The 72,089-nt window shown below is 38.4% G+C and overlaps 3 protein-coding genes and 1 pseudogene across 3 annotated transcripts; 2 read left to right on the forward strand and 2 right to left on the reverse strand.

Annotated features, from left to right (window-relative positions):
- Nucleotides 1-11,843: 11,843 nt before the first annotated feature.
- Nucleotides 11,844-12,767, forward strand: LOC112865230 (olfactory receptor 2D3-like). The gene has a single exon (XM_025928269.2). The coding sequence runs from the start codon at nt 11,844-11,846 to the stop codon at nt 12,765-12,767; it is 924 nt and encodes a 307-aa protein (XP_025784054.1).
- Nucleotides 12,768-19,526: 6,759 nt separating this feature from the next.
- Nucleotides 19,527-20,547, reverse strand: LOC112865318 (olfactory receptor 2AG2-like). Its single transcript, XM_025928370.2, has one exon. It carries the CDS (start codon nt 20,457-20,459, stop codon nt 19,527-19,529), a length of 933 nt encoding a protein of 310 aa, XP_025784155.2. The 5' UTR covers nt 20,460-20,547.
- A 9,499-nt stretch (nt 20,548-30,046) lies between these two features.
- On the reverse strand, nt 30,047-31,376 carry LOC112865225 (olfactory receptor 2D3-like). Its single transcript, XM_025928263.2, has one exon. It carries the CDS (start codon nt 31,080-31,082, stop codon nt 30,159-30,161), a length of 924 nt encoding a protein of 307 aa, XP_025784048.1. The 5' UTR covers nt 31,083-31,376; the 3' UTR covers nt 30,047-30,158.
- Nucleotides 31,377-54,861: 23,485 nt separating this feature from the next.
- LOC112861237 (proline-rich protein 3 pseudogene) lies at nt 54,862-55,603 on the forward strand (annotated as a pseudogene).
- The last annotated feature ends 16,486 nt before the right edge of the window (nt 55,604-72,089 follow it).

Below are 72,089 nucleotides of genomic sequence, written 5' to 3' on the forward strand. Positions count from 1 at the left end.
CTCTTTATAGCAGAAGCACCACTGGTGATACTTGTAGTCACTCACTGATGTTCAGCATGCACACTGCCCCTCCTTTGGAAGAACATCTACCCTCAGCTGAAGGTTTAACTTCAGGTATGAAGTGGAATTGACCCAACACGCCATTGGCGTGTAGAAACACTACCAATTCTCATCCCTGATTGCAGGGCCTGTGAGTCATGACAACATAGCTGGAGACTACATTCTGCCTGTTCATAGTTCTGCCTATTTCTCCTCCATGATTGTCTATTTCTCCAGGCAGAAGTCCCATGACACAAACATATTCCATTACTTTGTACTTCATTTGCCAGACTTACAGATATCCCCTGACTTGTCCCACCTTATCCTCCATGCAGCTGTTTCTAGGGATTCTTGTCATACAGAGAAGAGTGCAGCCCACCATAGACAAATCCTCCTTTCACACAGTGGGAAGAATATGGGAAATTTTATCTTTTACCAGGAGAAATTTCAACTTGGAGTTCTGCTCTCACTTCATGACTATGAACAAAGCAATTATGAGTGAAGTGTGGCATGAGCCAGAGAAAATAAGTCCCTAATGAAAATCAAGCTTGCCACATTGAGGTCTGGCTGCTCCAGCTTCAATGTCCATGGCCTATCCTGAGAATCCAATGCTATTCATTCTGTGCCATGATGTCCTTGCTGAATTGAATGACCTGTGTGCAGAATGATTCTGCATGGGAGAACAGATATGTGCAATAATAGATTCACTATGCATGTGTGAGGTACATTTTCGAATTATGTATAACTAGCATGATCTTATTCAAGGAAACCAAAACTGGTCTTGCACTATAGACTCTTAGAGAAGCTATGTTATAAATGATAGCATTTTCCTTTTTTAAAATTAAAATATAGATAACATACAATATTATATTAATTTCAGGTGCACAGCATAGTGATTTAATATTTATATATATTACATAATGCTCACCACAGTAAATGGAGATATCATCTGTCACCTGACAAAGTTATTACAATATTGTTGACTATATTCCCTATGCTGTACTTTACATCTCATGATTTATTTATTTTATAATCGAATGTATCTCTTAATCCCTTTGATATATTTCACCCATCCCCTTGCCTCCCTCCCATCTGGCAATCACCAGTTTTTTCTCTGTATTTATGAGTCTGTTTATGTCTTATTTTGTTTACTTGTTTTGTTTCTTTTTTGTTTGTTTCTTAAATTCCACATATAGGTGAAATCATATGGTATTTGTCTGTCTCTAACTTATTTTACTTAGCATAATATCCTCTAACTCCATGATACACATATCACCTCTTCTTTATCCATTTATCTATTGATGGACACTTAGGTTGCTTCCATACCTTGGATACTGTAAATAATACTGCAATGATCATAGGGGTGCATGTATCTTTTCAAATTAATGTTTTCATTTTCTTCAGTTAACTATGGGACCCAAGGAATTTAACAAAAATCCCCTACCCCTGGACAAACAGAGCAAGACTAACTCCATTTTATGCTACACCCACCATCTCATGTATAACCTCCACATGACCTACTTATTGCTTAAGACATTCCCCCACCCTAGTCAAGCCGCTGAGCACACCCTTACTGGAAACCAGCTCATGTAGGTATGCGGAACCCCTAACCGCCAGAGAATGTAAACCCCGCCTCTTGCCCGCCAAACTTGCACGCCAATTCTTAAATCCTGCCTTTTGCCCGCCAAACTTGCGCGCCAATTCTGACCAGAGTGATAGGCTAGTTCAAACAGTTACTATAGGGTAAATTGTAATTCAATTGGCCACCTGCGTGTGGACTGACATGACTATGCAACTTTCTGTGTGTGTTACAATCTCATTAGCCACTGGCCCCTATAAAACTGCTATGCCTCTTAACCTAGGGGTCCAAGTCCCTGCTCCGCTGTGTCGGGTATACTTGGGCCCAAGCTCGAGCTTGCAATTAAACCCTCGTGCGTTTGCATCGGTATCGGCTCCTTGGTGGTCTCTTGGATTCAAAATCGGGGGCATTACATTAACTGCCCAGAACTGAAATTGAATAGCATCCACTTCTACATATAATGCTGCCTCATGGCTATTCAGAAGCTCACTTCACCACTTCCTCTTTACCGGCCATTAAGTTAAAAAGAAGTTATATCACAGAATTAGAATGATCATTGAAAAAGTGCCCATGGATCACTGAGTTACATAAAAACTATACATCTGACCTCATTAGGGAACTGGTGGAGGCAAGAAGGTAAGAAAACACAGATACTGATATATATTTTAAAATGAAAACATCAGCCTCTAACTGAATAGCAGACTACCAATGACTATGCAGGGGCAGCTAGGCAGCTAATAACATGTGAGAAACTAAAACACCATATACATATATATATACATACATACTGAAGTCACCATATTCTGGGTACTACCTTCGTCTTCTAGAGCAAATAGTTTTTCAGTTTTTAAAAGAAATTAAATTTCCTTCATTTATGTCACAGGTTTATGACTGTTCCTTTTGTATTAAATCAACCCAATGAGCATTGATTTCAATAGCACAGTTTGAGTTCATTTATTCAATGAACATCTAATCATTTATTGAGTTAATATTTATTGAGAACTCTTCTATGTGCTGAACATACAGGAATAAATGAAGTTCAAAATTCCTATACTCATAGAACTTACATTTTAGCAGAAGATGATAAAATAAACACGTCAAACACATACGTCTGATGGTAATAAGTTATTATGAGGAAATAAAAGCAAGGAAGGGTTGGTTGCAATTTTGAGCAGGTGCTCAGGAAAGATCTTTCTGGGAAGATGACATTTCAGTTAAAGTACACCTTACATATTAGAGAAATTAACATTTGTGCTGTGACCAGGATGTTCAGAAGAAAGAACCAAGACATTATTTGGGGGAAGAGGGTCCAGGCAGAGAGAACAGAGTGTGAACAGTTTGGATGCGAATAAGTTTTTTTTTGAGATCAGAGGAGAGGAAAGTCAGAGAGAGTGATTGGAGGCTGATAAGTGCCAGGGAGAGTGGCAAGGAATGAGTTCACAGAAACAGGCAAGGACCAGATTGGTAGGGCTGTTTCATTAGTTTCCCAGGGCTGCCAAAACAAATTATCACAATGTTAGTAGTTTAAAACAACAGAAATTCATAGTTCTTGAGGCCAGACGTCTGAAATCAAGGTATCTGTAGACTCTGCTCCCTCAGAAGCCTCTGTTTTTGGTGCTGAGGTGTCCCTTAGTTTGTGGCAGCATAACTCCAATCTCTGCCTCTGTCCTCATAGGGCCTTCTTTCCTCTGTCTCTGTGTCTACCCCTTTTCTTAAAAGGATATCTGTCACTGGGCTTAGGGTTTACCCCAATCCAGGAGGATTTCGTCTTGAAATTTCCCTTAATTACATTGGCAAAGATCTTTATTCCAAAGGTCACTTTATGAGGTTCCAAGTGGGGAGATATATATGGATATATATATATATATATATATATATATATATATATATATATCTCCTATATAACACCCATTTAGCCCATCCCTCCACCCACCTCCCCTCCAGCAACTTTCAGTTTGTTCTCTGTATTTTGAGAGTCTCTTATGGTTTGCCTCCCTCTCTGTTTGTATCTTATTTTTCTTTCCCTCCCCCTATGTTCATGTTACACTATTAAAAGGTCACTCTGAGTGTTGTATGGAGCGTGGATTGTAAGTGGACAAGCATGGAAACAAGAAAAGCAGTCAGTAAGAGTGAGTTCTATTCCAGTAGCCCATGGTAGAGATGCTGGTCTTAACTAGGGTTGTAGCAATGGAGAGCCAGAGGAGATAAGAAATGTGGTCAGATTAGATGTACAAGATGAAAAAAAGAGTAATGAAATATGCCTAAGTCTTTGACCTGAGCAATGTTGTGGACGATGAGGAAGACTCCAGAAGGAGGAGTTCGGTGAGGAAATCAAGAATTGTCTTTTGGACTTGTTTATATGGCCCTTTGTTATATGCTGACTTTGTTCTCACACCACTCTTCTGTATTTGAATAGTTACAATAAAGCCTTCATTTAAACAGTCACACATCCTAAATTGCATCCAAAGCTGTTTAGGGTTGTGTTCCCCCCCCCCACCCCATTAGCATAAGACTTCAAGCATTTGGGGTACAATGGCAGCCAGGAGTTCTGAAAACCCCTGGCAGTAGTTAGTTTAGTGGGTATCATCCAGATCATGCAGAATACACTTCTGTAAGCTGTCTTTTATGTTAGCATCATTATTGAAACCTCTCTTTTTGAAATGCTGACAAAATTCAGAGACACCAGTTGTCCTTAGATTGGTTTGAGAAACACTACAGTAGTATATGATTATCAGATAAGGTTCAAGTATTTCAGTTTGTGATTACAATGAAAAATGCCCAAGGGGAATCTCTTATTGTAGAAAGGTTTTAAAAAGTTAATAGCACGAATTGCTCAAGGGAATGCCCTGTTTACAATAGCTCTTAGGACCTCAGACTTAAAGACTTCCTGCCATGAAAATCCTCCAGTCTGGTTCTTTGGTGAATTTGGGGAATTTTATAAAATGGTGCTTCTTGGCTTGGGGTAGAATAGGACTCATAGCCCAGATGATGTCCTAACCTTCAGAATATTCGGTAAATGGCAGTGGAAATTGCCTGTTAGGATATGGATTAGCAGACTGCCAAAACCATATCTCCCTTCATTCATTAACTTGTTTCTTCATCACTGACCCCAGTGTCCTGTTTGGCTCATGCCAGTCCTCCATGGGAGAGTGGGTAAGGTGATTAGGGAGATTTAATCCTTTTAAAGAGTCTGACATCTTGATTCTGTTCATCAGGGTGGGCTCTGCCTTTCACTCCCCTCTCTTTTTCATCTGGCTTCTACAGAAAATACGTACTCTTCTTTTTTTACTGATTCTGAGTGATAGCCTCCCAAATCCTGTTCTGCAACTCCTCTGGAGAGGACTAAGCTACTGACCAGGGATATTAGAGTGACTGCAGGGGCTGTGAACACCCATTGCCTCTTATTTGGCACCAAAAGCTAATCTGCCAGATTCTCCCCCGCCCCTTGCTGTCTCAATGTTCCCTTCTCAGGGCTTCCCTCCTTGTTCTGTTTCGCCACTGGGTTTGGACAGTGAGAGTAGGCAGGGCCAGGACAGAACCTGAACCACCTGTCCTAGGGGACACAGGCAGCATCTTCTTGTCGTCAGACATCCCCGGATGGCCACATAAGACTGTGTGAGTATGCTAATTTGTATGTGCAGATATACACAAATCCTATGTGACAGTCTTGTCCCCTGTCACACTGAACTCACCCTTCTTCGTTTGGATGTGGGTGACAGCCAGTTTATTCATTCTCTTTAACCTAGTGATCAATCCTGGGATCTTCTAAACCAAGATCTTCCCAATCCCAGGTCAGAGTTCAACATTTCAACAGTCAACATAAGACCACTCTTCTCATTTACATTTCTCTTGAGAGAGTGAATGTGTTGGTGTGCTAATGTGTTGGTGTGGAGTGTCAGCATGAGTCTATTTGTCCATTCATTTTAAACCCCTATCATGTCTCAGGTGATACTGATATTCAGATAATAAAGATTAAGTGACATCAGTTTTACTATCTTGAAGAAAAACTCAGTCCAGGGAGACAAATATTTAATCACATACTTAAAAGACAATGTAACAGCTTCATGAAAGAAAGTACATACAAATATTTTTCTGGACATTGTGAATATAATGGTCAAGTCTACAATGTACACTGGGTAAAGAACTGTAAGAAAGTCATTACGCTAAAGCTTACTTCAGACAATTAATGTGTAGTTAAAATCAGAGGGATCGGAATGGTCCTGTGAAGGAATCTTCAGTTTAGGGGAACTATAGATTATTTCATTTTCTTTTGTATTCTGTTCTTTTCCTTCTTTCTTTTTTTCTTTTTTTCTTTTTTTTTTTTTTTTTTTGCTGAAGCCTAGGATAAAAGGTTAGGGAAAAGGTGTCTGATAGCAGAAGACAGACTACTCAGAATTTGAAAAGAATTAGAAGAATGGTATGAAGTTGAGATGAGGATTCACAATTTTAATAGTAGTATCATTTGCAGTGTGTGTGTGTATGTGTGTGTGCGTGTGTGTGTGTGTGTGTGCGTGTGTGTGTGATTTGTTCTCCCACATGGGATGTAGACAACCAGAAGAAGAAATCAGAAGTTAACAACTTGAGAATGGGGTTTAGAGTACATGATTAAGATATAGTAGAAACAAGAAGAAAAGCAGTGAGATAGTCTTACATAAAAGAAAGGAGAGGTTTTAAGAAATATTTATAGTTAAATTATGCAAAATGCCATAATTGACAAGGATATGCGTTGGGAGAAAAGGTCATTGCATGGATAAAAGAGTGTCCTTGGTTTCATTGCAGTCATGGCAATAAAAATGATACTGAAAAGATTTGAAGAGTCAATGGTGATAAAAAGTAGAAATAGTAGTGTTTAACATGTATTTGATAATTCAGTAACAAAAATATAAGCAAAAGTTAGATAATAAGGAATACAAGGCATAGTATGATCAAGGGAGATTGTGCTGCTTTTCTCTTTTTTTTTCCCAAGGAAAAATCACTTTTTGAAATTGTGCTAAAAAAAATAACCACTCAGCCACTTTTGTTATAACCATTCAGCCACTGAATTTACCACTCAGCCACTTTTATGTATAGTTCAGCATATATGCATTAACTATATTTACCTTGTTGTTAACATCATTAAATTAAACCAATGTTTATCTTTGCCTTTCATTCCATATACTTTAGAAGGCTCTCCTATCACATTTGGCCTCAACATTGAAACTTGGAGCAACACAGTTCCAGTCCCAAAGGATGAACAAAGAGCAAAAGAATGCAAAGGTATTTTCATGCTAATAAAATATATTAATATTAATATATAATAATATATACTATTTTATATATAATAGTAATATATTAATATTCCAGTTAGCTGGAACTTTGTTGTTTCAACCTCCATCCTGTCACGGCAGATGTAATCTGTTGTCCTCTTCATTTTTATTTGTTTGTTTGATCTGTCACCATATTTGTTACATTATTATTATTAACTTGTATATATCATAGTAATAGCCACAGAAAATAAATGGAAACAAGGGGACCACTGTGTTTATGTGACCACAGTGAGAGTTACAAGGAAAACAAAAACTGCCTGAGAAGATTATTGTAAATATTTCTTTATTCAGAGGTTTTCCTATAAAAAAATTCTCAATATATTTAGATGTACCTAATTTGTCTTCCTGTTTCTTTTTTTTTTTTTTTTAATGACCCATGGCTGTCTACCATAGGCCCTCCAAAGCCCAAAGTAGAACTTGTTTGGAAGTTTTCCAAAATGTGCAAATTTATATAAATATATAAAACTACCTGGTCACAACTAAGGGAAAAAAAAAAAAAAAAAGAATCCAAAGGGTGAAAACAGTGAGAATAAGCATCCTCCTCAAACACTGCAGCCATGTGTTCCTATGCTTTCTCCTTAACAGCTGTTTTCCTAACATGCAGGGATCTAGGGATCTAGGCCATGATCCCTTTAGTACAATGGGATATTACATAATATTATGAGCTAGCCTTGTTTACTGTCCGAAATTCTTTAAATGGCTATATTTTATTTACTCCTTACATAAAAACTATATGTTTTATTTGTATCACCAGCTCACAGATGAGAAAAACTAGACACAGAAAAGCTAAGTAATTCTCTATTGGTCACCCATCAACCACAAAAGCTGAATTCAAACCCTCCAGTTTAGTGGTAGAACCTGCATTCCCAATCAGTGAACTGTGCTGTTTCCTTACAACTGACAAGTCCCGAGCAATGGACTCTCACAGCAGGAGAAATGCCCATGGAAATAAATACATACTGCAAATACACATGTACATACAAATATACATACACCTTCACACTCCGTTTAAAAGATTAAAATGATACATCACAGGGGTGGCTGGGTGGCTCAGTTGGTTAAGCATCTGACTTCGGCTCAGGTCATAATTCTGCAGTTTGTGAGCCCGAGCCCCGCATTGGGCTCTGTGCTGACAGCTTAGAACCTGGAGCCTGCTTCTGATTCTGTGTCTCCCTCTCTCTCTGCCCCTCCCCTGTTCATGCTCTGTCTCTCAATAATAAATAAACGTGTAAAAAAATGATACATCACATATAAAGTCAAATAGCTTTCCTTACATTTAATAACTTATCATAATCATCTTGTTATATCACTAAACTTGTATGTTATACCTTCTTAAATTTTATCTCTAAGCAAAATACGGTATCTTGTCTTGTTTTAATGTGCATGTTTTTGTTTCGTGTTTATTGTTCACTTTTACTTACTTCTGTGAATGGGATATTTAAAACCTTCATCCATTTTTCTAATGGGTTATATATCTTTTATTATTGATTTTAAGAAGTCTTTCTATATTAGGAATAATAGAAAAATTTTAAGTTTTTGAAAATACTTAGATTTATTTATTTTATTTTGTTTATAGTGGTCTACTAAATAGAAATCTGATATTTTTAAATCATCAGATTTTATTTTAAAATATATTTATTTAGTTTAGTTTTAAAGTTATTTTTATGCTTATTTATTTTTGAGAGAGAGAGAGAGAAAGAGAGACAGTGCGAGCAGGGGCGGTGGGGGGGGTGGGTAAGAGAGAGGGAGACACATAACCTGAAGCAGGCTCCAGGCTCTGAGATGTCATCACAGGGCCTTATGAGGGGCTTGGACTCACAGTGAGATCATGACCTGAGCTGAAGTCGGACACTTAACTGACTGAGCCACCCAGTCACCCCTAAAATTTTTTATTTAAGTTCTAGTTAGTTAACAGACAGTGCAATATTGGCTTCAGGAGCAGAATTCAGTGATTCATCACTTACATACAACACGCAGTGCTTATCACAAATGCCCTCCTTAGTACCTGTCATCCATTTAACCGATCCCCCCCCCCCCCCCCCCCACCTAACTCCATCAACCCTCAGTTTGTTCTCTAGCGTTAAGAGTCTCTTACGGTTTAAATTGTCAGTGTTGTTAGTATTTTCCTTTACTATTTCTTTTTTTTCTTTCTTTCTCTCTCATTCTCTCTCTCTCTTTTGGTGCATGTTTAGGAAAGCCTTTATGACCCAAAGATTAGATGGATGGATAAACACATGATAGATAGGAAGATGACAGACTACCAATTTTCATTAAAAAAAAAAAAACTTCGGGGCGCCTGGGTGGCGCAGTCGGTTAAGCGTCCAACTTCAGCCAGGTCACGATCTCGCGGTCCGGGAGTTCGAGCCCCGCGTCAGGCTCTGGGCTGATGGCTCAGAGCCTGGAGCCTGTTTCCGATTCTGTGTCTCCCTCTCTCTCTGCCCCTCCCCCGTTCATGCTCTGTCTCTCTCTGTCCCAAAAATAAATAAAAACGTTGAAAAAAAAAATAAAAAAAAAAAAACTTAGATGTTTTTAAAAATTAGATCATTAACATTCGGAATTAATTATTGCTTATACTTACATTATATGTATATATAAACATGTATCCATGATGTTCTAAAAAGCATAAGTAATTGTCCCATGGCCTTTGTTAAGTAAATACACTTATTTAAGATGCCACCTTTACCATATATTAAATTTTCATACATATTAGGATATTTATTTATTAATAAATATTTATTTATTTCAGTTTTATATTTATTAGTTAAGTGTTTTATGCTTGCTCAGTATACACTATATTAATAAGGGAGATAAAATTTACTATATATTTTATATCTGGTAGAATGTGTTCCCTATATCCCCTAATTTTTCTTTTCCACACTTCATTTTCTATCATAGAATTAGTCATCTATTTAAAATGCAGAATAAGATTATTAAATTCCCTTACAAAAAGTCTTCTGTGAACTTGGTTGGAATTTCAGTGCATTTATGAATTAATTTGGGCAAAATGAACACCTTGATAAGACTATGCTGTTTTGTTTACAAAATTAGATATCGTGTTTCATGATTTTCTTCAAATAGATCATGAATACTTCTTAGGTGTACACTTTGCTAAGTTTAAGCCACTGTGGAGGAATTTTTTTTTGCTAAGATTTCTACTTGTTTATTTTGGTATATAACACAAGACTGTTCAGTTGTACAAGACTGACCTTGTACAAGATCACATTTCTTACTGGTTATCATAAACTCAAATTGCATCTTTTAATTTTAATTTTTTTTTTATTTTAGAGGTTATTTGTTTATTTTGAGAGAGAGAAAGAGAGAGAGGGTGGCAAAAGCAGAGGAGGGGCAGAGAGAGAGGGAAAGAGAGAATCCCAAGTAGGCTCCATGCTGTCAGGGCAGAGCCCATCGGAGGGTTGCATCACACAAACCATGAGATCATGACCTGAGTTGAAATCAAGAGCCAGACACTTAACCGACTGGGCCACCCAGGCGCTCCTCCCTTTGATTTTTTAAAGGTATACAATCAAGTAATTTACAAATAACTTGTATCACTTTTCTGAAGACTTGTTCCTTTAATTCTTTCCATTTTCCTTTGGGCAAGATCCCCCAAAATTATTTTAAAATATCTGTTCATATATGCCTGACTGTTATTTTTGTGCCTACAGATAGCTCTGCCATAGTGGATTAGCTCTTAAACTCATAAAACGAAGGTCTATGGATCTGTCTTTTAGGAGTGGATGTGGGAAATAGGCAGAAACAATTGGGTGAAAGTTTAACCTTCTTTACAATGAGTTTTTGAGTAAGAAAGAAAAAGAATTGCAGATTACAGAAAGAGTGAGAAAGCGTAAAATTTTTTCTGAGTCTTTGTTTCATCATCTATATACTGGGGATGATAACCTCCTTAGATGAACAGAAGATTTAAAATAAGTGTAAAGAAACAATGATGGCATCAGGACAGGGCCCAACACATTATAATTAGTATTGTTATTGCCCAAGGACCTTATGTAAAGAGAGATTATGTGTGGAGAACAGATTAAGACATATTTAAAGGACGCTACTAAGTGCAACAACCACTGAGGCAGTGATTTCTACCGATGTTCCTGGGTACCCTCTTCACGCTGAAAACAAATGAGGGAAGATTTATTTAAGGGCCAGGATCACAGACTACTACATCTTCCTTTAACTTCCCATTCATTGCTCAGAGTGCTTCTTTAGGATTATTTTGCAAAAATAATGAAAAAAAATCAGCCTTCACAAATGTTATCACACAGTTTTCAGCATAACAATCGAACTGGTTTAAAGCAGCATCAATTTGTTTGCTCCCAAACCTACATCAAAGGAAGGATGCACTGTGAGCGGCACTATAGTCTTGTCAGGACCATAAGTAGTCCTGCTAAGGTTTGGTCATGTAGCATATTCAGGATGATTTCTGAACCTCTGGTTCAACTCTGGTGCAACTAAAAGACTCAAGGGGATAGAAAATCAGAAATGACTTTCATCTGTCAAAACTACTGAACAGGGGTGCCTGGGTGGCGCAGTCGGTTAAGCGTCACGATCTCGCGGTCCCTGAGTTCGAGCCCCGCGTCGGGCTCTGGGCTGATGGCTCAGAGCCTGGAGCCTGTTTCCGATTCTGTGTCTCCCTCTCTCTCTGCCCCTCCCCTGTTCATGCTCTGTCTCTCTCTGTCCCAAAAATAAATGTTGAAAAAAAATTAAAAAAAAAAAAAAAAAAAAAAAAAACTACTGAGCAAAAAGAGAGCTCGGTCTTCTGACATATGGAATCTGCCAAGAAATAGAAATTAATAGCTCAGTTCTAATGCTGATTAATAAAATACCTAAGTTACCCAGATACATTTTTTTTAATAACTGATCAATATGTGTTTCTTTTCTTGGTGCTGACCTATAAACAGTAATAAATTTTCATGGGAGAAGAAAACCAAACCTATGTGACTGAATTTGTCTTCCTGGGCCTTTCACAGGATCCACACACACAACTCCTGCTCTTCTTCCTTTTTCTGATCATCTACCTGCTGACTGTACTGGGAAATCTGCTTATCATTGTGCTCATCCACACAGACTCCAGACTCCACACACCCATGTACTTTTTCCTTAGAAACTTGTCCTTTGCTGATCTCTGTTTCTCTACCACCACAGTGCCCCAGGTGCTAGTCCACTTCCTGGCAAAGAGGAAAACCATTTCCTTTGCTGGATGCTCAACTCAAATATTTGTTTTACTTCTGGTTGGGTGTACAGAGTGCGCACTGCTGGCGGTGATGTCCTATGACCGGTATGTGGCTGTCTGTAAGCCCTTGCACTACTCTTCCATCATGACACATTGGTTATGTGTCCAGCTGGCCTTAGGGTCCTGGGTCAGTGGAGCGTTAGTATCTCTAGTGGATACCACATTCACACTGTGTCTGCCCTATCAAGGGAACAATATCATTAACCACTTTTTTTGTGAACCTCCTGCCCTCCTGAAGCTGGCTTCCACAAATACCTATAGCACAGAAATGGCCATCTTTGCAATGGGCGTGGTCATCCTCCTAGCTCCTGTCTGCCTGATCCTTGTCTCCTACTGGAATATTATCTCCGCTGTGATCCAAATGCAGTCTGGGGAGGGGAGATTCAAGGCTTTCTCTACCTGTGGCTCCCATCTCATTGTTGTTGTCCTCTTCTATGGCTCAGCAATATTTGCCTATATGAGGCCAAACTCCAAGATAATGAATGAAAGGGATAAAATGATCTCTGTGTTCTACTCAGCAGTGACACCCATGCTGAACCCGATCATTTATAGTCTGAGAAACAAGGATGTCAAAGGGGCTCTCAGGAGAGTGACTGCAAAATAGTCTCTTTTAAGGTGAGGATCTTTAATCATGATGAGAATTTTAAAGATGTAGAGAGAAGTGATTTTCTTATAAACTTTTCCCATTTTCATCCCATTCCTCCACTTCTTTTCCTTCTCCTATTTTCCTATATCTATTCTAAGAAAATTTAGTTAATTGCCTATTCAAAGCAAGGCATATTGATAGACAAAGGAAAGAAATATAGAAGGGGGTTTGGGTGGGAGGATGGGTTAAATAGTGATGGGGATTAAGGAGTGCACTTGTAATGAGCCCTAGGTGTTATAAGTTTTGAATCACCAAATTGTACACTTGAAATTAATATTACCACTATATGTTAACTAACTGGAATTTAAGTAAAATCTTTTTTATAATGTTTGTTTGTTTATTTTTGAGAGACAGAGAGAGAGAGAGAGAGAGAGCGAGCATGTGCACGGAGTGGGGGAGGGGCAGAGAGAGAGAGACACAGAATCCAAAGCAGGCTCCAGGCTCTGAGCTGTCAGCACAGAGCCTGATGCATGGCTTGAACTCATGAACCACGAGATCATGACCTGGGCCAAAGTCAGATGCTCAACCGACTGAGCCACCTAGGCGCCCCTGGAATTTAAGTAAAATTTTTTAGAAAGAAATAAAAGGCATCCAAATCAGCAAGGAAGAAGTCAAACTTTCACTATTTACAGATGACATGATACTTTGTACAGAAAAACCCAAAGACTCTACCAAAAAATTGTTAGAACAGATATATGATTCAGTAAGTTGCAGAATACAAAATCAATGTACAGAAATCTGTTGCATTTCTATACACCAATAATGAAGAGGCAAAAAGAGAAATCAAGGAATCAATCCCATTTACAAATGTACCAAAACCCATAACATACCTAGGAATAAACCTAACCAAACAGGTAAAAGATCTGTACTCTGAAAACAATAGGACAGTCATGAAAGAAATTGCAGATGACACAAAGAAATGGGAAAACATTTCATGCTTGTGGATTGGAAGAACAAATATTGTTAAAATGCCTATACCACCCGAAGCAATCTACACATTTAATGACATCCCTATCAAAATACCAACAGCATTTTTCACAGAGTTAGAACAAACAATCCTAAAATTGGTATGGAACCACAAAAGACCTGGCAGAGCCAAGCAACCTTGAAAAAGAAAAGGAAGGCTGGAGGCATCACAATTCTGGACTTCAAGTTATACTATAAAGGTGTAGTGATCAGGGCACCAGTGTGGCTCAGTTGGTTGAGTATATGATTTTTGCTCAGGTCATGATCTCATCATGGAGCCTGCTTCACATGTTAGGTTTCCCTTTCTGTCCCTTGTGCCTGCCCCCCCCCACCAAATAAATAAATAAACATTAAAAGAAAAACAACAAAACAAATACCCCAAAGGTATAGTGATCAAGACAGTGTGGAACTGGCACAAAACAGATATGTAGATCAATAGAACAGAATAGAAAACCCAGAAATTAACTCACAACTATATGGTCAATTAATCTTTGACAAAGAAGGAAAGAATATCCAATAGAAAAAAAAAGGTTCTTCAACAAATGATGCTGGGAAAACTGGACAGAAACATGCAAAAGAATGAAACTGGACCACTGTCCTACACCATACACAAAAAGAAATCAAAATGAATTAAAGACCTAAATGTGAGACAGGGAACCATCAAAATCCTAGAACAGAAAACAGGCAGCAACCTCTTTGACATCGCTGTAGCAACTTCTTACTGGAAATGTCTCCTGAGGATGGGAAACAAAAGCAAAAATAAACTATTGGGACTTCATCAAAATAAAAAGCTTTTGTACAGCGAAGGAAGCAATCCACAATACTAAAAGACAACCTACTAAATGGGAGAAGATATTTGCAAAGAACATATCTGACAAAGGGCTAGTATCCCAAATCTATAAAGAACTTCTCAGAGTCAACACCCAAAAAGCAAATAAGTCCGTGAAGAAATAGGCAGAAGACATGAATAGACATTTTTCCAAAGAAGACATACAAGGGTTTTTTTTCTTTAAAGTTTATTTATTTTGAGAAAGACAGAGACAGTGTAAGTGGGGGAAGGGAAGAGAGAGAGGGAGAGAGAGAGAGAGAGAGAGAATCCCAAGCAGGATCTACACTGCCAGCACAGCGCCTGATGTGGGGTTTGAACCCACAAAGCCATGAGATCATGACCTAAGATGAAACCAAGAGTGAGACACTTAACTGACTGAGCCAGCCAGGTGCCCCCGAAGAAGACATACAGATGGCTAACAGGCACATGAAAAGATGCTCAACATCACTCATCATCAGGAAAATACAAATCAAAGCCCCAATGAGATACCACCTCCCGCTTGTCAGAATTGCCAAAATTAACATCTCAGGAAACAAGAGATGTTGGCAAGGATGCAGAGAATGGGGAACCCACTTACACCATTAGTGGGAATGCAAACTGGTTCAGCCACTCTGGAAAACAGTATGAGGTTCCTCAAAAAATTAAAAATAGAACTACCCTACAACCCAGTAATTTCACTACTAGGTACTTATCCAAAGGATAAAAAAATGCTCATTCAAATGAGCACATGCACCCCAGTGTTTATAGCAGCACTATCGACAATAGCCAAATTATGGAAAAAGCCCCAATGTCCATCCACATATGAATGTATAAGAAAGATGTGGTAAATATACATATATATACACAATGGAATATTACTTGGAGATCAGAAGGGGTTCTTTATGATGGGATAATCAGAGCATACTTGTATCCCTGTGATTATGATCCAGAAGAGAAGAAGAAAATGGTTTAAGATTAAAGAGACTCTGCAGGAACAAAATCTTTGGTAGGTGAAATACTAGTGAAGGGGTCAGCCTTTAATAGATAGTTGTAAAGGGGGAAACCAAACATGAACATACAGGTACATACACGTGGGTGGGAGGTTTGAAGAGAAAAAGATAAGGGGCTGGCCTTTCTTATTTCTCTTCTCTTTCTTACCCCACACTCCACATTCTATTCCAAGTTAAGTACATATGGGGTAAGATAATCAGCTGAGACTGAGGTGTGAAAGAGTCATTTTCAGAAAGGAAAGAAGATTGAGTTCAGAAGGTGGAGTAGTATATACTATGTTCTGGAAGGCACAGCTGAGTACTGCAAAAAATCCTAAATTACAAGTTACTTTACCAGTTGAATATATTCATGATCAAATTACCAATGGGTTTTTGAGGTGTAGATGACAGAATCAAATATCCTTAGAAAGAGTAAGGAGAGAAAGAAGCTAGAACTGAACAGATAGCCAAGAAATGTACCTTAATACTATGTTTATGAGACATAATACATGATTTAAAAAATAAATTCATGGAAAAGAATTATTGTAAAGAAAAGGGCAACTTTGGGGGCACCTGGGTGGCTCAGTTTGTTGAGCGTCTGACTTCAGCTCAGGTCATGATCTCAGGGCTTGTGAGTTCGAGCCCTGAGTCAGGCTCTGTGCTGACAGCACAGAGCCTGCAGCCTGCTTTGGATTCTGTGTCTCCCTCTCTCTCTGCCCCTCCCCCCAACCCTCTCTCTCTCTGTCTCTCTCTGGTTCTCTCAAAAATAAATAAACATTAAAAAAAACGAAAATGACAACTTTGAAAAAAGTTAAAACCTCACCATATCAAGATAAATTAGAAACTTATTCTAAAAGTTAAATACAAATTATAAAATTATGAAGAAAAAATAAAATATATAAATTGTTACCTAAAGAGAGAGTAGAAAATTACATCCTAGCAGTAAAATTACTTAAAGAAAACAGAAAAGAAAAAGATGGATAGATTTCACTACACAAATATTTTCAGTACTTCTGTGTCTACAAATCCTTACCATGCAGATATTTGAAAAATAACACACTGATAAAAAGTTATTACCACAAACATAACAAATTATCAGTGTCCCTAATCTGTAAAGAACTCCAAAAACTCAAAAAGAAAAATATAAATTCATCTATTATGCAAATTAAAGTAACATATTTAAATTTATACCTAATAAATTAATAAAAACTGTTCAACTCAATATGAAAATGGGTTAAGTACACTTATATGTTGCTGGTAAAAATGCAGAATATTTAATATGTAAAAAATTAATTCATCTTTCTATGTCAAGAATATTAAATAGATTTTCACTTTGGTTTTAGTAATTCCACTCACAAGAATTTATTCTGATGGAAAAAATCAATCACATACTCAGAGGTCAACATTGCTATTTTTACACACACACACTAGATGTATATCAATGATGAAATAGCCAATTCTATTACAAAGCATCCATATGATGTAATGTTATGTCATTACATAAAAATATTTTCAAAGCTACTTATTCACATAAGAGTTAAGATTTATTAAATACTCATTGTATGCCAGGTGTTATTCTAAATGTCCTACATTTATGTTTACTAACTTCTTTAATCCTCACAATGACTATGAAGTAGGTCTTACTATTACTGCCAATATACAGCTTAGAGATTTGCAGATAGGTACAGAGAGGTTAAGAAAATGTTATGTTAGTGGGGGCATACTGAATTCGAACCGCAGTACTCTACAACTGACCCCAGCCTCTTTGTCACTGCTCTTTACAGCTGCCAAATAATGTAGGGGAAAAATTCACTATGTATTAATAAATGAAAAAAATCTGTACTTTATGTGCACATATAAACTCAGTGAAATGCATGCCTGCCTTCAAAATGAAAGAAAATGTATCTAAAAGTGTGGAGGTTATCTCTGGGTAAGATTTTAGTTGGTTTTTGCCTGTTTTTACTATCACTAATTTTATTAATTTTTTAAAAAGTCCTTAGTTTAACAGATGAAAGTGCTGTTTTATTAATTTTTAATAATTTTTTATTTATTATTTTTTAAAGAGAAAGCATTAGCAAATTTCCAAAAAGAGCAATATTCCCCAAAATAGTGCCACTTGGATGAACCATGTTATTTTGAAGCTTCAAAACAACCTGCAGATTTTGTTTAAGTATTTCCAGGCTTACAAACAAATGGCAGTAGTACAGCATATTTAAGCCACTAGAATATTAATTGATATGTTGTCCTCTCCTTTTCAGCACAAATACACATCCACAGACTCACACATCCACACATATTAAGCATATGAACCCTCTGCAATTTAGCTCCATTTCAAGACTGTAACCAGTTGTTTGTTTGTCTGTTCTGTTTACTGCCAAGGAGTAAGCATTGTTTCCAATGGACCTTGCTAATGAGATGTCCTTTCTATTTTGTTCCTTTCAGCAATATTTGGATTTTAGGCAGTATAAAAAATTTCCACATCAAAAACAAAGTCAAACAAAAACACCTGTTGGAGGGTCCAGGTGGGTCAGTTTCTGTAATGACTGTTTGGAGAAAGGAAGTTAGAACATGATACAAATCCATACAAACTACTACCAGTTTGGGCATTAATTACGTTGCCTACATGATCTTTTAACAAGGTCAGGTGTCTAAAATTTGTGCAGATCTCAAGGTCTGCTCCCTTGATATGGGCCTTGCTTAGGCTTTCCCACTTGAAACTTTCTTTTCTTTGGTTCATACGTTGGTCCAATATGGACTTTCAAGTCAGAGGTCATGTCCAAAATTGGTAAAAGTCCCTTGTCTCATTCAACTTGGTAGCTACATGGGGAAGTAGGCAAATTTTAAATAGAATACAGATCATTTCTTATAAATTGCTTGATGGAAAAAAGACTTAAAAGAGCATTTGATGATGAGATATCACCTTGAATCCATCAGAATGCTAGAATAAAAAAGACAAAAAGTAAGTATTGGCAAGGACGTGAGGAAAAGAAACTTTGTGCAATGCTGATGGGAATATAAATTGGTGCAGCCACTGTAGAAACGGTATGGAGATTCCTCAAAAAATCAAAATAGAAATATCATATGATCCAGTAGTTCTACTACTGGCTACTTATCCAAGGAAAATGAAAACACTAATTCATAAAGATATAAACATCCCTGTTTTTATTGTAGCATTATTTACAATAGCTGAGATATGAAAGCAACCCACATGCCTGTTGATAGATGAATGGATAAAGAAGATGTTACACACACACACACACACAAACACACATGCACATACAGTGGAATATTAATCAGCCATAAAAAAAGAATGAAATCTTGCCATTTGTGATAACATGGATGAACCTTGAGGGTATTATGCTAAGTAAAGTAAGTCAGGCAGAAAAAACAAATCCCATATGATTTCACTTATACATGGAATGAAAACAAAACAAAAGAACACACAAAGAAACAACAGAAATAGACCATGGATACAGAGAATAAACTGGTGGTTGCCAGAACAGATGGAAGGATGGTGAAAATGGGTCAAGAGGAGTGGGAGATACAAGCTTCCAGTTGGGAATGAATACATCACCAGGATAAAAGGTACAGTGGGGATGAAAGGGAATACAGTCCATGATATTGTAATGGTGCTGTATGGTAACAGATGGTAGCTACATTTGTGGTGAACACAGCATAGTGTATAGACTTGTCAGGTCCCTATGTTGCACACCTAACATTCTATGTAACATTCTATGTCAACTGTAGTTGAAAAAATAAAATAAAGTAAAATGGTAAAAATACAAACACACAAAATCATTTCAGAAGTCAGGTCACACTTCTTCATTTTTCTATTAAAAGATACACTCTGAGTTATAGTGTTTTCACCATGAGTATTAGCAGATTTCTTCTGACTTCAAAGAGGAATAAATTTTGAGGGCTAGCCATAAGCTCTCCCTAGAGGGTAGAATGTGTCTACAGCATGTATTTTCCCAGCACTCTCTTCAAAGCCCCCATGACTTCCTTATTCCTCAAGCTGTAGATAAGGGGGTTCAGGGCTGGAGTGACAACCGTGTAGAAAACAGAGGTGATGTTGTCTTGCTTGGGGCTGTGGAGGGAACTGGGCAGGACATACATGAATGTGGCAGCTCCATAGAACATCCCAACCACAGTCAGATGGGAAGAGCAGGTGACTAGGGCTTTCTGCCTCCCCTCATTTGAGGGCATGTGAAGCACGGTAAACAGGATTAGTGCATAGGAAGCAACAATGGCAGAAAGAGGGAGCAAAAGGAAAATCACCCCTGTCACATACACCAAGAGTTCATATCTGGAGGTATCTGCACAGGCCAACTTCAGCAAAGGTGGAATCTCACAGAGCAGGTGCCTGATCTTTTGGGCTTTGCAGAAGGGATACTGCATGGTATAGAAGGTATGTCCTAGAGCATTCAGGTATGCCAGTATCCATGCTGTGGCCACCATGAGCCAGCAGACCCTTGGCCTCATGAAGACCATGTAGTTCAGAGGATGACAAATGGCCACATATCTATCATAGGCCATGAAGGCCAGTAGCAGGTCCTCTGCACTACCCAGCATCAATGCCAGAAACATCTGAAGGGCACAGCCCACAAAGGAGATGGTGTTTTCACTGCGCAGAAAATCCATGAGCGCCTTGGGAGTGACAACAGATGTGAAGAGGAGGTCCATGAGTGAGAGCTGCCCGAGCAGGAGGTACATGGGCACATGGAGCCGGGAATCCACTGTGATGACCAAGAGCAGCAGGCCATTGCTGGTCAGGGCCAACATGTACAGGACTGTGATTATGACACAGAGCAGTTCAGGAGACCCACTGTCTTTCAGAATCCCCATCAATATAAAGCCACTGCCCAGGGTGGAGTTCCAGTACTCCATTCTGTATTGTTTCTTTAGTTGCCTAGAACCAAACACATTCTCGGTGAATTTTTGCAAACGTGGTCCCTAGTTTGTAACATCACAGGACTCTAATTGAATCCAACTCCCATTTGGAAAAGCCACATTTGGAGCGTTGTACCCAAGCCCAGAAAAGTCAGAAGAGACAGGGACATGGAATTGTGAGGTATCATGAATACAATGAGGTGTTGCCTTTCCTATTGGACTCTGACGTTAACTCTTGATCTCTCCGTTTCTGACACTTTTAATTGCATATTGATGAAAGAACCATCTAAATGGAGAGCAGGCATCATAGTAATAACTAAACATTGAGAGGTCAATATATGAAAGTATTATTCAGGACACCAAACCTGGAGAAGTATCTTTCCAGAATGATTAAATTATCCCTCTCTTAAAGGTAGCTTATGTACCAGAAAGTAATATTCTAATACATAAGCCCTTGATTATTTTTGTACCTAGGTTTAAGTATAATGTTTGATGACTGATTTACATGCCCAGTTAGTATTCTAACAGACCTATTCTGAATATAAAACTCTAAAGCAGGTACAGAAATGTGATTTCAATAAAACACTTCCACTTCATTTTCCATAACTTATGACTGCATATGTTTGCAGAATTAAAGGTTGTAGATGGAAGCATCATGAAAGAGTTAAGTACGTCCACCTTAGTCACCTCTCTGGGCCAGCTCCACACTCTCCATGTGCCTGAGAGAGAAGGAATTCTAGACTGTCTCAGACTAAGGGGTGATGTGTTTGACATGGTGTTGGTTTTAGGAGCTCAACCTTTTGGATGAAAGGACATAGGTGTTTCTTTACAGGCTATGACAACATGTGAGCCTGGGAAAACTCAAAAATCTGATAACGGATGAGGCTCTGCCCAGGAATATCAGAGTGTTTGTGTTCGGGGGAAACGGTGAAAGGTGCCGGCAACAAAAGAGCATGTGCTGTATGCTGTAATCAGACTCATTAATCCTATCTTCCCTCTTGTGCACCCGACCCAGATCCCCACTCTCCTTCTTGCAGGACCAGAGTATCTCCACTGGATTGAAGGGTCGTGGGGATAGGGAGGATGAACTCCTGTTCTGGAAAGCCACGTTTGGAATGTGGTATCCCACCCCAGAAAAGTCAGAAGAGACAGGGACTTGGGATTGACAGGTATCGATGCCATGCATCATGGGAACTAGGCAGATAAATCCAATTCTGAACACGTGTTAAAGAATCTGTAAGAGAAGCATGTTTCTCTAAATCTTTCCCCTATACTGTGGCTTCTATATTTGGACATTTCACTGGTTCCCCTACGGGTCTCTTCTGGGTCCACAGGATTTTAATGGCACAAAAGGTATTATTAGAGCATATGACGGGCATATCATTTGCTCTTAGATGGCCCTTTGGAGACATTTTTTACCAGATAGGGGCAAAAATCTCTGAGCAGAGGGCAGAAAGCCCAGGAATGCTAAAGATAGGTACTGGTATTTCCACCAGGAAGCAGACACCCTGGCCTGGGATGTGGCACAGACTCCTTCACCATTTTCACTGATTTTTCTTCATGTTTAGAAAACCAAGAATAGAGGGCATTAGGATCAAGTATAGGCCCCAAAGCACTAGAGAATCTGGAAGACAGAGTAGCTTAAGTTCTTAGGGTCTGTTTGGGGCTCTGTTTCTCAACTCAGCATTCCTAGAGGCTGCACACTTCCCTGACAGAGAGACAAAGCCCTTACCTCAGGTAGTGAGAAGCCCAGATGGCCAAACGTGCAAACTGCCCTGTGGGTTGTTTGAAGGTGAAGGATTTTCCTGTAGAAATGGGGAAAGGGTGGGGCGCCTGGGTGGCGCAGTCGGTTAAGCGTCCGACTTCAGCCAGGTCACGATCTCGCGGTCCGTGAGTTCGAGCCCCGCGTCAGGCTCTGGGCTGATGGCTCAGAGCCTGGAGCCTGTTTCCCATTCTGTGTCTCCCTCTCTCTCTGCCCCTCCCCCGTTCATGCTCTGTCTCTCTCTATCCCAAAAATAAATAAACGTTGAAAAAAAAATTTTTTAAAAAAATAAAAAAAAAAAAAGAAATGGGGAAAGGGTGAGGCTTTTCCAGCAGTGTCCAACTGGTTGAAGTTTTGCTAATCTGGGTTAAGAGTCTGAGGAGTCTGACCAATACAGCTGTCAGGGCCCCTTCTGGTCCTTCTATTCTTCTAAAGGTCTTCTCTGGAGATGCAGTGGAGACAGAGGGCTAGTTCAGTCCTTGGGTAGTTTCTGTGGCGCTCTTACTTCAGTGATGGATTTCCTGCTCTCACACCCATAGAGAATTAGAAGAAACTGTTTCTGTCACTCAGTTCCCTAGGTCAAGAACCCATCCAGCTCTGGAGAAGTTGTCAGGCTGAGTTCTTGGGTCCAGATGCTCAGACTGCCATTTACTTGCTCCTCTGGGAGCAAGGATGAGAGCAGCAGGAATCTGGAAGAAGTAGATATTGCAAGAGCTCCCCAAGGGAGACCCTGCTGTGCTTGGCCTCACTGTCTCTGGAGAGGCTGTTCTGGCTCCTTTCCCATGACCCCTCCCCCCTCTGCTTTATTCCATTCCTACATTCACAGGGACTTATCTTCTCAGCTGAAATGGCCTCCCCTGGAAATGCTGGTCTAGGAAACAAGATGTTAATGAGTCCTCTTGGGCATGTTTCCTGGCCTGGTATCCTTGCTCTTTTCTCTCACTAAATGAGCTCAGATGCCCCAGGTTTCCATCTTCCCCTAAGGTGGCACTGATGGCCCATTTCTGAATTTCTGACTGGATACACCAAGAAGAAGGGTCCTTTTCCTGGTCAGTGTTCTGCCCCAGATCTTAAAGTAGGTTTTGTGTCAGCTCTAGGACACTCCCACAATATCTTCTGTAATTGTTACCTTGATTCTGAATTCTCATGTTCATTGCCTGTCTCGTGTGCTCCATTGTATACATGTTCTTCTTGTTTTATAAGCTCTTCCTGCTACCTCATCAGCTTCCAGATATGATCAAGATCTCCCTGTTCAGTCAAACAACAATTTGGATTTTCTTTCCTTTGGACTATCTCTCTAAATGCCTCCCATTTTTTGCCATATATTTTTTCAAAAAGCATTTATAATAATTGGGTCTACTGCTACTTTAATTGCTCGTTCATTATACACGAAGAGAACATTTGCCCAGAAAACCCAGAAAGAACAGTAGCATAACCCAATAAAATTGTATTTCTCACACAGGTAACAGTTCAATGCATATTTCTTATTTAGGGAGCTGTCCTTAATTGCTCTCTTCTGTGGGGTTGGGTGGGGATCCAGGCTTTTCATTTGGTGGAGCCTACAACATCTTCAGTAGGTGATTCCCAGGTTGACAATAATACTCTCCATTCTGGGTAGTCTGAAAGGAAAGAGATCCTATGGCATCAAGTGTAAGTGTTTTTATGGCTCAGACTTCACTTCATGGCACACCTTGTGGCACACTTCACCTCTGCATTGTATTCCTCGGCCCATTTGTATCACCTCCTGCCAAGTGCCCCACATGACTGAACTGACCTACTTTGTCTCAAGATCACCAAAATCTTCTTTGCCAAATCCTGTAATACATACTATTTTGTGTTACTGGATTTGTTTTAAACTCACCAAATTCCCACATTCCTTTTCTTTTGGTGAAAAAGGCTAAATATTTTTTCGTTCCATACTAGCAGGAATATTTTTTTTCTTCTGATCTCTGTGTTAATCTGGTAGCACACCACACTAGCATGATCCAGAAGGGCAGGAACTAGTCTGTTTTGTTCCCAGTCACATTTCTAGCTCATAGCATGGTAACTGCATAAATGTACTCAATAAATGTTTGCTAAATTAATAAAGGAGTGAATAAATGAGTGTTTCTCCCACAGCTGCTGTCAAATTCCAACTAAAATATCCATGGGGAAAAAATGTCTATTCAGGTCTTCTGCTAATTTTTTAATCAGATTGTCTTTTTTTTTCTTTTTTTTTTTTTTTGGTATTGAGTTGTGTAAGCTATTTATATATTTTTTTATATTAACCCCTTATTGAATACATCATTCGCAAGTATCTTCTCAGATTCACTAGGTTGCATTTTTGTTTTGTTGATGGTTTCTGTCACTGTGCAGAAGCTTTTTATTTTGGCGTAGTCCCAATAGTTTATTTTTGCTTTTGCTTTCCTTGTCTGAGGAGTCATATCAGTGTAGCTTATATTGCTAAGGCTGATGTCCAAGAGATTACTGCCTATGTTTCTTTTACTTTTATGGTCAGATCTCATATTTAGGTTTCTAATCCATTTTGAGTGTATTTCTGTGCTGGTAAAAGAATGTAGTCCACTCTCATTCTTTTGCATGTAGCTATCCAGTTTTCCCAGCACCATTAATGAAAAGGCTGTCTTTTCTCAATTATATATTCTTGCCGCATTTGTCATAGATGAATAATATGAGTTTGTTTCTGGCTCTCTATTCTTTTCTATTGATCTATGTGTCTATTTTTGTGCCAGAACCATACTGTTTTGGTTACTATGACTTTGTAGTATATCTTGAAATCTAGGATTGTGATACCTCCAGCTTTGTCTGGGGTTTTTCTAAAGAACACACACAGGTACCCAACAGACACATGAAAAGATGCCGAATGTCCCTAATTATCAGAGAAATGCAAATCAAAACCACAATAAGATATCACCTCACATGAGTCAGAATGGCTAGTATCAAAATGACAAGCAGTATCAAGTGTTGGTGAGGATGTGGAGAAAAGGGAACCCTCATACACTATTGGTGGGAGTGTAAATGGATGCAACCACTGTGGAGAACAGTATAGAGGTTTCTCAAAAAAATTAGAGATAGAAATAGCATATTATCTGGTAATTCCAGTAGGGATATTTATCCAAATAAATGAAAACACTAACTCAAAAAGATATACAAATAATGCCCAGATGATGGAAGCAACCCAAGTGTCCATCCACAGATAAATGGATACAAAAAATATGTGATATACATTTATATAGTGATAGATTATTCTGCCATAAAAAATGGTATCTTGCCATTTGCAACATGGGTGGACCTAGAGGGTATTGTGCTAAGTGAAATACATCAGACAGAGAAACAAATACCAGCAACAAATACCAGAAAACAAATATGATTTCACCTGTATATGGAATCTAAGAAGCAAAACAAATGAACAAACAAACAAAACCCAGACTCATGGGGCACCTGAGTGGTTCAGTCGGTTAAGCATCCAACTCTCGGTGTTAGCTCAGGTCATGGTCTCATGGGTCATGAGATAGAAACCACATCAGGCTCTGTGCTGACAGTGTGGAGTCTGCTTAGGATCATGTTTCTCCCTCTCTCTGCCCTTCCCCTCCTTTCTCAAAAATAAATAAACTTAAAAAAAAAAACCAGACACATAAATATAGAGAACAAACTGACAGTTGCCAGAGAAGAGGGGAGTCGAGGGATGGGCAAAATAGGTGAAGAGAATTAAGAGGTACAAATTTTCAGTTGTAAAATAAGTAAGTCAAGGAGATGGAAAGTACAGCATAAGGAATATAGTCAATAATATTTTAGTAACATTGTACGGTAACAGATGGTGACTATATTTTTGTGGTGAGCACTGAGTAATGTATTGCTGGATGTGGTATTGTGTGTATTGTGGTGAGAATTGCTGGATCACTATGTTGTACACCTGAAACTAATATAACATTGTATGTCAGCTATATACCTCAATAATAGATATTTAATTTTTTTTTAAATAACACTATATAGTAACAATTATCTCTAATCCAATTTGGCAATCTCTATATAGTACCTTTACTCTATAATTGTTGTTAAATTCAATATTTGGTCTGGTAACAAGAAAGTAAATAAATAAATAAACAAACAAATAAAATATTCATGAAGATATAAGTGTATCTTAAAGCTGACTTCAGGTCAGTAAACTAGAGATAAGAAAAGTTATAGGACAAGATTTAGAAGAAATGTTCACCAACTCTATATTTTAACAAAGAATATATTAAAAAACAAGTTTTGGGGCATCTGGGTGGTTCAATCGGTTGAGTGTCTGACTTCAGCTCTGGTCATGATTTCATGGTCCATGAGTTTGAGCCCCGCATCGGGCTCTATGCTGACAGCTCAGAGCATGGAGCCTGCTTCAGATTCTGTGTCTCTCTGTCTCTCTGCCCCTCCCCTGCTCGTGCTCTGTCTGTCTGTCTGTCTCTCTCTCTCTCTCTCTCTCAAAAAAATAAATAAACATTTTTAAAAATTAAAAAAATAAATAACAAGTTTTGCTTCAAACTTGGGAATTTAAAACTTGATATACCCAAATAATTTAGGCTAAGTTTTATTTATGTTTAATTCCAAAATAAAGAGGTTTCCCAGACCAGAAAATGGAAAAATATCATCTAATGGTACAGAAGCTAGTCCAAGTCAGAGTTTTCCCCCATATTTTCCCTCTTTCTTTACCTCCTGAATTCAGACACCCAGAGGATACAGTTTTTAATTAACATCAAAGGACTGAGCAGATAGCATGCAGCTGAAACAATTTGTAGCAGGGGAAACATAATTTATAAACAATGAGTGTGTCTGGGTCCCTCAGAAGTTGACCATGAGCAAGGATTTGAATGAAAAAAGTTCATTTAGGGAGTGATTATAGTTTAAAACTACTAGGATGGGAAGTGGGACAGAAAAGCAAAAGAACAAATAAAGGCTGTGACATCAAGCAAGTTACTGTGGGCAACTGGATCTTAATCCTCCTGGAGAACTCTGAGAAAGAAGAGTAGAACATGTACCTCAGACGTATATCGCACCTAAGGTGTGAGGGATCTGGGGTATTCAGACACCAACTGTCACCAATCATCCAAGTCCTGGTTGCTGCAGGGGACATTAATTCCCTGGGCCACAAGCCTTCTGGGCATGTGAGCAGAACTGGCATATCGGCCAAAGAAAGTCTGGATGCAAAAGATGCTTATAGTCGCTAGTGGAAGTCAAACTGCCCTGAAACGATAAGGGTCACAAGCATATGTGGACAGCATTGACCTAACTGCTATATTGTAAGACAATAATATTTAAGATAAATGACATTGCTCAAAGGTATAGTCTTAAACTTACTAGAATGTACAAAATGAAGAGATTTAAAAAATGGTTGAATAATGAGTGTCATGGAGAGTAAATAAATGTAACACGGTACATTATTTTTAAATGGTACTACTTGACTGACTGAATTTCCTAGAATTTCAGCTAGATTATTGCATGTATACTAATTTAATAGAACAGAAATATTATCTAAAATCCATGGAGGCATTTTTCATGTACCTCCAAATTCCAAACATTAGGGAAAACTTATATGGAAGTGATGAATAGATGATTTATAGGCAATAAACCTTAAACCCTACTATGATATGAAAATAGAGATAGTTGGAAGCTGGTGAAGAGGAATACTTTGAAGATATTTTTACTCTTCCTTCCATGAGAAAATAAGGTGCTTCCCCTCACCTCAAGTGACAAGAGCTTCAAAAGTACTTTTGTGTCTAATCTGGAATTTGATTAATGTTAGAACAAGTACCTTCTTCACAAATAAAAAATCTAAAGGTCAATTATAGACTGGTATAGTCTCCCTGGTTGAAGAGAAGAGACAGCATTCCACACTCCCAGAATTTAACGAAATAGGAACAAGCATGACTCCAGTTGGCCATATGTGAATCCTATGGAAGAGAATTAGCCAAGTCTCTGTAAAAGGGACTCAGGCCAATAGAACCACTTGGTAGGCTTAAAAGCGACCTCCCAACAAAGGAAAAACTATTAAGGGGGAGTCATATGTGACCAGCTAATGAAGATAGGGCCTTTAAAGATGTGATTAGGTTAAACTTTGTCATTATGGTGGGCCCTCATCTAATTTGAGGGGCGTCCTTATAAGAAAAGGAAATTTGCACACCCAAAGAGATATGTGGGGTACAAGTACACAGAGGAAAGGCCCCGTGAGGACACAGAGAAAAGCTTGCCATATGCAAACTAAGTAGAGAGGACTCAGGAGAAACCAAACCTACTGACACCTAGATCTTGGACTTATGTCTTTTACTTTGTCTTTTCTCTCTTTTCTTTCCTTCTACCCAGCCCCAATTTGCCAATCTCACCTTAATTCAGTGATTAATTTTTCCTGTCCAAAATATTTCTGGTGGTTGTTCACACCAGCCACTTTCAGTACCAAATCTTGTAATGACATTTTGGAGCTCCTGCCCCTATTATCAAACCCCAAACTTTCTATAATTGGTTTAAATATTATGCTATTGTCCTCCAACCTTCTGGGCTAACAGTCTTCTACACATTCATATCCATTAGGAAGAAGGTTGGCAGGATCTTTATTCAGATTCTTTTCACTGGGGGTTAGTGAAATGTATCAGGAAAAAGAAACCCCATTCAAAGCAATGAGACTTATTCAAGTTCTTCACGTACATGAAGCAATTTTAATTTTTATTACCTCGCCAACACTGCATGCGTTCTTGAGAAAGAGATACAGAGAGAGAGAGAGAGAAAGAGAGAATTCTGAAAGGATAAAATTGACATGTTGACAGGACTTATTCCTTGAGGGGGAATTATGTGTGATTTTGTTTTTTAATACTCTTACATTATTCCTTTCATAATCAAAAAAGGAAACATTTACTTTTATTTTCTGAGGTTGAATTCACCTGTACTCTCTACTCCCTCCAGAACAAAGTGATAAATTTGAAATCACTCTCAAACTTATTCTGCTACTCATTGTAGCAGACAGCTACAAAACTGAGGAGGGCATGGAAAATAATTAGGGGACAAGTGAGACTGGCCTAAGATAATATAGTACTTAGTAAAGGGGGAGAAGAAATCCGATTCAATTATATTGGTAGAGAATTCTACGTAGTCAAGCTTACATGTCACAGACAACAGACACACATACACATGCAGACAACTGTACATACTTGCACACTGTTTCATACCTGTACACACTATGCACAAAATCATCCACAAAAAAATGGAGGAAGGAGAAAAGAGAAAGAAGAAAGGAATGCTTTAGAAAGGGTCATCATGCAGTACAGTTAAATTCATTGCCAAGGAGGGCCTGAAAGTTACAGAAACACTATAGGATTCAATCACTTTTAACTGGAAAAAAGGCAGTTTGAGGTAATGCATCTATGGGTATATCTCATAAGACATCCTTACGTCTGAAAAGAATGCTGACTTTTTAACCAGTCACTGTTGATTTAGTCAGAAACGTGGAAACAGAACCTCAGCAAGCCCACAGGTGACTGTATGACAACTTGGGTTTCCCAGCTCATTAATAGGTGAAGGATGCTAGATATGTTCAGGGAGATTAATCCATTTTTTCCCTTGGTCCAACATTTCAACGGTGAGTTTACTTTGCTAGGAAAATATTTCCCTCAGGAAAGAACTATAAAAAGAGACCATAAGAAAACAAAAGAGTACAAGACAGAACATGACTCTGTTGTCCCAGAGGTAAGGAAATCTTTTAAGGAAGACACGAAGTTTTACATATTGTGAGGTTCTAGACACAATGCTTGCACGGAATAGGCAATAATGAATATGTGTGGAGAAGAAAAGTCAACTGGAGCATATAAAGCGAGGGAAAGAAAGGACAAGGATAGTAGTAGAGCTATTGTTGTCAGTCATAATCTTCCAAGTGCTTAAGAAAAATGTCAGAAATCACTGCCTCTGAAGGCAGACTATCTTCCAACCAGCCTCCTGAGAGCACCCTTCACGTCCTTGTTCCTCAGGCTATAAATTATGGGGTTCAACATGGAAGTCATAACTGAATAGAACACAGAGATGACCTGATCCTTTTCATTCATTGTCTTGGAATTGGGTCTCATGTAGGCAAATATTCCAGAGCCATAGTAGAGAACCACAACAGTGAGATGAGAGCCACAGGTAGAAAAGACCTTGAGCCTCCCCTCCTCTGACTGCATCTGAATCACTGTTGAGATAATATGCCAGTAGGAGACAAGGATGAGGGAGAGAGGTGCTAAGAGGATAATCACACCCATTGAAAAGAGAGCCATCTCAGCATTGTAGGTGTCTGCTGAAGCCAGCTTCAGGAGTGCAGGAGGTTCACAAAAATAATGATTAATTATATTCTGTCCCTGGTAGGGGAGACACAGTGTAAATGCACTGTCCACTGAACATACAAATGCCCCACTGATCCAAGACACTATGGCCAACTGGACACAAACCCTCTGCGTCATGACAGTGGAATAATGCAGGGGCTTGCAGACAGCCACATAGCGGTCATAGGACATCACTGCCAGAAGTGCACACTCTGTACACCCTGCTAAAAGGAAGACAATTATCTGCAGTGAGCATCCAGCAAAGGAAATGGTTTTCCTTTTTACGAGGAAGTGGACCAACATCTGAGGAACAATGCTTGTAGAGAAACAGAGGTCAGCAAAGGACAAGTTTTTGAGGAAAAAGTACATGGGAGTGTGAAGTCGAGAGTCACTTTGAATGAGGATTATTATAAGCAGGTTTCCAAACATAGAGAGAAGGTAAATGGTAAGGAAAACACAGAACAGCAGGATCTGGACCTTTGGATCCCGTGAAAGTCCCAGCAAGATAAATTCAGCCACAGAAGTTTGGTTTCCTTCTCCCATTAATGTTTATTCCTGTTTACCTGTCATCAGAAAGAAAACACATGCATTCTGAATGTTCAGTTTTCACAATCTTTATAAACAAGCACAATGATAACAAGTGCACCTTGTTGGACTATTTGTTTTCAGATGCTTCCTGGTAGGTGCAAGTTGGCATTAGGATGCATATTGCTGTTACATAGTTTTTAAGCACATCTTTCTTTGCTTGATCCATTTGGTAGGCTGACTATCCTACTTGACATGGCTTCTCAACTAATCCTGATATCAACATACTTACATATTGCTAAATTACCGTGAAGTTTTATCGGGGAATTGTCTTTGGATCAATTTAATTTTTTTCTTCTTAATAAATATTTTGTATTTACCTGGATTAGCCGTCTGAGAATGAGGTGAATTTGTTTAGTGAATAAAACCACTTTTGCTTTTATAATTCAAAATCAAAACACAGAGGTCAATAATAAATTTGTTCATAATAGAGTAGGAGTTTCAAATATGGTTTCAAAGCCAACAGATAAACTGCAGCTATTAGTTCTGGCTTTTTTTCCATAGCATCTTTATTTTTTATTTTTTTAATGTTTATTTATTTTGAGACAGAGAGAGAATGTGTGAGCAGTGGGGATGGTGGGTGGAGCAGAGAGAGAGGAAAGAGAAGAATCCCCAGCAGACTCTGGCTGTCAGCATACAGGCTGATGTGGGGCTCAATCTCACCAACTGTGAGATCATGACTTGAGCCAAAGTCAAGAGTCAGATGCTTAACCACCTGAGCCACCCAGGCACCCCTTCCATAGCATTTTTAAAAGAGGCTTCTAAAGTAGCAATCCAAACAAGGTAAAGGAAGAAAAGAAAAATATACACCCATGGATCATAATCCTGGCCCTTGTATCAATATTTCACATGATTAAAAGGAAAAGTATCATGAAAAAATGTGACATTCAGAAATGTAACATAATAAGACTTCAGTGGCCAAGGTCCTATTCAAGAAAAAAAAAAAAAGCCAGTAATAAGCAGGAGCTTAAACTTCTGAACTAGATATTAGTGAATTTTACTACTCCATAATGCCCAGTTTCAGCTCACCTCTGACCTTAGCGTCAGCTGTAGCGGACAATTCTGACTTGCTTGGCACTGCTGACATTCTACATCAAGAGCTCCCTACCTTGTCTTTTAGCATTCTGCCCAAGATGTTGAAGTATGGGCAAGTTAATGCCCCAAAGGCAATCTTTAACCAGAGCGCAAAGGAAAATTGATGAATAAAGACACCAGGTATTTCTGGGAAGCACTCTGTATGATTCTTACAGGTTGAGCTCTATGGAGTTAAGTCCCCATTGTCTGTGCCATGTTTATTATTATTACTATTACTATTATTATTATTATAGTCCCTAAAGGACTTTTTCAGAATTTGGTTTAGATGAATTCAGAATGAAATTTGAATAGCACAGATATACTGTACATCTATTTATATACTGCAGCCCTCTAGAGGACCACAAACCATTGCGATATCTAACATTTCTCTCTTCTTCTAAGAACTTTGGGATTTATATTGCTCCCATACAGAATGCATGGTCTAGAGTATCAACTTCAATAATCCAAACTTCATTGGTGTTTAGTTGTTTCCTGTCTCACTCTTACTGTTTCCTTATACCACTTCCTGGAATCACTTTTCCAATAAGCTATCTGCACCAAAGTCTTTTCTTAGCCTCTTCTTTCAGGAACCTAAACTAAGAGAAATATAGGACCTGAGATGGAGACCTGATGAACACAATATTATTACAAGTCTGCCTCCTTCAACCAAGGAGTTCTAGCTGTGTCTGATGATAATGACTAACACTTACTGAATGCTTACTATGAGTCTGGCATAGTTCTACGTACTTTATATGTGTTAGTTTATTTAATCTTCACGATAATCCTATGAGGAAGTATATTTTCAATCTCTATTTTACAGATAAGTAAATTGAAGTGTAGAAATGCAAAGTACCTTACTAGTCCACAGATATCATTTACCAGAATTGGAATCCAAAGCCCTAGAGTCTTGTTCTAGCATCTGAGATTTTAAATCTTCAGTCTTATTTCAGTCACAATTCCAACTGCAGCAGCTAGTACTAAAAAATCCAATCATGTAGATGGACTCCCCACAGAGAAATCCAAGCAATATTCAAGAGACAAAGGAAATTATCCTCAATCCCAAACATGTTCATAAATGGCTTGGCTCCTAAAGTTGGCTGAGGTTAAGATTTTCACATGTTGTCAATTAGAAAGTAAATTAGAAAGAACTAAGGTTCGTAGTAAGGTTCCAGCCAACTTTCTTTAAGTTTAGGAAGGAGATATGTAATAAAAGAGAGGATTCAAATTCCAAGTAGAACAACCAATCAGATTTAAGGGGCAAATGGCATCTCTGTTAGCAGGGTGAACATGGTGCTAAGGTCAATTTCATTCTGATGCTACTGCTGACTATACGGCTGTCATAAATTTATCATAGGATCTTGTACACTTGGTAGCAGAGCTTACTACTCCTCCTCCTCTAATCATAATAGTAACAACACAGACTAAAAACTTACATTTCATGGCACTTAATATGTTCCAGGCACCCTTATAAGCATTTAATATTTATTAATTTATTTAATTTTCAGAAGAGTTTCAAAGAAGTAGACTCCTAATATACTCATTTTATAAATAAATACAGGTTCTGAGGGTCAGTGAATATATTTTAAAAAAAACTTTCAGGGCTACAGAGATAGTAAATTTTTGAATCAGGATTCAGTCCCAGGTAATCTGATTCTAGAGCCCAGCCCTGATATTGTTCTACTGAATAGGAGTGTGGATTCTATTTTTAGAAATATACTCTGGAACCATGCTCTGTCTGAGTCCACAGAAAAAGCCATAAATGGAACACACCACAGAATTAGGATCTGGGAAAATGTAAGGCAGAGGCTGATGGTATACACAGAAAATAAACAAATACGCTATCTTTCTGTAGTGTGGAATCACGTGGACAGGAAACTAAGCAGTGTCAGTGCAAATATCCGCAATTTTTTTTTAATGTTTTTATTTATTTTTGAGACAGAGAGAGATAGAGCATGAGCAGGGGAGGGGCAGAGAGAGAGGGAGACACAGAATCTGAAGCAGGCTTCAGGCTCTGAGCTGTCAGCACAGAGCCTGATGCGGGGCTCGAACTCACAGACTGTGAGTTCATGACCTGAGCTGAAGTCAGATGCCCAACTGACTGAGCCACCCAGGTGCCCCAACTTCTTGTTTTTTTAATGTTTATTTTATTTCTGAGACAGAGAGAGACAGAACATGAGTGGGGGAGGGGCAGAGAGAGAGGGAGACACAGAATCAGAAGCAGGCTCCAGGCTCTGAGCTGTCAGCACTGAGCCCCACGCGGGGCTCAAACTCAGAAACCCTGAGATCATGACCTGAGCCGAAATCGGTAGCTCAACCGACTGAGCCACCCAGGCGCTCCTATCAGCAACTTCTTAATATTCCTCAAAGTTAGTTTCCTGCTCTTCCTTCTTTATTTACATATTGTTCTTTATGGATCTCATTTACGTCCGTTGGCTCAATTAACACCTATATCTAGACTGCCTCAAAAGTCATCTGACAACTGACCACTATTCTTTTTTTTTTTTTTAATTTTTTTTTTTTTCCAACGTTTATTTATTTTTAGGAGAGAGAGAGACAGAGCATGAACGGGGGAGGGGCAGAGAGAGAGGGAGACACAGAATCAGAAACAGGCTCCATGCTCTGAGCCATCAGCCCAGGGCCTGACGCGGGGCTCGAACTCCCGGACCGCGAGATCGTGACCTGGCTGAAGTCAGACGCTTAACCGACTGCGCCACCCAGGCGCCCCAACTGACCACTATTCTTAGCTTGAATCCTACATTTTCAATTTTTTTCCTGGATTTTTTTTTCAAGTTTTTATTTAAATTCTAGCTAGTTAATATACATAGTAAAATTGGTTTCAGGTATAGAATTTAGGAAATCATTACTTACATACAACACCCAGGGCTCATCACAACAAGTACCCTCCTTAATACCCATCTCCCATTTAGCCCATTCCCCACCCACCTCCCTCTACCAACTTTGTTTGTTCTCTATAGTTAAGAGTCTCACGGTTTGCTTCCCCTTCTTTCTTTTTTTCCCTTCCTCTATATTCATCTGTTTTGTTTCTTAAATTACACATGAGTGAAAACATAAGGTATTTGTCTTTCTCTGACAGACTTATTTCATTTAGCATAATACACTCTAGCTCTGTCCACATTGTTGCAATATTTACAGTAAAATATTTTGCCTCTGCCTCAAAATCAACATATTTGGAATTTAAATTTTACTCCATAAATCATTTTTAACTTTAGGGACTCCATTCTTGGAAATTCCACTGTCACTTTTCCTAACCATCATGACCTTAAAATATAAAATCAGCTTTGACTTCTTTTATCCTCCTTGTTTCTGCAAGTTGATCAATCATCAAGTTCATTCTTTCAAACATCTTTCAAATCTCTAACTTTTCATTGCCATTGTCATTCTTGCTAGTCTAGTATGTCATTCAGTTCTGCTTGTACTATTTCAATATCCTTCTAACTTGTTGCCACACCCTAGAAATCAAACATCTTGTATTCCACTAACTGATAAATCTTCCAAAGAAAATGGTTTCCTACATCCAATGAAATAAACTCCAAATTCTCTAGATGAGCATTTAAATCCTATCTCATGCTTATCCCAATTTCCTTCCTTTTTCTGCCTTAAAAGTGTCTTTGTTTCAGTGAAATCAAATCATTAATAAACTATTCATATTAGGTTCTAAGAGCTTGGTAAAGAAAAAAAATGAAATAGAGATAACAAGAACAGGTCATACAAGTATATCTGTTAATAGAGAATAGTTTAAAAATTATAAGAGAATATCATGTACTCATTTAGGAAAAAAGTGTTGAATTTCTAGGAACAAAAAACCAATTTTTAAAAAGTTTTGAGTTTCCAGTTTTGAGAAAAAAAGGAAAGACATAAAGAGACTGACAACCATAGGAAATACTATACTGGTTTTAAAATATTTATAATTGATAAGATTCTGGCAAATATAGTTTTACAGATGTATTCTATATAAACATCAAGGAATGGATAATTCTTAATATTTAAATTATACCAGGGGATAAAAAATAGGATGTTGAAAGTTTCAAGAAACAAAAACCCATCTCAACCTTTTTGAAAATAAATCTATTGCTCTTATAACTGATGAGAGCTGGATACAGAATAGGATTTATCCAAAGGTTTAACATTACAGGAAGTCTGAGCTTTCTTTTCTTTTTGTTTATTTTAAATTCTATCATTCTAGGTGTCACCTTTCTCTTAAGAAAATCTCCCTTTATGATCTTAACATAATTACGAAAAGCTCCCACTGTTACCCCTTGTTCAAATATAAAAGGAGAGATAGAACATATTTGACCAAGATTTCTGCCAAAAGTTCTGAGAGTCAGCCTGATTGGAACATATCATTTTAGCAGTGGATGTGAGAGAGAAATTAACTCAGTCTAGGTCAAGTGCTGGAAAAACTAGTATGGAGTTATGTGTATAACTACCATAGCTATAACCCCAATCACACCTCTCTTTAATATTCCCTTCCTTCTTATCCTTTATATATGCTTTAAGGAAAATAAACTATCTCATAAAGTAGTTATCCTTAAAGGAGTGTAGGGATGAAGAAAAGACAAGGAGTAAGTTTCAAGGATGCTAGTAATTTTCTGTTTCTTAAAATGGGTACTGATCACATGGCTATGCTCATGATGTGAAAATTCATTGAACTATACACCTGTAATTTCTGTGTTTCTCTGCAGATATGTTATGCTTTAATATAAAAGTTTACTTTAAAATAGAACATTTGGGGGGCGCCTGGGTGGCGCAGTCGGTTAAGCGTCCGACTTCAGCCAGGTCACGATCTCGCGGTCCGTGAGTTCGAGCCCCGCATCAGGCTCTGGGCTGATGGCTCAGAGCCTGGAGCCTGTTTCGGATTCTGTGTCTCCCTCTCTCTCTGCCCCTCCCCCGTTCATGCTCTGTCTCTCTCTATCCCAAAAATAAATAAACGTTGAAAAAAAATTAAAAAAAAAATAAAATAGAACATTTGGCAGGTATAATTAGCTGTCTCAGAAAAGAGCACTCTTGTAAGATAATTGATCCACAATAAATTGTCTAAATGAATAAACTATGGTTTATTTAAGGTTTCATATTATAGTGTATTATTTCTTAAAATTTTCTGGATTCAAAATCTTGAAATTATAGAAAGAGGAAGAGGGAGAAGAAGAAGGAGGAGGAGGAGGAGGAGGAGGAGAAACAGAAGCAGAAGAAGTAGCAGCAGCAGCAGCAGGTGGAGGAGGAGGAGGAGAGGGAGGGGGAGGGGAGGAGAAGGAAAAGGAGAAGCAGGAGGTGGAGGATGGAAAGGGAGTGGAGAGGGGAGGGGAGGAGGAGGATGGAAAGGGAGTGGAGAGGGAGGGGAGGAGAAAAAAGAAAAGAAGGTCATCATGAAAATTATAAAATGTTACCAACACAACTCAACACAGTGGGTTTTTTCTAACCTTTCCCATAACTAAGTAGCCTCAGAAAGTAGACTCAGAAAAGAATTCCCAGATACATGAGGCAAAGTGGTTATGTCAACAGCTAATCTAACAAGGGTTTTCTTAACTTTACAATAAGAGTGAGTTCTTTGTTTCCTCCACCCCACATACTTGACTCAGTTAATTCTATATTTTACTGCTACTTTCAACACCTTTGTAAGTAAAAGGAAACGCAAATGTTTATCCCCAAAAAGTGTTTATACAGAGTGCTTATAAAAACAATGAGAATTTATAGATTTTAATTACCGAAAATCCATAGCAGTGTTGGCCATGGGTGAGGTTCTATCCAGACACTCAACATATTTCTTTATAGCTTTTCACATAGTTCTCACCATTGTCACCCTTATCCTAACACTTATTAGGGATACATGATTTCTTGCCCACATCTAAAAATAAAAATAAAGTTTCTTTGCAATAGGCATTCCCACCAAAGGTACTGGGATAAAGTCTGATGCGGCATAGAATCATATTCCCTACAAAAATATGGATCCACAAAACATCAGCAAATTTTGAGCAAAGGAAAAATGTTATTGAAAACACAATTATCAAATATCTAATTCAGCTGTATATTTGTCTATTTTATTTTATTGACAAATTCTAATGCAAAAATCTGATAAAGAGAACACACAGAGTGACAGAAATTTACCCCTCAATTATAGATGCAAAAATTGCAAATAAAATAATAGCAAATGATAAATGGAAGTATATTAATGAGGAATATATAATACCTTTGTAGAGTTTTACCAAGCAATAGAAGTATTTTTGAACATTAAGGAATAAGAAGCATATGATAACATCAACTGAGAAATATAAAAATACAAATACAGATTTCCAATTCTAGTAATTGTTTGATACCTGTTATAGACCAACCTTTCCACCAAAAACAATTATAAATCCATAAGACCTCAAGAGACAAAGATCTTGGAGAAAGAAGATGAACAATATCGTGGGCCTGATAGGCAGAATTATTTTTTCTCCTGTCTGTGGATTGTAAAGAAGCAGCCGAGAATCTGATAAACTCAATATAAAGTAGGGTCTGAGAAGCTGAAAAGTTGAGAAAATTTTTTCAACAGTTTTAAAATAGTGGGGGTGAGGGAGATAAAAATAGGGGCTTAAGACTTACCACATGTGATACTAATAAATACTCCCAGTCTTTACTTGGGCTACTTGAAGAGCTATAACTTTAGAATGGGGAGTGAAATGGAAATATATAAATCATCTCGTTTAATCAATTCAATCTCTAACTTGCATAAGACAATCTTCTCTTTCCCTAAATCCCTGATGAAAGCAAATTAAGTTGTCTTTTAGAGAAGGTAACATATTCAGAACCTCAAATTAGCTTTACAATATTCCCTGCACAATGTCACAGACTCAGCAAAATAAAATTATAAGGCATACCATAATAAAAGAACCAGAAATACTTCATAAAATAAAGGAAGAGATAGAGGGAGAGGAGAAAGTAAGAAAGTAAGGAAGAGGGACAAGGAGAGAGAGAGACCACACAATAAATAAAATGAGCCAAGATGGGAAATCCAAATAGTTGTGTTATCAGATATAATCTTCCAAATACTGTCAGTTAAAAGATATTTAGGGGCGCCTGGGTGGCGCAGTCGGTTAAGCGTCCGACATCAGCCAGGTCACGATCTCGCGGTCCGGGAGTTCGAGCCCCGCGTGGGGCTCTGGGCTGATGGCTCAGAGCCTGGAGCCTGTTTCCGATTCTGTGTCTCCCTCTCTCTCTGCCCCTCCCCCGTTCATGCTCTGTCTCTCTCTGTCCCAAAAAAAATAAACGTTGAAAAAAAAAAAAAAACTTTAAAAAAAAAAAAAAGATATTTATATTAGGGCACCTGGGTGGCTCAATCGGTTAAGCGTCTGACTTCGGCTCAGGTCATGATCTCATAGTTCGTGGGTTCAGGCTCCCATTGGACTCTCTGCTGTCAGCGCAGAGCCAGCTTTGGAGCCTCTGTCTCCCTCTCTCTCTGCCCTTCCCCCTTTTGCACTCTCCCTCTCAGAATATATAAATAAACATATAAAAATATATTTATATTAGATGACAGATTAGATAATTTAATCAGAGGATTAAAACATTAGGAAAAAATAAAGAATTTTTAGGTATAAAAAATAAAATTATTAAAATAACACAAAAGATGGTATAACAGCATATTAGACATAGACAAAGATAGGTCCAGTGAACAAGAAGACAGATAAGAAGAAAATATCAGGGAGTGCTTGGGTGGCTAAGTGTCCAACTTCGGCTCAGGTCTTGATCTCACAGTTTGTGGGTTTAAGCCCTGTATGGGGCTGTGGGCTGACAGCTCAGAGCCTGGAGCCTGCTTCAGATTCTGTGTCCCTTACTCTCTGCCCCTTCCCCACTCACACCCTGTCTCTCTCTCTCTCTATCTCTCACTCTCTCAAAAATAAATAACCATTAAAACAAAATTTTTTTAAAGAAGAAAATATCTGGATTGAAGGACAAAAAGACAAAAAAAAGAAATAAAAATGAGACAAGTGAAATATGTGAAAAATAGTCTAACAAGTATAACTGAAGTCTCAGAGAAAAGAGAAAATAGGTTGAAAAGCATTTAAAGAGGTAAATGTTGAGAATTTTTCAAAACTGATAAAAAATATCAAACTTTTTAAATAAATATATATACATATATATTTAATAAATGTGACAGTGTGAAAATAAATGATGTCTGTGTAAATTTAAATCTCATAGTGTATCTTACAATGGCAATAAATAAAAAAATAATAAACTACAAAAATCATGTGCTGATTTTAACTAAAACACAGAGAATGCCTGAGTTTTAAATTACCCAAATTAGGGAGAAAAAAATCCCACCAAATCCAAGAAAACTACCTCTTATACTCCTGATGTAAATCTTTTCAGAATGCTGTAACAGTCCAATGAAAACTGGGTGGAAAAAAAAGATAAGAAATGCTAATAGAAAGCTCAAGACTGATCTATAATCATCGCCTAAAAGAGAAAGTCCTTCTTTAGTAAGGAAACACTAAAAACAGAGCAAAACAAGCAAGGAAACAAACAAACAAAAAACTTCCTGAAAGATCAGAGAACTGACCATAGGGAAGAGTTTAAGAATGTGTGTGATTGAAAGTAGCAGTCTTGGAAAGGCATAATTTCTAGGAGAGAAGCAACCTTGGGGATTAGGGGGTGAAAGAATAAAGAAGCAAAAGGAGAAAAATCAGGATCTCTGTAAGAAAAAAGAGAACTAAAAATCAAATGGCATACAATATCTTTCCACTTCACCCAAACAAAAACAAAACGATCCACTACAGAAATTTTACTTAATTACCCTTGTGTATTTTTGAATAGGGAAACCATCCCAAATCCATAAAATAAAGACTGAATTTATAGAAAATAATTATTTTTATACATATAATTTATTGTCAAATTGGCTTACATACAGCACTCAGTGCTCATCCCAACAGAAAATAATTATAAATATTGTTGAAAAATATTAATGAACAGAATCAATACCACCTTAAGAAAATAATACATCATTAAAGAGTGGGTTATATTTCAGGAATGTAAGGTTACTTCTGTATCAAGAAGCTCATTAAGGTAAGTCATATTAATGGATATGAGAACATAATAAATAATTATGTTGGCATTTCAATTCAGTTAGGAAAAGAAAGATACTAAATACATAGCTATATTTATTTTACTGTTTTTATAAAAATAAAATTATATCACTACATCATAATATAAAACATAATATATTACAGATGGAGTAATAATCTGTATGTCAAGGCCATAATATAAAAATTTAAGAGAAAATACAAAGAATTCTGTTTTGGTCTTGGAATAAGAAAAAACTAATCATGACACCAAATCCACTAGCCATAATGAAAATAGGCATCTGACGACATAGTCATTGCTCTATTTATCCAACACATAATCAAGGGCCATATTCTAGAATCAAATTCCTCAAGAAGTCCACATTACTTTAATTTTTTAAGTTTTTATTTAAATTCCAGTTAGTTAACATACAGTGTAATATTAGTTTCAGGGGTACAACTTAGTGATTCAACACTTCCATACAATACCAGGTGCTCATAACAAGTGTATTCCATAATCCCATCACCTATTTTAACCATCCTCCCACCCACCTTCCCTCTGGTAATCATCAGTTTGTTCTTTATAGTTAAGAGTCTACTTCTTGGTTTGCCCCTCTCTCTCTTTTTTTCCCTATGCTCATTTGTTTTGCTTCTTAAATTCCACATGAGTGAAATCATATGGTATTTGTCTTTCTCTGACTTATTTTCCTAGGCATAATACTCTCTAGCTCCATCCATATCACTGCAAATGGCAAAATTTCATTCTTTTTATGGTTGAGTACACACACACACACACACACACACACATACACACACATACACACCCCACATCTTCTTTATCCATTCATCACTCTATGGACACTTGGGCTGTTTCCATACTTTGGCTATTGTAGGCAATGCTGCTACAAACATAGAGGTGCATGTATCTCTTTGATTTAGTATTTTTGTATTCTTTGGATAAATACCTAATAATGCAATTGCTAGGTCATAGGGTCGTTCTATTTTTAACTTTTTGAGTAACCTCATACGTGTTCCAGAGCGGTTGCACCAATTTGCATTCCCACCAACAGTGCATGAGTGTCCCTGTTTCTCCACACCCTTGCCAACACCTATTTTCTGCATTATTGATTTTAGCCATTCTGATAGGTGTGAGGTCATATCTGATTGGAGTTATGATATGTATTTCCCTGATGATCAATCATGTTGAGCATTTTTTCATGTGTCTGTTGGTCATCTGCATGTCTACTTTAAAAAAAATGGTTATTCATGACTTCTGCCCATTTTTTAACTGGATTATTCATTTTTGAGATGTTGAGTTTGACAAGATCTTTATATATTTTGGATGCCAACCCTTTATCAGATATGCCATTTCCATATGTTGTCTTTTACTTTTGTTGATTGTTTCCTTCACTGTACTGAAGCTTTTTATTTTAATGAAGTCCTAAGAGTTCAGTTTTGCTTTTGTTTCCTTTGCCTCAGGAGGCATATCTAGTAAGAAGTTGCTACAGCCAATGTCAAAGAGGTTACTGTTTGTGTTCTCCTCTAGGGTTTTCATAATTTCTGTTCTCAATTTAGGTCTTTAACTAATTTTGAATTTGCTTTTTGTATAAGATGGTATAAGAAAGTGGTTCAGTTTCATTCTTTTGTATGTTGCTGTCCAGTTTTCCCAATACCATTTGTCGAAGAGACTTTCTTTTTTTTCCATTGGATATTCTTCCCTTCTTTGTTTAAGATTAATTGACCATATAGTTGTGGGAGAAAGCCACATTAGTTTTAAAGAATTAATAGCAAAAGCAGGAAGCTTCTTTTTTTGTTCTTCAGAAATATCAATACAAGTTGATGTTCTTTTAGTTGTGTTTGATTTTGTTTTTCCTCCATTTATTACACCTTCAAATATGTTATAATACCCTCTATGTTAAAATGCATACAGGAAGAGGAGTTAAGATGTCAGAGAAGTAGGGGTACCCTGGGCTTTCCTACTCCCTTGAACACAGCTATGTGTTCAGATCACTTGGAACACCCAGGAAATTGATCTGTGGACTGTCATAATGATCTCCATAATTGGAGGCAGACAACATGGCAGGTGTGAGGGGTGTAGAAGTGAATTGGGGGAGAGGAAAAATGGTGGTGCTGTGGAGGGGAAGGGAACCCTTTCTGTGGAGAGACAAAAAAAGAGAGGGAGAGAGAGGGGTTGAGACAGTGCAGCATCAGGTTCACATAAGAGGAAATCTTCTCTGGACCATGGACTGGGGAGCAAGAGGTACTAAATGTTGCAGGGTTTTTGTTTTTGTTTTGTTTTTTGATTTTTTGTTTGTTTTTTGTTTTTATAAACAGTGTTTAGAGCTCAAACTCTGAGATATTGGAAGTGCACAATGACTTTCTCTGGAGCAGAGTTGTGCTGTGCCCTCCTGGAGAGGAGGGAGCTGGCCCCAGAATACATAGCATCAAGCAGAGATCTCCAAGGTGAATTGGGAGAGAACATCCCCCCCCCAGAGTACTTTTGGAAGAGGGTATATGGCCTCCCCAAGGCCAAAAGACCCTGCAGGTGCCAGCAAAAGGCCTTTCATCAATAGTGGACAGAGGACCAGAGGACCCAGAGGAAATAAAACTTTTGCTGCTTTTAGTGGTGCTACACCATAGATTCTGCACATTGTGTAAGTGTGGGACTGTTTTTCAGAGACAAAGGACATCAGACACAGCATAGAGGGGCTCTACTCTGGAGGAAGGGGATGGATATGTGTGGTGCTGTGTCCTTTAAGACTTTGAGTTTTGGATTCCAGCCACATGCCAAAGAAAAAATGCAGGGGAGTTGTGGTACACAGCAAGCTAACTGCCCTTACTATACTGTAAGGGCTGCCTGAACAGCAGGGGATGTGAGATCCCCTGTCTGTGGATGAAAGATTGGGGTGGCACCATTTTCCCCCAACACCGACATGGTTGGTCTTCAGAAAGCAGCACACCAACCCCCAGTGGAGGTAGGAACCACTTACATCAAACCTCACGGCCCTGTGCCTTGCAACTGCTTATTTACGGGGGCACGACTGACTCTGAGCCAATACAGCAGGCCTCTCCTCCAGAAGACAGGCACAGACAGCACCCAGAAAGCACCAAGTGTACTGAAAATCAAGTGCTTCAAAACAACACTTGCAGTTCTGGTGGAAATAGGGCCAGGCTTCCTTTTTTTTTTCTTTCTTTCTTCTTTTTTTCTTCTGGAATCAGGTTCATAGTTTCTTGTTTTTTTTTTCATTTCCTTCTCTCTCTCTCTCTCTCTCTCTCTCTCGACAAGCTTCTTTATTTTTTGTTTTTTCTTTATTTTTTGTTTTTTCTTTCTTTTTTCTTTTCTTCTTCCCCCCCCCCTTTTTTTTTTTGCCTTTAGAATCAGCATTATCATTTTTTGATTCTCTGGGGTTTTTTTTATTCCCTTTCCTTTTCTCTTTTTTTGGGGGGGGAGAATCAGGTTTTTTAATTTTTTTTTCCATTTAACTAGGCTTATTTTAACAAACAAATCAAAGCACACCTAGTTAAAGTTCCAAACACTCCCCACTGCAAGCAAGGAGGAGCTCTGCGAGGCCTGACCGGGGGAAAGAGCAGTCAAAATGCAATAGCAGCGTGCATACAGCATATACCAGAAACATTTCCTGAAGAGCCAGGCCCTGGACAGTGTATGACCTCTTTTTAATATAGCATTACTCTTAGGTGCAGTAATATAACAAGATTTTAAAACACCCAAAAGACAGAAACTTAGCCAAAATGACAAGTCAGGGGAATTCTCCCCAAAAGAAAGGTCAAGAAGAAATCACAGCCAGGGACTTGTTCAGAACAGATATAAGCAATACATCTGAACAAGAAGATAGAACCACAGTCATAAGACTACTAGCTGGGCTTCAAAAAGCATAGAAGAATCCAGAGAAACCATTGCTGTAGAGATCAAAGACCTATCTACTAGTCAGGCTGAAATAAAAACTTCTGCAACTGAGAAGCAAAACTAACTGAAGACAGTCACAGCAAGGACTAAGAAGCAGAGAAGGGAATAGGTGATATGAAAGAAAAAATTATGGAAAATAATGAAGCTGAAAAGAAGAGGGAAAGGCAGCTATTAGATCATGAGGGGAAACTTAGAGAACTTAGAGAGTCCATAAACTGAAACAATATCCATATCACAGGAGTCCCAGAAGTAGAAGAGCAGGGGAAAAAGGCAGGAGGTTTATTTGAACAAATTATAGCTGGGAACTTTCCTAATCTGGGGAAGGAAAGAGGCATCAAAATCCAACAAGAACAGAGAACTCCCATTAAATTCAACAAAAGCTGATCATCACCAAGGCATATCAGAGTCAAATTCACAAAATACACAGACAAGGAAAGAATCCTGAAGGCAATAAGGGAAAAAAGTCCTTAACTTACAAGGAAAGATAGCTCAGTTCACAGCAGATTTTTCCACAGAAACTTGGCAGGCCAGAAAGGAGTGGCAGGAAATATTCAGTGTGCTTGAATGGGAAAAATATTCAGCCAATAATTCTTTATCTAGCAAGGCTATCATTTAGAATAGGAGAGATAAAGAGTTTCCCAGACAAACAGAAATTAAAGGAGTTCATGACCACTAAACCAACACTGCAAGAAATTTTAAGGGGGAGTCTTTGAGTGGAGAAAAAAAATAGTAAAAGACCAAAGCAGCAAAGACTATAAAGGACCAGAAATCATCACCAGGAACACCAGCTCTATACAGGACACGATGGCACCAAATACATATCTTTCAATAATCACTCTTTAAATGATTAAAAGCTCCAATCAAAAGACATAAGGTATCAGAATGGATTTAAAACAAAAAAAACAAGATCCATCTACATGCTGCTTACAAAAGACTTACTTTAGACCTAAAAACATCTGCAGATTGAAAGTGACAGGATGGAGAACCATCTATCATGCTAATGGAGGTTAAAAGAAAGCCAGAGTAGCCATGCTTATATCAGACAAACTATATTTTAAAAAAGAGACTGTAACAAAAGATGAAGAAGGCATTATATCATAATTAAGGGGTCTATCCACCAAGGAGATCTAACAGTGGTAAACATTTATGCCCCCAACTTGGAGAACCCAAATATATAAATCAGTTAATAACAAACATAAAGAAATTCACTGATAAAAGATTTCAATAATAGTAGGGGACTTTAATATCCCACTGACAACAATGAATTGATCATCTAAGCAGAAAATCAACAGGAAAACAATAGCTTTGAATGACACACTGGACTGGATGGACTTAACAGATATATTCAGAATAGTACCCCCTAAAACAGCACAATACACATTCTTCTCAAGTGCACATGAAACATTCTACAGAACAGTTCATACACTTGGTCACAAATCAGAAGACTGAAGAACATACTACTAAAGAATGAATGGGTTAACCAGAGAATTAAAGAAGAAATTTAAAAATACATGGAAGTCAATGAAAATGAAAACATGACAGTCCAAACCCTGTGGGATGCAGCAAAGGCAGTTCTAAGAGGAAAGTATATTGCAATTCAGGCCCACCTCAAGAAGCAAGAAAGGTCCCAAATACACAAACTAACCTTACACCTAAAGGAGCTAGCAAAGGAACAAGAAGTAAAGCCTAAATTCAGAACAAGAATGGAAATATAAATATTAGAGCAGAAATAAACGATATAGAAACAAAAAGAAAAACCAGTAAAACAGATCAATGAAACTAAGACCTGGTTCTTTGAAGAATTAAAAAATTGATAAACCTCTAGCCAAACATATCAACAAAAAAAAAAAAGAGAGAAAGGATCCAAATAGATAAAATCATGAATGAAAAAGGAGAGATCACAACCAACACCACAGAAATACAAACAATTATGAAAATACTATGAAAAATTACAAGCCAACAAATTGAGCAATCTAGAAGAAATGGAAAAATTCCTAGAAACCCATGAGCTACTAAAACTGAAACAGAAAGAAATAGAAAATTTGAACAGTCCCATAACCAGCAAAGAAACTGGATGAGTAATCAAAAATCCTCCAACAAACAAGAGTCCTGGGCCAGATAGTTTCTCAAGGGAATTCTACCAGATATTTAAAGAACACTTAATACCTATTCTTCTCAAACTGTTCCAAAAAATAAAATGGAAAGAAAGCTTCCAAACTTATTCTATGAAGCCAGCATTACCTTGATTCCAAAAACCAGACAAAGACCCCACTAAAAAGGAGAATTACAGGACAATATCCCTGATGAACCTGGATGGAAAGATTCTCAACAAGATACTAGCAAATCGAATTCAAGAGTATATTCGAAGAATTATTCACCATGATCAAGTGGGATTTATTCCTGGCCTGCAAGGGTGGTTCAATATCTGCAAATCAATGAACATGATACACCGCATAAATAAAAGAAAGGATAAGAAGCATATGATCATTTCAATAGATGCAGAAAAAGCTTTTAACAAAATACAACATCCTTTCTTGATAAAAGTCCTCAAGAAAATAGAGATAGAAGGAACATATCTCAATATCATAAATGCCATATACAAAAGACCCACAGCTAATATTACCCTCAGTGGGGAAAAACTGAGAGTTTTCCCCCTGAGATCAGGAACACGACAGGGATGTCCACTCTCACCACTGCTGTTCAACATATTATTGCAAGTCCTAGCCTCAGCAATGAGACAACAAAAAGAAATAAAAGGCATCCAAACTGTCAAGGAAGAGGTCAAACTTTTACTCTTCTCAGATGACATGATACTCTAACATGGAAAACCTGGAAGACTCCACCAAAAAACTGCTAGAACTGATACACAAATTCAGCAAAGTTGCAGGATATAAAACCAACATACAGAAATTTGTTGCATTTCTATACACCAATAATAAAACAACAGAAGGAGATATCGAAGATCAATCCCATTTATAATTGCACCACAAACGATAAGATACCTAGGAATAAACCTAATCAAAAAGGTAAGAGATCTGTACACTGAAAACTACAGAAAGCTTATGAAACAGCTGAAGAAGACACAAAGAAATGGAAAAACTTTCCATATTCATGGATTAGAAGAACAAATATTGTTAAAATGTCTACACTACCCAATCTACACATTCAATGCAATCTGTATCAAAATAACACCAGCATTTTTCACAGAGCAAGAACAAACAATGCTAAATTTTTTAAGGAACCAGAAAAGACCCCGAATAGTCAAAGCAATGTTGAAAAGAAAACCAAAGCTGGAGGCATCACAATTCCAGACTCCAAGCAGTTATACAAAGCTGTAATCATCAAGATAGTATGGTATTGGCACAAAAACAGACACATAGACCCATGGAACAGAATAGGGAACCCAGAAATGGACCCAAAAATGTATGGCCAACTCACTTTCAACAAAGCAGGAAAGAATATCCAATGGAATAAAGACAGTCTCTTCAGCAAATAGTGCTGGGAAAACTGGTCAGCAACATGCAGAAGAATGAAACTGGACCACTTTCTTACACCATACACAAAAATAAATTCAAAATGGATGAAAGAACTAAATGTGAGGCAGGAAACCTTCAAAATCCTAGGGGAGAAAACAGGCGGCAACCTCTTTGACTTTGGCCGCAGCAACTTCTTACTAGACATGTCTCCAGAGGCAAGGGAAACAAAAGCAAAACCAAACTATTGGGACCTCATCAAGACACAAACTTCTGTACAATGAAGGAAACAATCAACAAAATAAAAGGCAACCAAGAGAATGGGAGAAAATATTCGCAAATGACATATCAGATAAATGGCTAGTATCCAAAATCTATAAAGAATTTATCAAACTCAAAGCCCAAAAACCAAATAATCCAGTGAAGAAACGGGCCGAAGACATGAATAGACACTTTTCCAAAGAAGACATCCAGATGGCCAATAGACCCATGAAAAGATGCTCAACATTACTCATCGTCAGGGAAATACAAATCAAAACTGCAATGAGATACCACCTCACACCTGTCAGAATGGCTGAAATGAACAACTCAGGAAATGACAGATGTTGGTGAGGATGTGGAGAAGGGGAACACTTTTGCACTGTTGGTGGGAATGCAAACTGGTGCAGCCACTCTGGAAAACAGTATGGAGTTCCTCAAAAAGTTAAAAATAGAACTACCCTTCAACCCAGCAACTGCACTACTAGGTATTTATAAAGGATACAAAAATGCTGATTTGAAGGGGCACATGCACCCCAATGTTTATAATAGTGCTGTCAACAATAGCCAAAGTATGGAAAGACCCCAAATATCCATTGACTGATGAACGATAAATAAGATGTGGTATATATACATACAATGAAATTTTACTTGGTGATCAAAAAGAATGAAATTTTTCCATTTGCAACAATGTGGATGAAACTAGAGTGTATTAGGCTAAGTGAAATAAGTCAGAAAAAGACAAATATCGTATGATTTCACTCTCAGAAAACTTAAGAAACAAAACAGATGAACATAGTGGAAGGGAAGGAAAAATAAGATAAAAACAGAGGGAGGTAAACCATAAGAGACTCTTAATACAAAAGAAAAACTGAGGGTTGCTGGAGGGGAGGTGGGTGGGGAGATGGACTAGATGGGCTACAAGCATTAAGGAGGGCACTTGTTGGGACGGGCACTGGGTGTTGTATGTAAGAGAGGAATCACTGGGTTCTACTCCTGAAACCAGTACTACACTGTATGTTAACTAACTTGAATTTAAACAATAATAAGGATTAGATAATACTTTAATGATGTTGGGATATTGGCTAGCAATTTTGTTTAATGATGGATGTATTCCTCATACATTTATTGAAATACACTATATATGGATCAAAAAAATCCATACATGCGCGCGCGCACACACACACACACACACACACACACACACACACACACACACATACACACACACAGCCTTTCTTTGGTCCTGTTACCCTTTCTAGCCACTGCCTAATTTTTTTTTTATTTTGTTCCCAAACTTTCCACTCACTCTGTTTTCTTTCATTGCCAAATAGATTCATGACTGAAATTTTTCATCCATTTTCACCTTTTTACCACTTTACCATTTTTCTTTTTTTTTTAAGTTTTTAACGTTTATTTATTGAGAGAGAGAGAAAGAGAGCACGAGCGTGGGAGGGGCAGAGAGGGGGGAGACAGAATCTGAAGCAGGCTCCAGGCTCTGAGCTATCAGCACAGAGCCTGATGCAGGGCTCGAACTCACAAACCACGAGATCATGACCTGAGCTGAAGTCGAAGGCTTAACTGACTGAGCCACCCAGGCACCCCCAACTGTATCCTCATTAGTTGGTTAGTTGGTGAGTTAGTTCGTTCATTAGTTAGACATTTTGGCAATTTGACACTCCTCTTTATCACAACTCTTCTCCATTCGATTCTTTTAAGTCTAATTTCCTGAACCTAAAGTCAGTTAATATTTGATTTTTGTCTCACTTATATGCCAGTCACTAGGTTAAACTACAGAATAATCACAACAAATGCAAAAGTTTCTTATTACAGCCAGTGTTTCCACAAACCTTGGCACCCTTCTTTACTATTTCCTTGTGTCTTTCCAATACCCCTTCCATAGCTGGGGGAACAGAATTCTTTCCTAGTCCCCACCCTAACCCAACCGGTTCCATCTCATCACTCTCAGAATTCTGTCTTTCTGACCATACCACAGAGAAATTAAAAGCCTCAACATAAATAAATTAAACCACTCACCTCTCTGACCACACATACCTACAAACCTGTAGCAATCCATCCTTTCCTCACAGGGAAAGGTTGTCTTTTAAAAAAAATTGCCTTAGTTACAGTAAGGGTATTCCCTGTGCTCAAAACTTCACATACTTCTTCTCTGGTTATTTCTCTAACAATTATAACCTCTTTTCTCCCTTTATCTTCCCTATCTCCTATGCTATTGGTTTTCCTTCTAATAAAAGAATAAATATATTTATCATCTTACCCTTCACTCTAAGCTTCTCCATGTAGTGTTTTTTTCACCTCTTTGATGAATCTGTTCTGCACAATTCAAAGACACCTTTCAATGGCCAAACATACTGATTTTTCTTTTGGTTATCTTGCTTGATCTCTCAGTCATAATTAAAACTATGGATACTCTTGAAGATGTATTCTCCCTTGCTTTCTCTTATTCCTTTTTTTCTCTAATGACATCCTTTCCTTTATCATCTTTTTCCTTCTGCTCATCATTTAATATTGACATTTCCCTCATTTCTTCACTTTCTGAGTCTATGCTCTCTGAATGACCTCATTTCTTCTGACTTTGGCTATCATTTAATTGTTAATAACTTCTAAATCTCCATAAGCAACTGAGGATTTTTTTTTTTCAGAGTTCTGATTTATACATCAAACATCTTACAGGACCTCACTGACAATTTCTTTACATATATAATAGAAATAATGATAATGATGATGATAGTATAAGTTTTGAGAACAGACAACTTGGTTTGATTCTGAGTTCTATGAATTAATATATAGATCATCTTGAATAAGTAATTTCAGTTACACAAACCTCAGTTTCCACATCTATAAAATAAGGATATTAGTATCTAATTTCTCCATTTGCTGTAAGAATTAAATGTAATAACTTATATAAACACAGTTATTATTTGGTATATGACAAGTATTAATTATCTGTCATAATAACAAATATATATTACTTAATGCACAAATATGAACCAGTCACTCTACACACATTTCCTCATTTGACTTTCAATTTAGGACAACAAAAATTGAAACTATTATACTCCTCTGTTTTTTCCATAATTTATTTTCTACATAAATACTCCCTTTCTTTCTTATATGGACACAAATACTGAGACAGTCTCTCAGGCTGAAAAGGGGAGACATTTCTCTCCCTTCCTTTCCTTTCTACCTACTAGACAGGTGAAATAGCCACTAGATTGTAACTCAGATCTCAAATTTCTCTCCTCCTCTCTATTCCCAGTTATCATCATCCTATTTTCTGACCCTATACTTTCTATCTGTTATACTTCTATGATCTCTCTGCCTCCTGTATTGCTCTTTCAAAAAATAGAATAGAAGAGGGGCGCCTGCATGGCTCCATTGGTTAAGTGCCCAACTCTTGATTTTGTCTCAGGTCATGATCTCACAGTTCATTAGTTTGGGTTCTGTGCTGGCAGTGCAGAGGCTGTTTGGGATTCTCTCTCTCTTCCTCTTTCTCAGCCCCTCCCCTACTCATGCTCTCTCTCTCTCTCATTCTCTCTCATTCTCTCTCTCTCTCTCCCTCTCTTTCCCTCTCAAGATAAATTTTTAAAAATAGAATAGAATAATCTTTAGAAAGTGACAATCGTATCATTTTCAATTCCCCCATTAAATCAATTCAGTGATTCTCCGTTGCTTATAGACTGAAGTCCAAATGCCTGATCAAATCCTACAGCATCTCTACCTGACTGCGGCTGTCTGAAAGGCCATCCTTCCATCCTTCCCCACTTCCTAACTGCTAATTCATGTCCCTGCTATACCCAAAGGTACAGGAATCTGGGTCTTTGCCTGTGCCATTTCCTCTATCGAAGTTCACTTCTGCCTTATCAACTAGATGAACTGCTAGTCATCCTTCAGTATTCTCCTCTGACACTTCTTCACCCAATCTTTCTAGAAGTCTACTAAGCTGAGCTGTTATTTTCCATCTCTCTGTTTCTCTAGGTTTTATACCTACCACTATTAACACATATTTTCTGTCATACAATATATATTTACTTTCAAGTCGCTGTTTTTTTCTAGTTTATGAATTCTTAAGACAAAGATTCTCAGTGACTTTATCCCCATCTCTTGACACAGATAACATTTTCAATAAATATCTATTTAAGAAATCAATAAGTGTATATCCCATGCACATATGACCACACACTTTATACATATTTTTACTTATATCCCCAAACACAAACACTTATACAACCAGGAACCATAAAGCATGAAAGTAGGAAAAATAAGGCATGTTCACCTAGGCTTGGAGTAGTAAAGTTGCACAAATAATGGGTTTTTGTCTTCCTACCTTGAACTCAAGAAGAAAATTACAAATTGGCCACTTTACCTTCTGCATGAGATCAGGGTAAAGTATGTACACTGTGACAGAGATGATAGAGCAAAGTATTGGGTCTTTTGGTAACAAAAGTCCTCAAAAGCTGTCATATTCATCTCAGTTTCTAGATCCAGAGATTTTCAAAATCAAAATACCAGGTTTCCATGTAGGCTTTCTACCTGTGGCAATGGGAAAAGTACAAGGGGATGGAAGCAGAGTCAGCAAAGGGCAGAGAAGTATCAGCCAGGGTCCTGTTGTTACAAAATGAGGTCAATATAGAAAGTTATTACCCTAGAGATTTTAGTGTAAAAGTCCTATTTTTTTCCTACTGTACAGAATCTGATCCCTGCAGGTATTTGGAACAGAATCTCTGTACCAAGTTCTTGCAAAGAGAGTTAAAGATAAGTGCCCCCACACATCAAAAACGGAAAGTTGGTGTTGAGGAGGAAAGCCAATTCTTCACAAATCTTGCAGAAGCTCCTAAAGAGATGTAGTCCCCTGGACAATTCCCTACTCTTACCTGCTGGGCTGGGCTAAGCACAGAGCAGTGGAGTCGCTGGTGAGGGGTCAAGGGCTGAGTATAGGATGGTGAAATCTGCAGTCTGAAGATCCAAATTCCACTTGGCAGTTCTTCCCGGATTTTTATTCCTAGACACTCAGAACATTTCTCTATCCTAAACTGTTGCCAACCACTTGTCAAAGACAAAAACCTAAATTCTCTAAGGGCCTGAACAGTGGTTTTTCCTAAGAGGAAGTCATTAAAAATGAAGTCCTGAGAGCTGAGATAAACAGTACATTCCCATGAGTCTGGCTTCATAAAATTCTCTGAAGCTCTTTGTATTATGCTTGTAGACACAGATTACAATCTCTGGGTATCCCTTGATTTTAAACTCTACTGAAAAGAGAAAATTTTAAATAGTGATATGGAATCCAATATATATTTGTTATTCAACAGAGCAATTCTATTTCTAGGCTCCTAAGAGAAATTAAATATTTTGTTCACAAAAAATTACAATTGTTCTTATCAGCTTTATTCAAACTATCCAAAAACTCGAAAAAAAACCCCAATGTGTGTCAATAGATGAATACACAAATAAACTAGTGTATCCTTATGGTGTATCCATTTAACAGAATACTACTCAGGTTTTTTAAAATATTTATTAATTTTTGGGATAGCACCAGTAGGGGAGCGACAGAGAGAGGGGGACAGAAGATCCAACGCAGGTTCTGCACAGAGAGGCTGACAGAAGCAAGCCCGATGTGGGGCTTGAACTCACAAATGACAAGATCATGACCTGAGCCAAAGTCAGACACTCAACCGACTGAGCCATCCAGGTGACCCAACTCAGTATTTTTTTTAATGAACTGCTGAAAAATGTAACATCATAATTGAATCCAAAAAACACTGTGCTGAACAAAAGAACTAATCACAAAAAGGTTCATACTGTATGATTCCATTTTTATGAAATGCGAGAGTCAGTAGCTACTTGGGGACCAGTGTATAAGAACTGACAGCAACCCAGCATGCCCCTTCCTCACTGCCCTCCCAAATCCTGCTGCGGCCATTGCTGCAACCACGATGCCGAAACGAAAGAAGCAGAATCAGTAGCAACTGCCACCACCACAGCAGCCCCCGCTGCCACAGCAGGAAGAGACTAGAGTCGAGGAGGGTGGGAGCCCCATAGGACCACCCAGGCTTCTGGGTGCCCCCCCATGGCCAAATGGAAAGCCGGGTGACCTCAAGTCAGTCCCACACTGGAATCCTCCCACATGTCCACCATCAGTAGAATAGATAAATAAGTTGTTGTGTGTGCATGCAATGGGAGACTACACTGCAAGAAAATGAATGAACTCCTACTATAGGCAACCTGGATTAAATCTCACAAACACGATGTTGAGTGAAAGGAGCCAGACAGGAAAGAATGCAGATTCTCTTCACAGAAGTCCTCCAGGATCAAGGGGACCAATGATTTCACCACTACTGAGTCTCAAACCTCCTCCCTGGGGCAGAGGCCCAATTCGGTGGACCTAGGCCCCAGATGTGGCCCATATGGTCGTGGTTGGTGGGGGGCCAATACTGAACCTCCTTTTCCTGGACCACGCCGTGAGGGTCCTTCCAGCGGAGGCTTTCACAAAGAGCGGAGAAAAATCCTCAAAAGCTCATAAGTTGGTCTCTATCTGCCCACCCAAGGATGGCCCCCAAGTTATGGAAGACAAATCCAACCACTCTGTCTGCCGACACTTTGCCATAAAAGGGCCACTGTCGATATGAGGACCTCTGTGCCTTCTACCACGCAGGCATCAATGGACCTCCTCTGTGAGACTATGCCTTCCCATCCAGGCATGGGTCCCATCTGGGACCTAGCAGTCATATATTTCCCTGTGGCCCTGTGATGGCTACTGTGAGGCTGTTCCACCCACCACCCTCAATCAGTGACACCCACCCCCATCCATCACCTCCCCATTTGGGGTCCAGAGTTGTGTTTCATCACTGGTGCCCAGTGTGTGGTCTTTCTTCTGATCCAGCCTCTAGAGACTCGCCTTCAAGACCCCATCTTTGCTCCCTTCAACTGCCTTCTGGATCCTCTTCCCCCTCACCAACTGACTGAACAGGAAACCTCTTTGGTGCTGTTTCTTGTGCATCTGTTCACCCAGTCCCCAGTACTGCCCTTGATTCCTGAGAGCCCTGGAGCAGTTTCCTAGCACTCCCTTCTAGCTGCTTAAGTCCTTTTTAAAATGTAGCAACCCTTACCTCCAAAGTTGCCAGTTGTCCTGTGAAACTCACCAGGTTGACCTGGGGTCAAGTATGGATGACTGGTTCAGAGTTACTCCCTGAAAGGACACTCTCCCTGCTTTTGGATTTTGTAATTTCTGCATCAGTAGCATGATCTCCACCACTCTGGTCTGTGATCACTGTGCTTTGTGAAACTGCCCATCCCCTTGTATGCAGCCTCTCTCAATGTCCATGGCCTCTTTGTGACGTCCCGACACTAGAGTAAGTTTTTCCGCCAAAACAAATGAGACTTGGTGCCCTCTAGACTTTCCATACCTCCCAACATGGGAGAATTGTGAACCTTTCTGCAAGACTGCCTCCCTGGTCTCCCCATCTTGGCGTTGGTTTTTCTGGGTTTGACACAAGTCCATGAGATGTCCTCTAAAGCTTCTGACAAGTAACCTTATCTCCTCTCCAGCCCACTTTAGTTACACTATGTCATTGTGAGGCCACCAGCCCTTTCATCTGAATTCTGTGAATCTCCACCCGGCCTACCTTTGGGTGGAACCTGGGCAGTAGGGTTGCCTTCATCTAACCTTCTTCCCTGCATCCCTGGCACTGGTTGCTTTCTATAAAAATAGCAGTGAACAGGCTCAGTTTTGAACTGGCCCTGAGGAAATGGGTCAGGAGTTGTGTGGGCCAGAGGGAAGGATGAGAGCCGTTGGAGAACTGAGAATTAATTTTTTTCTTTTAAACATTTTTTATATTAGTAATAAATGCAGTGGAAACAATAACAAAAAAAAGAACTGACAGCAAAAGGCCATAAGGAAATTTTCTGATGAAAAATTTAAATAGATGTATTACATATCTACTATATTATATTATAATAGATGTCTTATATTATATTGAAGTTATAAATCCATTAACTGTAAACTTGTACAGACACTGTGGAAAACAGCATAAAGTTTCCCCCCAAAATTACAAATAGAAATACTTTATGATCCAATAATTCCAGTACTTGATATTGACCCAAAGAAAATGAAAACACTAATTTGAAAAGATATATGCTCTCTTATGCTTATTTCAGAATTATTTATAATAATCAAGTTAAGGAAGCAACCTAAGTGTCAATTAACAGACAAGTGGATAATGAAGATTTGGTGTATATATATATATATATATATATATATATATATATATATAATGGAATATTACTCAGCCTTTAAAAAGGATGAGATCGTATGGACCTAGAGACTATTATGCTAAGTGAAATAAGCCAAAGAAAGGAAAATACCATATCATGTCACTCATATGTGGAATCTTTCAAAAACCAAAAAAACCCCACAAAAAAACAAAGAATTTATTCAAACAAAAAGCAAAATCAGACCTATAAATACAAACAAAAAACCCATGGGAAAAATGGGTGAAAGGGAGTGGAAGATACAGGCTTCCAGTTATAGAATAAATAAGTCATAGGAATAAAAGGCATAGCATAGGGAATATATAGTCACTGATATTGTAATAGTGCTGTATGGTGACCAATGGCAACTACACTTGTAGGGAGCATAGCACAGTATATAGAAAAGTTGAATCACTATGTTGTACACCTGAAACTAATGTAACATTGCATGTCAACTGTACTCATTTAAAAAAAATTTAAGTTGTACATCTTTAAAACTTATTTTTATAAAATCTCATCTGCATGCCAATTTAAAAATAGGGAGAATTCAGGAATAAGTTATGGAAATAGCAACTCATATGAAATCCATTCAGTGAATCATTCAAAAAATCCAAATTTGATGACTTTTGCTTTGTTGATAAGTGGATACCACTAAAACGGCATAAGAGATATTTACACAAAATAAATAGTTGTGATATCTCCCCTCAAGGAAAAGATGATATTGGTTTTTACCATTTTCCTTCTTACACTGAAACATTCTATACCCTTCTATGCTCTGATAGTCTAAGAGATGATCACTAAAGAATCTATAACTGGGTTCTTTTGCTGGCTAGCTTCTGGTTGGACATAGACAGTGAGAAAGAAGTGCCAGCAGGGAACAAGAGAGCAGGAGTAAAACAGAGGTGGAGTATTTCTTCCCTGCTTACTCTGTTATGGGCCCTGTTTTCTGATAGTATTGATGTCCCAACCCTTGCGGGAGGATCCTCCACCACGCTGCTTCTCTCCCTAGAATACAGTACTACATTATTTCCTCCATTCCCCCTTCAAGCTTAGGGTAGTAATGGTATGTTTGTGGTATCTTTGGATATCTCAATATCCCTTGGTAGTTTCTTTAATTCTGTCCTGACCTCTATATTAATCATTTCATTAACACTTCTAGAAGCATCTAAGTTTCCTGCCAGGTTGAAAATGTTACAAGAACGTTTTAATACTAAGAAAAAATGAAAGTAATCATCGACCTAAAGTCGCAGTAAAAAAATCATTTTTGAAACTGGTTGCTTAAAAATGCTTCTGTTTGTGTGATCTTGTGGCTAAGTATCACACAAAGTATGATCTTTAATCAAAATGGAATTAAACTAGAAATCCATATCAGAGAGATATCTGAAAAAAACTCAAATATTTGAAAAGTAAACAACATAATTCTAAATGACCCACATTTCCACAGGGAAATACAAGGTACTGAAGTGAAATAAAAATAAAAACACAATACACAAAATTTTGTGGGATGCTACGAAGGCAGTATTTACGTATAAATTTATAGCACCAAATGCCTATACCAGAAAAGAGGTAAAATCTCCAATCAGTAATCTCAGCTCCCAACTTAAAAAAAAAAAAAAAAAAAACAGAAAAAGAACAAATTAAACCCAAATAAGAGTAAGAAAAGAAATAATGAAGATCAATTATAAACATCTGTCCAGAAAGATCAAAGAAAAGAAAGAAGGAAAGAACCCTTATGGAAAACATGCTAGTAAGTTCAACAACTAAGATGATATGAGCAAATTCATTAAAAGACCCAAACTACCACAACTGTGTAAAGAAGAAATGGATAGTTTAAATAGCCATACACTGCTGCTTTTGAAGATGGAAGAAAGGACTAAGAGCCAAAGAATGTAGGTGACCTCTGGAAGCTGGAAAAGGCAAGGAAACGTATTGTCCTCTGGAGTCTCCAGAAGGAACAAATCCTACTAACACATTGATTTTAGGTCAGCAAAACTGATTTTGGACTTACAGCCTGCAGAACTGTAACAGAATGCGGTTGTGTTGTTTTAAACCATCAAGTTTGTAGTAATTTGTTACAGCAGCCATAGGAAACTAACAGATGTGGACATTCTAACATTCATTGTAACTATGGTACTATTTTATTTGCTCCATTATCCTTAGTACACATAACAGTGTTTGGCATGTGGAGGAATTTCAGTAATAATTTATTAAATGAATGGATAAATAAATGAATTTGATTAATAATTGTTAAAATGCTGGAGATATAGCAATGAAGAAACAGAGCAAAGGGACTGGATTCTAATAAGTTTGGTCAGCCTAAACTCATCAGGAAATAAGCAACATGAGGCAGAGAGGACATCTCTGGACAGGCTTAGAGACTGGGTAGGATCCATGGCTCAGCCACTAACACATTGTGTGAAACAGGCTGATCACAGCCTACCTCCGAGTCCTAGGCTTAGAAAATGGAGGGGTGGGCTAGAAAATCCCTAAGGTAATTTCCCGTGAAAGTGGGAATTTTCTAAATATTGTGTAAAAACTCATCTGCCTACTAACTAACTGGAGCCTGGGCACATTTTTGGCCTTCACTGTCACTGGAACTGGGCAAAACTGGCTACCATTCCCACTATGCTCCACTATGTCTTCTACTTGTATCTTTATCCTCAAACACATATGCAAATCAGGTCTGTGCCCATGTCCTCCACCACACACTTGAGGATTGGGATTTTGTCTTCTTAGTCTTTGAATAACAACATACAGTGCCTGGCATATACCAGATGCTTTAAAAGAGCTTTTGATACACGTTGAATGAATGAACTGAATGAGTGAATCGAGTGGATGACAATACTTTCTGTTCCCTCTGGGCTCCTATGCCACACTATAAAATAATTTCATTGAAGCTTAATCACATTTTTCCATGGTTGTGTCTGCCGTTTTTCATAAATCTCTTAAGGGAATTTCTCTTTTATTCATCACAATCTGCCACAACACCATAAGATAAGTTCAATAAATGCTTATTTAAAAAATAAAAGTGAATATCCCTCCTTGGCAGAGCCCACCCAGGCTTCCTTGGTGCCTGGGAAGCTAGGATGGTGGTAGGACACATGGGAGTCAGAGAAGAATCTATTTGTCACCAGTATGAAAGCACTGTATTTCAGTATTTAATAGCTGATAAGGACATCCCACAGCTTAATAGCTGCATATCATCTCCATATTACTAGGGCACTGGGACCACTAATCCTCTCTTAACATATTTTCCCTGAGTTAATGCATTTTTTAATGGTTTTGACTGTGATCTATATGCTGATGATTCCTTAATCTAAATCTTCAACCCCAGACAGGTTTCTGGAACTGAGGACTGTGTAACCAGCTTAGTAGGTACTTCCACTGGGATGTTAATGTGGTAGTTAATGGCACTGGTTTGAGAACCAGGCTGTCATAGAACCTTGAACCTTGAACCTTGAACAAGTCACATCTCTGATTCATGTGTAAAAGATGGTACTTATCTTACCTCTTAGTGTTGTTGTAAGTATTAAATTAAAAAATACACGTAAAGTACTTAGAAGAGTGTCTGGAAAATACAAAGCACCATACAATGGTGTTAACCATTATATTAATCTCAAACTCAGTGTATCAAAACTGAATCAGTCACCTTCCTCTACCCTCAGAGCTGCCCTGTACCTTGCAGTCTCCCATCTCACTAAATTACCCATTTAGGTACACACCTAGGAATCACCTTCAAGACCTATACTTCCATTACCACACACAATTAAAAAAGAAAAAAAAAAAAGTCTGGAGGACAAAGGGAGGGAGAGTTGCTGAGCCCCCGGATGACAGAGCTCAGTTTGGTGGGGAATAAAGGCGCTCGCCAGTGCCATCTCCCTCTCCCATCCCCCAGCCAAAATCCCAAAGGGAACCAGTTCCTGCCAGGGAATTTGCTCGCTCCGCACAAACACCCAACTCTGTGCTTCTGCAGAGCCAAACCTCCGGCAGTGGATCTGACTCCCTCCCCCTGCCACAGGGCCCCTCCTGAAATGGATCACCTAAAGAGAAGCGAGCTAAGCCTGCCCCTCCTGCCCCCATGCACCTTGCCTACCCACCCCAGCTAATACTTCAGATCCCCAGCACCACAAGCCTGGCAGTGTGCAAGTAGCCCAGACAGGCCACGCCACCCCACAGTGAATCCCCCCCCAGGAGAGGGGAAGAGAAGGCACACACCAGTCTGACTGTGGCCCCAGAGGTGGGCTGGGGGGAGACATCAGGTCTGACTGTGGCACCGCCCATCAACTCCAGTTATCCACCACAGCACAGGGAAAGTGCCCTGCAGGTCCTCACCACTCCAGGGACTATCCAAAATGACCAAACGGAAGAATTCCCCTCAGAAGAATCTCCAGGAAATAACAACAGCTAATGAACTGATCAAAAAGGATTTAAATAATATAACAGAAAGTGAATTTAGAATAATAGTCATAAAATTAATCGCTGGGCTTGAAAACAGTATAGAGGACAGCAGAGAATCTCTTGCCACAGAGATCAAGGGACTAAGGAACAGTCACCAGGAGCTGAAAAACGCTTTAAATGAAATGCAAAACAAAATGGAAACCACGACGGCTCGGATTGAAGAGGCAGAGGAGAGAATAGGTGAACGAGAAGATAAAGTAATGGAAAAAGAGGAAGCTGAGAGAAAGAGAGATAAAAAAATCCAGGAGTATGAGGGGAAAATTAGAGAACTAAGTGATACACTAAAAAGAAATAATCTACGCATAATTGGTATCCCAGAGGAGGAAGAGAGAGGGAAAGGTACTGAAGGGGTACTTGAAGAAATAATAGCTGAGAACTTCCCTGAACTGGGGAAGGAAAAAGGCATTGAAATCCAAGAGGCACAGAGAACTCCCTTCAGACGTAACTTGAATCGATCTTCTGCACGACATATCATAGTGAAACTGGCAAAATACAAGGATAAAGAGAAAATTCTGAAAGCATCAAGGGGTAAACGTGCCCTCACATATAAAGGGAGACCTATAAGACTTCTGACTGATCTCTCTTTTGAAACTTGGCAGGCCAGAAGGGATTGGCACGAGATTTTCAGTGTGCTAGACAGAAAAAAATATGCAGCCGAGAATCCTTTATCCAGCAAGTCTGTCATTTAGAATAGAAGGAGAGATAAAGGTCTTCCCAAACAAACAAAAACTGAAGGAATTTGTCACCTCTAAACCAGCCCTACAAGAGATCCTAAGGGGGATCCTGTGAGACAAAGTACCAGAGACATCACTACAAGCATAAAACATACAGACATCACAATGACTCTAAACCCGTATCTTTCTATAATAACACTGAATGTAAATGGATTAAATATGCCAACCAAAAGACACAGGGTATCAGAATGGATAAAAAAACAAGACCCATCTATTTGCTGTCTACAAGAGACTCATTTTAGACCTGAGGACACCTTTAGATTGAGAGTGAGGGGATGGAGAACTATTTATCATGCTACTGGAAGCCAAAAGAAAGCTGGAGTAGCCATACTTATATCAGACAAACTACACTTTAAATTAAAGGCTGTAACAAGAGATGAAGAAGGGCATTATATAATAATTACAGGGTCTATCCATCAGGAAGAGCTAACAATTATCAATGTCTATGCACCGAATATCGGAGCCCCCAGATATATAAAACAATTACTCATAAACATAAGCAACCTTATTGATAAGAATGTGGTAATTGCAGGGGACTTTAACACTCCACTTACAGAAATGGATAGACCATCTAGACACACGGTCAATAAAGAAACAAGGGCCCTGAATGAGACATTGGATCAGATGGACTTGACAGATATATTTAGAACTCTGCATCCCAAAGCAACAGAATATACTTTCTTCTCAAGTGCACATGGAACATTCTCGAAGATAGATCATATACTGGGTCACAAAACAGCCCTTCATAAGTATACAAGAATTGAAATTATACCATGCATACTTTCAGACCACAATGCTATGAAGCTTGAAATCAACCACAGGAAAAAGTCTGGAAAACCTCCAAAAGCATGGAGGTTAAAGAACACCCTACTAACGAATGAGTGGGTCAACCAGGCCATTAGAGAAGAAATTAAAAAATATATGGAAACAAACGAAAATGAAAATACAACAATCCAAACTCTTTGGGACGCAGCAAAGGCAGTCCCGAGAGGAAAATACATTGCAATCCAGGCCTATCTCAAGAAACAAGAAAAATCCCAAATACAAAATCTAACAGCATACCTAAAGGAAATAGAAGCAGAACAGCAAAGGCAGCCTAAACCCAGCAGAAGAAGAGAAATAATAAAGATCAGAGCAGAAATAAACAATATAGAATCTAAAAACACTGTAGAGCAGATCAAGAAAACCAAGAGTTGGTGTTTTGAAAAAATTAACAAAATTGACAAACCTCTAGCCAGGCTTCTCAAAAAGAAAAGGGAGATGACCCAAATAGATAAAATCATGAATGAAAATGGGATTATTACAACCAATCCCTCAGAGATACAAACAATTATCAGGGAATTATATGCCAACAAATTGGACAACCTGGAAGAAATGGACAAATTCCTGAACACCCACACTCTTCCAAAACTCAATCAGGAGGAAAGAGAAAACTTGAACAGACCCATAACCAGCGAAGAAATTGAATCGGTTATCAAAAATCTCCCAACAAATAAGAGTCCAGGACCAGACGGCTTCCCAGGGGAGTTCTACCAGACGTTTAAAGCAGAGATAATACCTATCCTTCTCAAGCTATTCCAAGAAATAGAAAGGGAAGGAAAACTTCCAGACTTATTCTATGAAGCCAGTATTACTTTGATTCCCAAACCAGACAGAGACCCAGTAAAAAGAGAGAACTACAGGCCAATATCCCTGATGAATATGGATGCAAAAATTCTCAATAAGATACTAGCAAATTGAATTCAACAGCATATAAAAAGAATTATTCACCATGATCAAGTGGGATTCATTCCTGGGATGCAGGGCTGGTTCAACATTCGCAAATCAATCAACGTGATACATCACATTAAGAAAAGAAAAGATAAGAACCATATGATCCTGTCAATCGATGCAGAAAAATCCTTTGACAAAATTCAGCACCCTTTCTTAATAAAAACCCTTGAGAAAGTCGGGATAGAAGGAACATACTTACACATCATAAAAGCCATTTATGAAAAGCCCACAGCTAACATCATCCTCAATGGGGAAAAACTGAGAGCTTTTTCCCTGAGATCAGGAACACGACAGGGATGCCCACTCTCACCGCTGTTGTTTAACATAGTGCTGGAAGTTCTAGCATCAGCAATCAGACAACAAAAGGAAATCAAAGGCATCAAAATTGGCAAAGATGAAGTCAAGCTTTCGCTTTTTGCAGATGACATGATATTATACATGGAAAATCCGATAGACTCCACCAAAAGTCTGCTAGAACTGATACACGAATTCAGCAAAGTTGTAGGATACAAAATCAATGTACAGAAATCAGTTGCATTCTTATACACTAACAATGAAGCACCAGAAAGACAAATAAACTGATCCCATTCACAATTGCACCAAGAAGCATAAAATACCTAGGAATAAATCTAACCAAAGATGTAAAAGATCTGTATGCTGAAAACTATAGAAAGCTTATGAAGGAAATTGAAGAAGATTTAAAGAAATGGAAAGACATTCCCTGCTCATGGATTGGAAGAATAAATATTGTCAAAATGTCAATACTACCCAAAGCATTCTACAAATTCAATGCAATCCCAATCAAAATTGCACCAGCATTCTTCTCGAAACTAGAACAAGCAATCCTAAAATTCATATGGAACCACAAAAGGCCCTGAATAGCCAAAGTAATTTTGAAGAAGACCAAACAGGAGGCATCACAATCCCAGACTTTAGCCTCTACTACAAAGCTGTCATCATCAAGACAGCATGGTATTGACACAAAAACAGACACATAGACCAATGGAATAGAATAGAAACCCCAGAACTAGACCCACAAACGTATGGCCAACTCATCTTTGACAAAGCAGGAAAGAACATCCAATGGAAAAAAGACAGTCTCTTTAACAAATGGTGCTGGGAGAACTGGACAGCAACATGCAGAAGGTTGAAACATGCAGAAGGTTGAAACACGTTGATTGATTTGCGATTGAATTTCTCACACCATTCACAAAAATAAACTCAAAATGGATAAAGGACCTGAATGTGAGACAGGAAACCATCAAAACCTTAGAGGAGAAAGCAGGAAAAGACCTCTCTGACCTCAGCCATAGCAATCTCTTACTCAACACATCCCCAAAGGCAAGGGAATTAAAAGCAAAAATGAACTACTGGGACCTTATGAAGATAAAAAGCTTCTGCACAGCAAAGGAAACAACCAACAAAACTAAAAGGCAACCAATGGAATGGGAAAAGATATTTGCAAATGACATATCGGACAAAGGGCTAGTATCCAAAATCTATAAAGAACTCACCAAACTCCACACCCGAAAAACAAAAAACCCAGTGAAGAAATGGGCAGAAAACATGAATAGACACTTCTCTAAAGAAGACATCCAGATGGCCAACAGGCACATGAAAAGATGCTCAACGTCGCTCCTTATCAGGGAAATACAAATCAAAACCACACTCAGATATCACCTCACGCCAGTCAGAGTGGCCAAACTGAACAAATCAGGAGACTACAGATGCTGGAGAGGATGTGGAGAAACGGGAACCCTCTTGCACTGTTGGTGGGAATGCAAATTGGTGCAGCCGCTCTGGAAAGCAGTGTGGAGGTTCCTCAGAAAATTAAAAATAGACCTACCCTATGACCCAGCAATAGCACTGCTAGGAATCTATCCAAGGGATACAGGAGTACTGATGCATAGGGGCACTTGTACCCCAATGTTCATAGCAGCACTCTCAACAATAGCCAAATTATGGAAAGAGCCTAAATGTCCATCAACTGATGAATGGATAAAGAAATTGTGGTTTATATACACAATGGAATACTACGTGGCAATGAGAAAGAATAAAATATGGCCTTTTGTAGCAACGTGGATGGAACTGGAGAGTGTGATGCTAAGTGAAATAAGCCATACAGAGAAAGACAGATACCATATGTTTTCACTCTTATGTGGATCCTGAGAAACTTAACAGAAACCCATGGGGGAGGGGAAGGAAAAAAAAAAAGAGGTTAGAGTGGGAGAGAGCCAAAGCATAAGAGACTGTTAAAAACTGAGAACAAACTGAGGGTTGATGGGGGTGGGAGGGAGAGGAGGGTGGGTGATGGGTATTGAGGAGGGCACCTTTTGGGATGAGCACTGGGTGTTGTATGGAAACCAATTTGACAATAAATTTCATATATTGAAAAAAAATAAAATAAACTACTAATTTTGTGCTCATTTTTCATAGCAGCAATGGGAAACTAATACAATCTCCATCAAAACTTTCTCCCTCCTCATAAAATACCTTGGAATTACCAAAATATAAAACAAACACATAAACAAGACTTTATTATGTGTACCATTCTTGTGATAGGCCCTTTCCTCTGCTTATATTAAGAGCAAGAAATACTGATCTTTAACTAACTCCACCTCCTCATCTCAAATTTTATTTCTACTCAGTTTTACTTGGCTTTCCCCCCACCCATGGAAATGGCTTTTATCAAGTTCATCTATGACTTTCATCTTAGAATACATAATGATCAACTCTCTACCTTTATCCTCTTGACCTCTCAGAAGCATTTAATATGGTTGAACATACTTTTACCATACTTCCTTCTCCAGGTTTTAAGGATCCCAAATGTGTCTCAGTCCCCACCTCCTCCTCTCTGGATGCCTCTTCTTAGTGTCCTTTACCTCTCTTGTAAATGTTAGAATGTTGCCCACCTCCTGCCTCCTTCTTTCTCCTCTATCTACACTTTCTTTCTAGCCAAGCTTACCACTACCATTCCTTGGTATGGATGGCATCCCTTAAAAGGCATGGCCTACTTTAGTCTGCTTTCCATCTCTACTTACCTGCCTAATTGGTATCACAAATTATGACCCCCAATCTGCTCATGGGGGTCATAAACTTTGACCATATCAGAGAATGACACCATCATCAACCTATTTGCTCAGGTCAAAATTCTAGAAATCATCTGTATTAATTTTCAATCTCTGCATAACAAATTACCAAAAACTGTAACAACTTAAATAGTTGTAAGACTGTGGATGTAAGACTGAAGTCCCCAATTTCTTGCTGGCTATCAGTCCAGAATCACTCTCAGCTCCCAGGCACATGGCCCACACAGGCAGTTCACCACATGCTCTCTTCAGATCATCAGGAGCACACTTGTTGCTGTTTCTTGTGTCTTTTAAAAGCTGGCCTGATTAAGTCAAGCCCATGCAGTATAACCATCCTTTTGCCATATAAAGTAACATAATCACAAAGTGATATCCCATCATACCCATAGGTACTGCCCACAGTCTCTTAACTGTTACGACTGCCTTCTTCCTTGTAACCCCCCTAGTCTATATATGCAACCAGGAGACAAAGTAATCTTCCTAAAGCTCAACCAGATAATGTCATTCCCATGCTTAAAATGTTAAAATGATCCAAACGCTTTCCATGACATGGAATAAAAGCCAAAATTCTTATCATGACCGAAAAGGCAGAATATGAATCAAACTTTCAGACTTTTATCTTCTTCCCTCGCCTGTTTTTCAATTTTGCTCCAGTCACAGTGGGCTTTTCCTGTCCCCTATAACACCAAACTAGCTTCTGTTTGAGTCCTTTGAATTTGCTCTTCCTCATTCTTGGAAGGTTCTTCTCCAAGTTCTTCACATATCAGCTTTCTTATCTTCCTTCAGGTTTAAACTGAATTATTAAATCTCCAGAGTATTCTTTCCCAAAAGTCCCTATCTTCCAACCCCAGTAATATTTTACATTACCTATTCCATCATCTTCACAGCAGAAATAATCATACTAATATTTTTATTGTTTGTCTCTTGTTTTTCTCACACACTCCAACATCTACCCTGCCCTGATATGAAAGTTCTCTGTGGAAAGGAATCTCTGTCTCTTCTCCAGGATTGAATAACTAGCAATGGATCATTGCATGGTGCATGATGAGCGCTAATCAGTTAGTCAATGTGCTTTTTGGCACTAAAAATAAAAAAGTGATAAGTGAATTTTAGATGAGATTTTTCAGAAATGTTTGGAAAAAATAAGCAAAAGTTAAAGTTCTTTTGACAATGATGGCATTTAAAAAAGTATTCTGATATGTACTGAGATGTACACAATGATGAATAATATATTATCCGTTGAGAATATTGTTAAGATTGTACATTTGGAATTGCAAAGACTTGTGCTTGAATTCTTTCACTCACAAACTAAATTACCTTGGAAATCTTACTCTGTCTCACTCTGGATTTTCTTACCTATGATATGAACATAATACCTATTTCTTTGTTTAAAATAAATGAGATAAATTGTGCAAAGTACCTGCCATAGTACCCAGATGCAAATGATGCCCAATACCTATCAGTTGTGCATTTAAATAACAGTTTTTTTCAATCTAACAGAGGTAAATGGTTGAAGTAAGCAGATAACTGTAATAACAAGACCAAATAGAAGTATCATAAGAATTGTGAGAGTTAAAAGTAGATAGCACAACATCTTTGGAGAAAAATCAAAACAGATGGGGAAGATGACATTCTATAGTAACTTCAAGAATAGGCAGGGTTTTGATGAAGAGAGACAAGACAGATTACAGAAGACAGGAGTATTTTGGTGATAAAATAGATTGTAGTGATAATGGCATTAGCCTCAAATGCTTGCTTGGAATAGGATTTTATCAGGCCAAGAGTAAGTGGGTAGGCATTCTAAACAGAACAGAAAAGCCAAGGCAAAAATGTGTGAAAGCAGGTTACGTTTGGGAAACAAAGTAATCTCGTGTATATGGGCAGCAGAAAATGAGGAGAGTGAGGAAATAAAAGCTAATGTGTTTCTGCCATCTTGTGGTCATGATCAGCCTTGAATTCCCTCAAACCTCCCACACTAGGGTATACGTGTTTAATTCAAGGGCTGTTTGAAACGAAAAAATAAATATTACTGACAACAAATTATAAGATTTCCTATCACTTTAGTAATTAAAGAAAGGTATGGAAACACAGAGGACAGAAGGCTTAGCTTAGTCTACATTGGTAGAACCATCAGGTAATGCTTGTAAGTTAAGGAAGATGAAGCCTGAGCCAAATTTAGAAGAATAAAAACTGTCAAGCAAAGACAAAAAAACTCAGGCAGGGGGAAGAGCTTAGATACTGAAGAAGTAAAGTTCACTATATGGTTAGAGCACAAGTTGTACGTGGGGAATGACAGGAAATTTAAGTTAGATAGAAAGCCAGGTCCATGTTACATAGGTCTTGTTGACCCTCATAAGAATATTTGTCTATCCTGGGTGGGACTTTTTAAAAGACACGTAGCTGTGCTGAACAATTTCCCTTTATCTCTTCAGGATCCCTGTCACCTCTCTACACTTTGCAGTGTATACCATGAAGCTAATTTCAGTGCTTTGAATCAACCAGGCTTCCTTGCCTTCTGACGACAGTTTGAATTTGGCCAATGAGAGGCTCCTGCAGGTGACGGAGAAGTAGAGGGGGTTGGAGCAGATCAGAGTTTTTGTCCTTATGGTTCGCACTTTGGCAGACTCAGGTTGGCAGTGGCCTTTTCCTACAAAGATACATATTTTAGAATTTCTTTCCTGCTGTTGCTAGTCCCTGGTATTTCGCTATCTCTTAAACCCCTTTATAAGTAAACCCTTCATTAAATTTTTTTAATTACCTCCTTTGAATGTGCCATATTTTTGCAACTAGCTCAAATACATTTCATTTCCCAACTGTAAACTATTTTTTTGAAGTTAAGCCACTGTGTGTGAAGCACTATTGGCAACTCTTCTGAACACTTTTTGAAATGGATTTTGCACATGGGAGATCAAGTTGCTATATCCCTTGCATGAGATGCTGGTTGAATAGAATGCACATTTGTTCTTACTCATAACCTTAAGTTAGCTGAAGATTTTACACAAGTACGGATAGAAGAGAAATTCTGAATCTATTAATTTGGTTAAAGACAGGGGTACATAACATGTACTCTGAAAAAAGAATAGTTAATGGAATAATCCTAAGCCTAAAACTATGATAATACTAAAGTTTTTCCTAATTCTATTAATTTCTGCAATTAATGATTTGTGATATAAAGGCATTCCAGAGACCGGTGGTAAGACGGAGGAGTAGGGTGACCCTAAGCTTGCTTCTTCCCTCCAACACTGCTAAATAAATATAAAATCTTTCTGAACACCCAAGAGATCCATCAGAAGCCTTAGAGAACAGGTTGCACATCTGCAAACTAGAAAAAGGACCGGTGGAAGGTGGTAACTTTGTAGAATGAGTGGGAGAAAAGAGCCTTGGGCGGTCCCCAGGGGAGGGAGCATTGAATGTGGTGGTAATAGTGAGAAAAGAGAGAGAAAAGGCACGGAATGAAAAACAAAAAACAAAAACAGAGTGAAAATATGTACAGAGGACTATGCAAGAAAACTATTCCCCAAAACCTTTTGTGGGGTTACAAAGAGAGGGTTATATTACTGCCAGTTTTCTAGAAATAGTGGAGCAGATTCTGAAGTTTCAGAGGTCTGCAACATTGCCAGGTTCATGCTTAGGAAGGTGAGCGATGTTCCTATGGGACAGCAGAGCTGAGTCCCAGTAGCAGGCAGCCTGAGGATCCCCAGGGTCACAAGGAGAGAAGTCCCCTGCTTGGAGTGTATTGGTAGAGGTAATAAGACCTCTCCAAGGGCAAAGGACCCTGGGAGAGCCATCAAACTCTCCCACTCACCAATACAGGAACAAAGATACTGGTGGAGGTCTGTAAACCCTGACGCAGACTGTGTTACAGTGATTTACCATACACTCTGATCCGCTGGCTGGCACCGGCCACAGTGCAGGGAGACCCTCCCCCAGAAGATCAATGCAAGTAAGGCCAGGGGTGGGATGGTCTCTGAAGTGTGGAGTTTTGAAACACAGAGGCACCTGACTTAAAACACGAGTGCTGTGCTATTTGGCAGGTGGACAGCTTGGACACAGGGTAAAGGCAGGGCTCAAAAGGAAATCAGTGACACAGGCAAGGTCACTCTTTGCAGGTCTGTGAGGGCCTGCTGCTGTGGAGCTGAGAGAACACTGTGAAGCCATTGTCTTCCCAAACCCACCAGCCTGATCCAACTCAGTTAACTAAACAGTGCCACCAAGTGGAAAATGGATCTACTACACCAAGCCCCACCCCCCTGCACCCTGCAGGCACATCTTCACTAGGGAAATTGCACCTGAGAGTCACAGCAGCAGGCCCCTTTCCCAGAAGAATAGCACAAACCCCTAGCATACACCAAGTCTGCTGATCATAGAATGCTCTCACCTTCAGCTCTAGGGGGAAAGGGATGTGGTGTACTTTAAGGGGATTTGGGGGGGATTTGTTTGTTTCTTATTTTTGTTTTTTCTTTTGTCTTTGCTTTTGTTTGTTTGATAAAGACCAATTTTTATTTTTATTTTATTTTTTAAATTTATTTTAGTTTATGTATATTTTTTAATTTTCCAATTTTTCTTTCTTTTATCTTTTCTCTCTTTCTACCTTTTTTCTATCAAGCTTCTAGTAACAAGAAGACCAAATCACACCCATGATCGGGCTTCCTTTATTTTATTTTACTTACAAAAGTTTTTCTTTGATTTTTAAAAATCTTCATTTTGTTTTATTTTGCTTTTTTTCCTTCTCTCCAAAATACAAGACAGAGGAATTCGACCCAAAAGAAAGAACAGGAATAAATGATGGCCAGAGATTTAATCAATGCAAATATAAGTAAGACGTCTGAACTGGAATTTAAAACAACAGTTATAAGGATA

The sequence above is a fragment of the Puma concolor genome, chromosome D1 (genome assembly GCF_028749965.1).
Source record: "Puma concolor isolate L17-30 chromosome D1, mPumCon1.1.hap2, whole genome shotgun sequence".
In the NCBI taxonomy this organism is placed as follows: domain Eukaryota; kingdom Metazoa; phylum Chordata; class Mammalia; order Carnivora; family Felidae; genus Puma; species Puma concolor.

Bases quoted from the DNA above. Each gene is read 5' to 3' on its own strand.
- LOC112865225 (XM_025928263.2), bottom strand. From the start codon at position 31,082: ATGGGAGAAGGAAACCAAACTTCTGTGGCTGAATTTATCTTGCTGGGA.
- LOC112865318 (XM_025928370.2), bottom strand. From the start codon at position 20,459: ATGGAGTACTGGAACTCCACCCTGGGCAGTGGCTTTATATTGATGGGG.
- LOC112865230 (XM_025928269.2), top strand. From the start codon at position 11,844: ATGGGAGAAGAAAACCAAACCTATGTGACTGAATTTGTCTTCCTGGGC.